We start from the raw sequence: 72,089 nt of genomic DNA, 5'->3' as shown, positions 1-72,089 counted from the left end.
GAATAGGAGGCCTTGGAGCTAACTTACCTCCTTGTATTAGGATGTTCTCTGATTTTATTGCTATTTCATAAGCATTAGGCAAGGTATCTCTTCCCATAGTTTGGATTGTAGTGGCAATATACTGTTAAAAGCTCTAAGGTAATGCAAGAAGGCATTCCCAGGGGTAGGATTCACTGAAGTAGGTATTCTATCCCATGTCTTTTGAAATCTATAATTAAAATCAGTCATACATTCATGGGGGGCTCTTTTTATAGTAGTCAACTGTTCTAAAAGTGATAAATAGTCACTTTTATCCTCAAAATGTTTTCACAATCCTGCTCCTAATCCATCCCAATCTGTTATAGAACTATGAGCTAAACCTCTATACCATTGTAGTGCTTTTCCTTTTAGGGATGAGGCTAGAAGCCTAACTGCAACATCGTCCTCTGTAACACCATGGATATTGCAAACATTTGCAACTTCTTGAATGTTTTCTAAGGGAGAGATAGAAGTTTCACCAGTAATCTCTGGTATACTTTTGAGTGTGGCTATTGGTATGTCATGTCTTTGGGCTAATAAAAGAGGGCTCCCACCATTAAAGGTGGAAGAAGTATGAGCTCTAGGCAATGTCATATAGACAAGTGATCTATTGATATGTACTGATGGCAGTCTAGGCTGAGATCTAACAGTAGGAGGAGTAGAGATAGACCTTGTAGGTGTATTTGTTACTACTACACTCCTAACTGGTGATAAAGATATTCTAGTCTTCCTTCTTCTAGGGTTTGACAATGAGAGCTCTTGATACTGAAACTTACCTCTAGAAGATGCCCTTGCTTCAGTTCTGGGCATGAATCGCTGCAACTTTGGCCTGGAACTAGATATGTATTGAAGCTTAGAGTCACCAAGTACTTTGAAGAATGAGCCTCTTGAAGGCTTAAACATCGAAGCTAGTACTATCTCCTCGGTATTGATCTTGAAATTTTCACTTTTGACACCAGTAGGCTTGAAATTTTTTGAAAAGTTATTCCACCGGGCGTGCCAAAAACTATTGGTATGACCGGTGGAGGTTTTGGAAAATGATTTGAATCTGATCTACGGTCCCACTAGGCATGCTAAAAACTGTTGTCACTTAGGTTTGCACCCTTGTCCAGAGCCTATGCATTAGGACAACTTAGTGAAACATGGAAACAACCTCCAAGTTGTGGGACTTGAACTATGAGGTTGAGTCTTCGGAGAAGGCCGGCTTCCTCTTACTATCAAGATGCACCTAACTACTTTTGGAGAGGAAAAGGGAGAAGGAGAGCATGAAAGCAAATCTACCTAATCTAATCTAAAGAGGTGATGCACCAAAATAGAGTGTTTAGACCAATCTTTGCCCATATATGCACTATTGAACCAGAATGAAATTAAGGATATACACACTTAGACTTCTTTTAATCAAATAATCACATGCAGATTAGAAAACCAAGATGAATGACACAAGGAAGAGAGATTCACTTATATTATAATTCATAGGCCAAGGAGATACAGTCATGCAAATTATAGATCTCTACAAAACACCAGTAAGAGGCAAAGAATTCTTGCACTTTCATACCAATGGCTGAAGGAGATAAGGCAGAAATCATACAGTTCAGAGGCACAAAGGATTTTACACTGAAATTTTAGAGCAACAACAGAGAACAATAGAGAATGATCGACCTTAACAAAATCTACAAAATTTGCCTTTATAGTTTAGGCATAACTAAGATTTTCCCTCCAAAACTATCCTATAACCACTGCCATCAAGTCCTGTAGGGAACAATCATGGGAAAACCTGATCTGGATACGGATCTAGATGCAACAATTTCTAATCTTGGTTGGAACAAGGCCTTGAGAAGATAGAAACAATGCCATTAAGCCACTCTGACCAGGTAGATGGATTGGATCAAAGGGGTGGAGTGTTCTCCAACATTTAGCGTTCATTTCTTGGTGGTTGGAATTGATCATGAAGATCAGATTTGTGTAAAAATCCTAGCTTTCTTCGTTCTTGAGCACCTGAATCAGTAGAGTTAGCAAGTCAACTAAACTCTGTAAGTAGGATGAGCCATGTGGACCAACAAGCTTATTTCTTTATGCCACCTTGCAGGTCTTTACGAGTTGACCATGTCTTTTAACTATCCACACCAGCCTCTCAAACTCCAACTACAACGATCACGTTAACTGTCAGTCACTAACTGTTACTGCCTACATTGGACCCACCGTGCTACATGTCACTGAGGTGCTATGTCGCTATGGTATCATCCTCACAGCTTCTCATAATGTGATAGCGCCTACTGTCGATCTCTACAAGATCAACGATTGTGGGAGATCCTCACAATACTGCACTTGCCTCCATAAGTTTTTGGTCCATGAATCCACTTGGCAACCACCTGGCACAACCTAGCATCCTTGTCTTAGCAAGACCTGGCCCCACTAATCCATGTGGCGAAAGGGTGCTATGTCGCTATGGATAATTTCCTCACAACTTTTCATAGCAAGATAGTGCATGTCATAGATTTCTTAGATCTGACGATGATCAACAAAATGGTACAACTGCACACTGAGCTGGCCGAATGGACCAATAAAAAATTTCCACCATAATATGACCCATCTGACAACATGCCACTGAGGATGAGCCATAATATTTCTTTGGAGAAGTGTGGGCCCATTACGTCATCTGTGCCATGCATCGCCAAGGTTCTATGTCACTATCATTAAAGTGCTCACAGCTTTTCATAGTGACATAATGCCAACCGTTGATTAGATCACATCATACGGTGAGGGCTCATCAAGTACCTAGTTGCGAGAAGGGTGGGAAAATGATGTTATCTAGGACACATGCCCTCCACCTGCTTTCAAGCATTTTAAAACTTCCTTGCACTTTGATAATGCGAGAATGCACCAACCTTTGATCTGTGAAGATCTGACGGTGCACAGAGATCTGTAGAACTGCATATTTGGTAAGCTAGATGGGCCAATGAGATGCCTTTATCGTACTCTGACTCATTTGACAACTACCATGGAAGACAAGCTATTGATACCTTTTGAGAAAGTGGGCCCATGATGTCAACTGGGACAGGTGTCACCAAACTGCTTCCCCGCATTATTTAATTTCCTCGCATCTTGATAATGCAGGCAAGCACCGACCTTTGATCTGGGGAGATTCAACGGTGCATGTAACTTGTACTTTCTGGACCTCTGTAACCATCTACCATAACATCATCTGGGACACACGTCACCAAGGCATTATGTCGCTATGGTATATAGCGTGCAACTTTCAATAGCGCGATAATGCCCATCGTTGATATTCCTTAATCTAGCAGTGCACAAGATGGATCTTACCTGTTAGTGTACCAACAATGAGAACTGGCCACGTGCCAACCCGTCTGACAAAACTTTGTTTGCGGCCTGCCAAGGGAAGTAGGACCCATAATCGCCTGATGTTGCCATCGTATCATTTTCTAACTAGGCTCTATGTCGCTAACGGCAAGAAGCATGTATTTTTTGATAGTTTTATAGCGCCCAGTGAGGACCTATTGAAATTCAGCGCCGAGAAAAAAGGGGAGGACCCACCGGCCACATGTCATAAAAGGGCTTTCTCGCATTATTTAAAGATCGTGCATTTGGAAAATGTGAGGAAGTGGGGAAACGTAGATCATGGAATATCTAATGGCGAGGGAAGCTGCACACTGGCAAAAATAAAACATAAGGTTTTTCATTCAATTTTTTGATATTCCTGGGTATTTAAAATAATATTAACTCTAGGAACTAGCCATTGGAATGGCTGGGCATTTGAAATTTGAAATTTTGGCAGGAGACAAAAAATGGCAACATATACCATATTTCATCTGATATACTTACAAATCGACAAAGAACTTGATCTCTCCAAACATAGACATCTCAAATTCTTTCTTCATTTCATTTGTAAATGACTTACATAATTCATTTTTACCTCCAAATATGATATCATCAACAAAAATTTCAGCTAGTAAAATACCTTCACCTCCTTTTGTCTTCAAGTACAAATTGTTTTTATCATCAGTCTTCTCAAAACCGATCTTCACAAGATAATTTTGAAGCCTTTCATACCATGCTCTTGGGGCTTGCTTTAAACCATATAAATCTTTGTGCAGTCTACTACCATGTTTTTGTTATTTGGATCAAAAAATCCCTCACACTATTCTATATAAAACTCTTCTTCTAATATACCATTCAGAAATGCTGATTTCACATCCATTTGATAAACTTTGAAACCTTTGTATGCAAAGTAAGCAAATAGAGTTCTTACTCCCTCCAATCCTGCAACTAGGAAAAATGTTTATCCATAGTCAATTCCTTCTTCTTGTGCATACCCCTTGCAAACTAATCTTTCCTTATTCCTTGCAACTTCACCATTCTCATCTAGCTTATTTTTGTACACCCACTTGGTTCCAATCACTTTCTTATTCTTTGGTCTGGGTACTAGAGTCCATGTTTTGGTTTTCTCAATCTGATCAATTTCTTATTTCATGGATTTACTCCAGTCATCATTCTCTAAGGAAATTTTCACTATCATAGGCTCATGCATGCTCAAAAAACATGTATCACTTCTTAGCCTATTTCTTGTCATTGGTCTAGCATCTTTGTCTCCACTAATTTATTTAGTAGGGTGATGTCTTTTAACATACTTTGGTCCAATCTTGGTTCTAGTCTTCTTTCCTCAACAGGTCTATCAACTTTAGAATCACTATGTACATCTCTATCAAGTAGATCAACATTCATGTCATGTACACTTATATCAAAATTAGAATGTATCTCAGCTTCTATTTGCAACTTGGCTCCTGAATATAACTCGGTTCTTGAATGCAACTCAACATTCATTTTATGTGACTTGACAGTCACTGATACTTGTTGTTGTTCATATACAACTTGGTTTACAACACCTTCATTACTAGGAATACCTTCATAAAATTATGCAAAAGACTTGTATTCTTCAGGTTCCTTCATAGGTTTGGCTTCAATGACCTCTGTATATTCATCAAAATTCACATTTTCACTTTCTACAACTTTATTTGTGATAGTATTCAAACACTTATAAGCTTTAATTCTTGTGGAATAGCTTAGGAATATACCTTATTCATTTTTAGCATCAAATTTACCATTCCAATTATCTTTAAGAATATAGCACTTGCTTCCAAATACGTTAAAATATTTTACATTGGGTAAGTATCCATACCATAGTTCAAAAGGTGTTTTACTTGTACATGGTTCAAGGTATAGATAGATGTACTTATAGCTTCTCTCCTATATTTCAAAGCAATATTATTCTCCATCATGAGTGCTCTAGCACAATTCATTGTAGATCTGTTCCTCCTTTAATAAATTCTATTTTATGGAGGGGTCCTAGGTGCAGAAGTTTGTCTCTTGATCCCTCTATCATTATAGAATATCTCAAGCTCATTTTTTTAAAATTCTCCACCTTTTTCATATCTCAAACATTTAGTCTCCTTTTCAACTCTAGCCAAGTACCACTTAAATATTTTGAAAACATCAGATTTTTGTTTTAGAAACATATATGTCGTCATCTTAGAATAATCATCAATAAATAGGATAATGTACCCTTCACCTTTGTAACTTTGCACATCAATTGGTCCACACAAGTTAGTATGAACTAATTCTAAAATTTCTTTAGAGGAGTGAGTCTTACTTTTAAAACTATATTTTTTCATCTTTCCCATCTGATATTGTTTGCAAATCATATTGTTAGGTTTCTTTAGTTTAGGAAAACCTCTGACTCTTTTCATGTTACTGATACTAACTAAGTTATCAAAGTTAACATGACATAACCTCTTGTGTCATAGCCACACATCATCAAATTCTACAACAAGACAAGTAGCATTATTCATGTTAAGCTAAAATAGATTACCTCTAGTTTGATCACCTTTTCCAATTAGTTTCCAATCAGTGTCATAGATCTTTGCTCTCTTGTTCTCAAACTCAACTTTGCACCCTAAACTATTCAGTTGTGACATACTCAAGAAGTTATAGTTAAGTCCTTCTACATAATAAGCATCATCACACATGATCTTTCTTGTTAGTTTGATTGATCCTTTACCTTTTATTAGACATAGTACATCATTAGCAAACCTCACATGATTTCTATTATAATAATCAAGGTACCTAATGAACTTACTTTTATCTCCAATCATGTGATGTGAACACCCAATGTCAATGATCCATCTATGACTCTTGTTCACATAAGATACTAGTGCAGTTGCCTCATCCTCATCAGAATCATCCTTCATTGTAGCATACACCACTTCATCATCATGGTCATCAGATTTATCTTTGGTTTCCTCTTCAGTAATGTAGCAAGACTTATTTCCTTTCTCTTTATAATCTTTTTTGTCCTCATCTCTTTTACTTTTGTATTTGTCTCCACTTCTATTGTTCTTCTTCTCTAGACATCTAGCAACAATATGACCAACCTCATTATAATTAAAGCACATGATAGGTAGCTTACCTTTGAATTTTCATTTTCCTCTGTGAAATCTCCTTGCTATAAATGCTTCAAGATTTTCTACATCCTCCTCATGTATATCACTATCACTAGAAATATATTTGATCTTTTATTTTTCTCTTTAGGATGCTTTAATGATAGTTTAGCTTGGAAAGAAGATTCAAAATTTTCTGTTTTGAAATTATTAAAATTGGAAAGTTCAAAGGTAATGAGTCTACCCATAAATCCTTCAAGGAATAGATTGCTACCAGGTATACATATTAGTTCTTATATGGCATAAACTCTAATAGCATAGATAGACAATATTGTTCTTAGTACTTTGCTAATTACTGTCTAATCATCAATAGTACCATTATCTCCTCTAATACCATTCACAACATCTTTAAATCTTATGCAATATTGGACAATTTTCTCACCTTCTTACATTCTCACTTTTAGATTTGGCTCTCAAAACATTTGTATCTCCTCCATAAAATGTTTGTATAGCATCCTACATCTTCTTTGAAGTGTCAAAATCTTTGATGTCATACACTCTTTGGTGTCATCCAAATAAACAATTTCAGTACTAATCATATCCATATTCATAAAACCTTAACATGGATGTATCCATTAGATCATACAATACCTTAACTTTTATGTATCCATTAGATCATACAATACCTTAACTTTTTATGTAATTGTCCTAGGTCAAAATAACTCTGCATAAATGTAAACATGAAATATCATAAGCACATTCACACAATTTGACATAAGAATTTTTATGTGGAAACTCAATTTGAGAAAAACCACTAGTAACATGCTACTAATTCTCACTCTTTTGAAGTGATGTCCTATGAAAGGCCAACCTTGTTTAAGGTTACAATAAGCATTGTTAGATGTGACCTGGTTAAAGGATTTCAATCACCCTATTATGAGTGATACTTGTTAGAGAACTTTAGACCATTCCATTAGAATGTCACCTAGTTAAAGGATTTACCAATTACTATTAGGTCAACCTTAATCCAAAGGATTTTATCCACACTAGTATAGTTATTAGAAAGTAACAGTAGGACTTGATTTCATAAAAACTTACAACTCACTTGCAGATTACAAATCTCTGTTTTAGTCCTCCATTCTGCTTGACATTTATACTCTTTAGCTCTAATAGCTTGTTCACCCTTCAAGCATTCATCCCCTTAAGCCTTCTTTCTTTTTATGCCAACTATAGTCTCTTTTGTTCAGCCACTTAGATGAAGCAATACTTTATACTCCTTGTCTTCCTTAGGTTCTCTCGCATGACAACCTTTGCTTCTAACCACCTATCTCTATAATTAGAGAATTTAGATCTTTTGTTGCTTAACCACAATCATCCATTTTAGGGTTAGGTATGATTCAATGAATCTACCCACTTTTCCATTTGGTTCCTCTAGAAACTTCCTCTACAATCTTCCTTGAATTCACCTCAAAATGGTTTACCTTGAATTTTGTGCCACTAGCTCATCATAGTCATCTTCCACATGCTTCACACAATTCAAGAAATCAAATTAGTCAGCTCAAATTTGTCAAATCTTTGATTTAACACTATTTGCTGTCACTCGACATCTATACTATTCAGTCACTTAGCCAACACTAGTTCACTCAACAATCACTAAAGTTTACTAATGCTTGACACCAACTAAACTTTACTTAGCATATACTAACATTCACGTGGCTTGCACTATTTCTTTTCTTTTCTTGGAACATATTGATTTTGACTCAACTTCTACTGATTTCTGCTCAACTTGGATTGATTGCTCAGCAAGGCTTGGTAGACACTTTTCTTACTTTATCTTCTTGTAGTCTTAACTTGAGTAATTAATCTTTCATTTTAGACTTTAAGTAGATAAACAATACACTATATTATCAATGTCTTACTTGGTCTTAGTGTTCTTTTTATACACCAAATAACTCAACCTTTATCTAGGTGTTCTTGTTATCTCCTCTTTTCAAATCCTCTTCATCAACCAACCACATGATAGCATTCAAACCAAAAATTAATTGTCTCACTAGTAGGTTGTAGGTTTGACATCATTGAAAAAATAATAATTGTTCTATTATAGGTTCTTCACTTCAAAACAATTTCTTTTCAATGGTAGAGAGTGTCATCACATGAGCCAACTCCAAGGTTGCACTTGCAATATCTTTGGACCATGGCCCCCTAGTGACCCTATGCAACATCATCAATCCTTTCATATATAAAAGGAAACTAACTATGCAAGATCACAATCAAGCATCTTCCACCCCTTCCATCCTAACCTATACTAGCGATCAAGGCATGGTAAGGAACACAATTATTTTGTTAATGTTTAAAATCATTCACAAAATTTTATTAAGTTATCAATTCTTACACAACTCATAATGAGTTACCCTAGCAGCCACTTTGGGCCGTGGCCCCCATTGCAAGTCAATGTCATAGTATGCACCTATATAACCTTCCCAAAGCTCATAAAGCACAATTGTGTTATGTATCACAAAATTAATACTAATCAAATTTGGTTCCATAGCGTGCAATCCAAAAAATACATTGGTTCTCTGTTAGAAAGGTTAATCTTTCCTTGAATATATTAATTGGGATATTCCAAGGGTCCCTAAATGTAGTTTTTCCTCTTGTACACATGTGGAGGACATGTCATTGTTTGTCCTTTATTCCACATGTAAGGAAAACTCTTGTTTATTTCTTTATTTAGTTTATCCTCCTTAAGAGGATTGTGACACTTTGCACACACCTATTATGAATGTGGCATTCATAGAAATGGGAGTTACAAATGCAACTCCTTTCTCATCTCTATATAAGAGATGCTCCTCCTTCTTTCTTCTTCACTCTTAGCACTTGATGTTATTGTATTGAGCTACTTTTGCTCCAACACTCTCTCTCTCTCTCTTCTCTAGGCATTTGCCTTCATTCATAATACTCACAAGGGGTTTTCTTTGCTTTCCCCTTATAAATCCTTGTCTCCATTGTTGAACCATCTTGGTGTATGCTCTTGGAGTTTGCTTATCTTATGGTAACATTGTTTCACACTTAACTTACTTGGATTGTTTCTCGTTCCTTGCTCAATATTATCATTTCTTACATGGTATCAGAGCTTGGCTATCTAATCCTTGTTTTAAGTTTTGTGTTGAAGGTTGCCATTCATTGGAGCACACCTTATTTGGAGACATTATTGAGAGAAGAAGTTTGTGTTGTGGTTTTAGCTCATTTTAACATATCTTGTGTATGTAGGTTTCATATTAATTTTTTTTACTAACCCTCTTTGGAAGGCTTGCCGCCAAAGGGTTTTCTTATAAAATCTCAATTTTTTTTTCTTGTTTTGGAAGGCATGCCGCCAAAACAAGAAGTATTACTTGAGTTAAGTTTTCAATAAGTATATATTTTTCTTACTCTTTAAAAAAAATAAAAAATTTACTATATTGTTTTTTTTCATACTATAATCTATATTGGTGTGTTTAATTTTTTTTGAAATATTTTTTTATCCATTTGCAACACAAAAACTTAAATTCATTTATATATCTTATCGCGCGTAGCGCGAGTCTTTTTATTTCATATATTTGTGGGCGGACGTGCCACCCGCGTGCCTTCTCCAACCCGCGCGCCCTCAAACCCGCCACATCAGCACCGCCACGCGTAGTGCTAACCATAAGATTAGCGTCGCCGTGCGCCACCTGCGCCCAGCCCTTGCGCCCATTGCCGCACACGGGAAACTCAGTCATTTTTTTTTGCAACTGCTTTCAAACCTTTTCACCGCGCACGGGAAAGTCAGACCACCGCTCCCGCTGCCACCTTCCACCAGTCACTTCGGACGTCGGGCCGTTAGCAGTCTGCACGGCCTGACCTAAACCCTAAGGCGCGGCCTGCATTTAGGCCATGCGTCACCCGCCGCCTGCGCAGCCACGCCATCCGCTCCACCCTTATCCTTATCTTCTTTGAACCGCCCTCTTTTTAAAAAAAAAAAAAAACTCTGCTCTTTCACCGACATTTCCTTTAAAATCTTGTTTAATTTTTTTTAGGAACCTTAAAAAAAAAAGATTTATTTTTAAAAAAAAAGTTTATTTACAAAAAAAAAGAATTGTTCATTTAAAAAAAAAAAAAAAAAACCAAATCAATACAATTTTTTTCATTTTATAAATTTTTACTCTAATTTTTTTTAAAAATATATATATATTATTAATTTTATATATAAAAAGACATCATTTTTTTAATTTGATTTTCAAATTAAGGAATTTTTTTAAAAAGAAATTTTTTTTTGTAATCATGTCAACCTTAATTCTAGAAATAAAACTTAATTATTCTAATTATCATTCTTGGAAAACTCATATCTCATTTATTTTTCGTTTTAAACACCTCTTCGAAATAGCCACTGATCCTTCTCTTGAACCTGGTTCAGCGGCTACCCAAGACGAGAAAGATACTTGGAAATCTAAAAATGAAGAAGCTTTAGGGTTAATTGGTATTTCCATTATTCCAAATTTATATGTGTTAATTGCTCACTGTTCTAAAGCTCATGATGCATGGTCCATCTTGCAAACCAAGTATGACAGTGGAGATGAATACCGCAAAATACAATTGCAGGATCAACTTGAAGATCTCAGGTATGCAAATTTTAAAAGTATGGATGAATTTCTGTTAAAATTTGATTCTCTTAAAAGTCAAATTATTACCTTAGGTGTTCAATTAGAGGACATTCGTTTAATTCATCTTATTCTTAAAAAGTGTCTTCCTAGACAATTTCAACAGTTTATAACTAATATTCATGCACAGCTTGCTATTCGTACTTTAACTTCTTAGTTAACTTATGTTATTTTTCAAACTTTATTAAGACAGGAAGAAGCTAAGCTAATTCAGTTTGGTACCCTTAAATCAACTGAACATGCATTTGTGTCTAGAAATTCGAATAATAATTTTCGTTCTAATAATAATAATAATAACAACAAACAATATAATACTAATTCAAATAATTCCAACAATAAATTTCATGAGAAATATAACAATAATAACAATCATCATAATAACACTCATAATATTAATACTCAAAGGAATCATTCCAATTCCAAACCTCATTGTTCTTATTGTGGCAAAGATGGTCATATTGTCAATAGCTGTTTTAAAAAGCAAAATGATAAAAAAATCTATGAATAATAGTAACAATAATCAAAACTCAAATCATAAAAAAGGTAACTCTACTGGTTTTAATCCTCGTCATGCTTTTACTTGTAGCTTTAATATTTGTAGACCTTTAGAATGGATTGTTGATAGTGGTGCATCACAACATGTAACTTCTCATAAAGAAATTTTTGATTCTTTACACCCTGATATTGCTAACATTCCTATTCAGTTAGCTAATAATTAGACTTGTAAAGTTGAAGGATTAGGTGATGTTACTATTCCTAATGGTAAATTGCATGATGTATTATATGTACCTGACTTGAAAACTAATCTGCTTTCTGTTTCATAGTTATGTCAGGACTATAAAGTTGAATTCTACAAAGATACATGTTATATCATAGATCCTCAAACTCTAAAAATGATTGCTCATGCTAAAATGGATAATGACAATTTTTTTAAATTCCATGAATTTGCTACTTCACGATATTCACTACATACTTCTATTGATTTCAATATATGGCATGAAAGACTTGGCCATTTAAATTTTGATTATATTACTTTCATGCAAAAGCATAATATGGTTGATGGCTTGCCTCACATTATTCCTTCCAAGATTGCCTGTACAGGTTGTATGAGTGGTAAGATGCATAGGGAGCCCTTTCCAAGTGGAAAATCATGGCGGGCAACTCATAAGTTGCATCTTGTCCATAGTGATCTTTTGGGCCCCATGGAGAATAACTCCATCCAAGGTTCTCGGTATGCACTTACCTTTGTTGATGATTTTTTTAGACGAACTTGGATCTAGGATTTATAAGGGGAAAGCAAAGAAAACCCCTTGTGAGTATTATGAATGAAGGCAAATGCCTAGAGAAGAGAGAGAGAGAGTGTGTTGGAGAAAAAGTAGCTCAATACAATAACATCAAGTGCTAAGAGTGAAGAAGAAAGAAGGAGGAGCATCTCTTATATAGAAATGAGAAAGGAGTTGCATTTTGTCCATAGTGATCTTTTGGGCCCCATGGAGAATAACTCCATCCAAGGTTCTCAGTATGCACTTACCTTTGTTGATGATTTTTCTAGACGAACTTGGATCTATTTTTTGCATAGCAAGGATCAAGTTCTTGATATATTTATTGAATTTTAGTTATATGTTGAATGGCAATCTGGTTTTAAACTTAAAATTCTTAGAACTGATAATGGAAAGGAATATGTGAATAATGCTTTTCATTCTTATTTGAAATCATGTGGAATTAAACACAAGCTTACTATTCCTTATACACCACAACAAAATGGTGTGGCGGAAAGAAAGCATCAGACCATTGTTGAAATGGCTAGAAGCATGTGGCATGCTAAGAATCTGCATTATAAATTTTGGGCTGAAGCCATGTTTTGTGCAACTTATATTCTTAATCGGACTCCTACCAAAGCTCTCAAGGTTATCACTCCGGAAGAGGCTTGGTCTGGTAGGAAACCTAATTTACATCATTTACGGATTTTTGGTTCTATTGCTTATGTTCATACTCCTAAATAGAAAAGGCATAAATTAGATGCTAAGTCATCTCCTTATATGTTTGTTGGTTATGATGAAAACACTAAAGGTTATCGTGTTTATGATTCCACTACTAACAAAGTTCAAGTTGCTAGAGATGTTTGTATTGCAGAAAATGGAGTCCATGATTGCTCTACTACACATGATGCAGAATTCAGTGGCACTAAAATTGTGCTGGTGGAGGACCAACCTCCTTCTCCTAACCCTACTCCTCCTCTTAACCCTTCAAATCAAGTACCACCTATTATTTTTGCTCCTACAACTCATGATATTCAAGTAGATACTAATGATGCTTTTATTGCTAATGATTCTTTCTCTAGTGATAATTCCATTACAACTAAACGTAAACCTAAATGGGCTCAAAACTTAATCAATGAAGGTGATGATTACATTTCTAGATCTGGTGGAATTAAACATAGAAGGATTAATTATTGTAATTATGCTTTGATGACTACTATTATGAATTCTAACGATCCTAAGTCTTTTGATCAAGCTAACTCTCACCCTCATTGGCAGAAAGCCATGCAAGAGGAATATGATTCTTTAATTGCTAATCAAACTTGGGACTTAGTCAAATTACCTCATGGCAAGAATATAGTTTCATGTAAATGGTTATACAAAACAAAATTGAATACTAATAATGAAATTAATAAATTTAAGGCTAGACTAGTTGCTAGAGGTTTTTCACAAATTGAAGGATTAGACTATAATGAAACTTTTGCTCCTGTTGCTAAAATGCCTACTATCAAATTAGTTCTTGCTTTAGCATCTAAAATGAATTGGCCCATCATCAAATGGATGTTAAAAGTGCCTTCTTAAATGGTGATTTACATGAAGAAATCTATATGGCTCAACCTCCTGGATTTGTTAAGAAAGGTAGTGAAAATCTGGTTTGCAAATTGAACAAATCTATTTATGGTCTTAAACAATCACCTAGAGAATGGTATTCTAAAATTAATTCTTTCTTTATTTCTCAAGGTTTTGCTAGAAGTCAGAATGATCCAAATTTGTATATTAAACATACTAACAATGACATTATTATTGTTATTGTTTATGTAGATGATCTAATACTCACTTCTAGTTCAAACGCTTTGATTTCTGATATCAAATTCCAACTTAAATAGAAATTTCAGATGACTGATTTAGGTATCTTACATTACTTCTTAGGTATGCAAATTTTCTAAACTCCTAAAGGTATCTTTCTTTCTCAAAGCAAGTATGCTTATGATATTTTAGAAAAATTTAAGATGAATGACTCTAACCATGTTTCAATTCCATGTGAATTAGGAACTAAATTAATGAATGATATGAATACTCCTTTTGTTGATGAAACTTTGTATAGACAGTTGGTAGGAAGTTTAAATTATTTAACTCTTACTAGACCTGATATTGCTTATAGTGTTGGTTTAGTTTCTCGATTTATGTCTAAACCTCAACAAACTCATTTTAAAGTTGCTAAACGCATCTTAAGGTACATTAAAGGAACTATTAATGTGGGATTATTTTATGATGCAAATTCTGAATTTATTTTACATGGCTATACTGACTCTGATCTAGGTGGAGATCCCAATGATGGGAAGTCCACTTGTGGTTATTATTTCTTTGTTGGTTCAGGTGCAATTTCTTGGAAAAGCAAAAAAGAACACTCTATTTCCCTTTGCTCAACTGAAGCTAAATACAAAGGTTGTACCAATGCAGCTAAGGAAGCTCTATGAATTAGAAGACTTCTTGATGATTTGGGTCTACCTCAACAATCACCTACACCTATACATTGTGACAATCAAAGTGCTATTGCCTTGGCAAAGAATCCAGTTTATCATGCACGAACCAAACATATTTCACTTCAACATCACTTCATTCGAGAACAAGTTGAAGACAAGCAAATTATTCTTCTTTATTGTAAAGGAGAAGATCAAGTGGCTGATATTTTAACCAAACCACTTTCTAAAGAGAGATTTTAGTTCCATTGTAAAAATTTTGGTTTACAACCCGTTGATGTAAACTCCCCAAGTAAAGATTAAGGGGGGGTGTTAGAAAGGTTAATCTTTCCTTGGATATATTAATTGGGATATTCCAAGGGTCCCTAAATGTAGTTTGTCCTCTTGTACACATGTGGAGGACATGTCATTGTTTGTCCTTTATTCCACATGTAAGGACAACTCTTGTTTATTTCTTTATTTAGTTTATCCTCCTTAAGAGGATTGTGACACTTTGCACACACCTATTATGAATGTGGCATTCATAGAAATGGGAGTTACAAATGCAACTCCTTTCTCATCTCTATATAAGAGATGCTCCTCCTTCTTTCTTCTTCACTCTTAGCACTTGATGTTATTGTATTGAGCTACTTTTGCTCCAACACTCTCTCTCTCTCTTCTCTAGGCATTTGCCTTCATTCATAATACTCACAAGGGGTTTTCTTTGTTTTCCCCTTATAAATCCTTGTCTCCATTGTTGAACCATCTTGGTGTATGCTCTTGGAGTTTTCTTATCTTATGGTAACATTGTTTCACACTTAACTTACTTGGATTGTTTCTCGTTCCTTGCTCAATATTATCATTTCTTACATTCTCAAAACCCAAATCATCTTAAATGATCTTCAAATAAATCTCATAAATATTACCTCAATTTGAATCATAAAATACATCATAACACCTAGTCAAATAATCATCATAAAATAAATCTCAAAAGTAGCCTCGATGCACATCCTATTTTGGCCAACTACACAAATCACATAAAATCATCACAAAATAAATATGACAAGATTTTAAATAAAACATAAAGAAACCCATAATTTTTAGCCTGATGATTTAATTTCATCATTTTCTATTATTTAGTTTGGGCCATAAAGATTGGTTTAGCGATAAGGTAAGAATATACATGTTAATATAAAATTGTTACGTTAATATACTTATTTAAATAAATAAGTATCTAAATATCAAATCTCTTTGTGTATATAAAATGTCATGTAATATTATCATGTCACTAATTTAAATGATCTTAAATTATAAACAGCTTAATTTATAACATAAATATATCTTATTAGATTAAATATTAATATTAATTTGATTTCAAGAATATTAATTTGACTTCCATTTAAGTTCAATGTTAATACTTACTCTTTATTTAATTCATAGTATACTTATAAATAACTCAAACTCAAAGTTATAATTTTAGTTGAATTATCTATATTTTTACTCATAATATAAATTAATTATAACTAGATAATGATATAGTGAACTCCATTGTAACTTCTCTTAAAATATAACTAGATTATAATTATATCCAACCACTAGTTTAACTATCCTTACATAAATAGAAACAATTTTTAAAAAATTATCTATTTAATTTTTAAAATAAATAAATAATTTTTTAATTTATTATTATTTTTTAATTTAAAAAATTAATTTAAAAAATTTAAAATCTAAAAATTAAAATAAATTATTTTTCAAAAATAATAATAATAAGCAATTATTATTATTTTTCATAAGCATTATTATTATTTTTACATGATTATGATCTTTTAAAATATGCAAGAATAATATACTTATTTTTCTATCTTGAATGATGTAGTTATTCCCCCACATATAGTTACAACATGTTTTTTCATATTCTTTCAAATAAATAAATGTCATTTTTTTTTAAATTTTATAAATGATAACATATTTATTTTGTTTACTTTCCTCATATATTAGATGTCTCAAAAAAATTTCCACAATATATATTTACATATTTTTATAACCAAATTCCTTTTATTCATAAATTCCTATTGTATATTTCTAAACTAGGAATCTATATATCTTTTTAGAAGACATGCATATTTTCTTCTATAGATACATGCGCACACACGCATATATTTGAAAAGTAAAATATATTTTTTCAAATATTGAATTCCACATCATTTTTTTGTTCATAATAATGTCTAGTTGATCTTTGACTTCCAATTTATTTTAATTTTATAAATTGTTTACAAATGAATTTTAATTCAAACTCTAAATTGGATGAATATTCATATTTTCTAATTGTTTTACATGCAAGTTTTCTTAAGAACTTGAGATTTTAACAAGTTTCATGCAACATTGTTTTTGCTAATGTTAATACAAGTGTTTCAAGATTTAAGTTTTCCTCACAATTTTCTACACTAGAACCATAAATTTTCTACTTCTATTTTATCACATGTAATATAGAGGTTTTGAGATTATTACAAAACTCACCATTTTCCAACCTCTTCTAAATTTAATTTGGATTTTACACATTTTTCTCAAAAGTTTTCTTTTCTAAAATTCACAACATAATGACAAAATTAATATAATAAATCAATAATCATTTTACAATTACCAAGGAAGACACAAAGCTAACAAATAATTCTATAATAGATTTTCAAATCCTACCTTTAAATGATAGCTTAAATCTAATACAACCTATGGATGCATACAAACCCAAACCTTCCAAAAACTTTCATGATTTTTTTTGCTCTATCCCAATTTATTTTCCCCAAACATTGTTTGTGCTTAATGAATCAAAAAGCCTTTAAGAAAGAGTCCTAACCCTACCTAAGGTTTCTAACCTTTAATTTGAAACAAGTAACTAACTTTTAATCAAATATTAAATAACTCAATTTATTAATTATTCAGTGCACACTTAATGCATCTTTTAATTTTAGATATTATTTTATAATTAGTTAGTGCAAGCATTGTTAAAAAATACAATTCATTCTTTGAATTAATAACAATAATAATCAAAGCTCATTATTTAATTACAACTCTAATTAAGTTATTATTAATTAAATAATTACAATAGATCAAAATAAAGTCTTTAATATTTTAATTTGTCTTTATCCAAATTTGCAAATTAGACTTGCAATTAAGACTTCTAAATTAAAGATCATCTTTAATTAATTTCTAATTAATTAAATATTCTCATATTTTAAAATTTTCTTTTTTATCAAATAATATTTGACAATTCTTAATATTATATTAATAACTTAAATATTATAATTAAATTATTTACCAAATAAATCACATAGCCTAATCTACGTAAAAGCAACATTAGCAAAAAACTAACCAATACCTAAAATCAAATAACGCACACAAAGATAAACTCATAGGTTTTTAAAAGGGTAAGAAGTTAGATACATATCCTCCTTCTCAAGGTATATAATTAGACCATGGCTAGGATTGGACCTAAACATTATCTTCTCATTCTTACCATTGAATTATTATAATAGGGCACACTCATCCTGGCAATTTGGGGGCGTTGATGCCCGACACCTACAAACTTCTATATAGGATAAACATCTAGTAGATGTAGATATATATCTAAACTAAATAGGAAATGGCAGGGAGTGATGCATTGTGTAGATCTTGATTGGTAGGTGACTATGATTCCCTCCCTCAACCACATCAAACATGTCAAATAGAAATGTAAAATAGACACACACACCATACATATGCAAGCATGGGGTAAGTATAATAATCAATCTTGAATATAGATAACATCATATTCTAACATGAACATGTCATCAAGATGAAGATACAATATACATCTTTCAAAAACACATCATATGACATTATCTCGAAGATAATTTCATTGAATAACTAAAAGCAATTAAAGCATCATAAATGCAAGTATGAAATCACCACTAGCTGATATAAATCAATTATGCTATATATCTAGATATTGCATTTCAAAGATTCCTAAGAGTTGACAAGTTCATAGAAGGCCCAATATGACTTAAACAATAAAATCTATAATGATAGCAAAGGAGGTGTATTATAAATATCATCACAAAAAAATTTAAGCACCAGTAAATCAACCCCCTACATTTCCAAAAAAGAACTAATCCAATATGATAAACATTATATGAATGGATAAGTACCGATACATATCATAGAAAGAATCCAACTAAAGATCAAAAACTTTTGTTTTGAGTTAGCATGAAGAATATCGCAATTGAATATGCATTATATGTATGTCACTACACTCAAACTAACCAACATCAAATGTATAGTAGATTTTCACAACATTATTGTATCCATACAAAATCATTAGTGACTAAAATTATAAAATAAGTATTTCCTCTAAAATTATCTCATCATATCATTATTTACTTAAATAGCTCAAACTTAGAAACTATCACCAAATTTAATTCAGTACCACCATCACTATAATCACACACTTGAAACTATGATCAATATCATAACCTAGGCAAGAGCATTTAACATAATGGTAAATTGTGAGCTTCTTATCTAGGAGATCTTGGGTTTGAGTCTACTCAAGCTTAATAAATACTACTAATAATTAATCACAACACATAATACTAATTAATCTTGGCTTCTCCCTCTTACCGATAAAAAAATATCATTGGAATACCTCAATATCAGAATACTTGTTCAAATAACAACTAGAACTCATTGAATCACAATGGAAATACAAAGAGCTACAAAGATGAAAATATGGTGCATAGGTGTATCACTTATACCAATGCCTCAGAGATCCATTTCACATAGTCTAATATGTCAATACTACCAAAACTAGGGTCAAGATAAACACAAAACATTCCCCCTCATTTTGATGTCTAAAGTATATGTGAAAACTATATAATCATAAATGAATCTTAATTTAGTATGATCCAACCATAGGTAGTAATTTACATAGATTCCACTATTATACCAATAAAAAATGTAAGATAGATCAACTTGATATATTGATTGAGGTCTAAAGCAATCTTGTGGTATGCAATCTATGAGCCAAGTTTATAAAAGTTCTTCAATGGAAGATAGTGTTTCATCTTATGATATCACTTAATCACTTTGAGTTCTAACTTTTAAATAGTATGATAAATAAATGTATATAAATGTCCAATCTTTATAACTTATGAAATTCTTGTTTGTTAACAAACACAAATTTTTTTATATCCAAGTTCTAATGTGTGTTATCAAAGATTAGATGAAACATTTAAAACATTACGCTCACTCTAAATTTACAAAATATCTAGTGACTTCAAGTGATGAAAGACAATGATGCTCAATACCTTCCACAAATATTAAAACAAACTCAAATTTATATCCAATATGCTCTTATTATGAGCAGATGAGGCATAATACATACAATTAACCTTTTAATTTTCTTAGGAGACTAGAAAAATGTTATATACATCTATCCCCTAAACCCATTGGATTCTACTTATATGTTAAAAGATGACTGTTGTGCAGAAAGCACAAACGTAGAATATTCTTGTAAATACTTTCTTTTCCAAACCATTTTGATTATTTTGATTATTTTATTATTTTCAGATTATTTCATAGAACTATTTTTGTAGGATTTTCCTTTTTGAAAGTGTCACACCTATAACACATATCCATGGATTTATAAATTCCCATGAATCTAACACCATTGTTTAGAATTTTCCTAATACAATTCCTTGCAACATGAGCAATTTCGTTACATTTGATACATTTAAATTTATTGTTTATGTATTCTTTCTTACTAAGATTTTTTTTTATCATTTTTATTTGTATACATCTGACATTCTGATGTTTTATGACCATATACAAGAGACAATTAGCAATAACCATAAAATTGAGTATAATCATAAATTACAAACATGTAAATTCTTCTTTTACATTTGGGGTGTCTTTAGTCTTACTAATAATTTTATATATTTTTAAATTAATTGTATTCCTTGGACGACTCTTGACCTTGAAACTTTGTCCTTTTTTAGTAGATAGAAAATGTGCTTTATTTTCCAACTCTTTTCCCCTTGAAAAAGTTTTTCCTATCTCACATCCTTTACTAGTAGGACCACTATAATTAAATTTGATTGTTTAGGATATTATCTAGAGAATTTGTACATTTCCCCAAACTTTATTTGATTTTCAAGTTTTTTCTTTGAAAAAGAAATCACTTCTCTTTCAAGTTGTTTAAATTCACTTGTTTGATTTCCAAATTTGATTAAGTTACTTCTACTAATCTCATTGCCTCTTCTTATTTCTCTTGAAATTGTCAAGCTGAATCTTATAATTTGTAACGATTTTCTCTACATTCTTAGGAAAAAAATAATTTATCCTTAAAATCCCTTTATTATTGTCCACTTGCTTTTTTAAGTTTTTATTCATTGTTCTAAGATTGTTAATCTCATATAGAACATAAAAAGTCTCTCCTCACCAATCAACTTCAAATTTATGTTCAAAATTAAAATTTAAGCTTCTTCTTCTACTAATAGATTGTTCTTACTACCATTTATAGTATCAATGTATAAGGACTTTTCTTTAGACTGAACTTCACCAAACTTGATAGGAGTTGGGTTTTGTTTGGCACTAGTATTTTTTGTTGATCTCTATTTTTTTTTTACTCTTATCCATGACAATTATTTCAATACCCAAAAATTACTCAATCAGTTAGACATGGTTTGGCTCTAATAGTGCTTGTTGGAGTATATCCCACTAAGACATGGGGTGAATAATCTAATTTAAATGACTTTGAACTAATCTTCCAAAAATATGATACAAAACTACCAGAAGAATATACATGTTCAAAATAAAGAGTTTTGGATAGACATTATATACTCAAGTCATCGAATAAGGATAACTTTTATGAAATTGAGATGAAGCATCATTTATGCACATCATAATAACTTCTATTAAGATAGACATTATGCTAAATGACATTAAGAAAATAATATCAAAGATGCATCAACAAAATATTATAAGTTCAATAGGATATATGATTAAAAATTGCACAAGAGTATTAAGTACATAAAAGTACTAACTCATAACAAAAAGATTGTCCTAACTAAAAAATATTTGTGGGGAATAAAAATAACTCAAAACTGACTTGATTTCTTAATTTGAAAAACTTTATGTTTATAATTACTAATTGGAAATACTATCTTATTAATATCCATTTTTATTTTTTTGTTGACTATATCTCAATTTGACAAGAACTGATATTTACTCAGAGTTCAAACTCTATTTATTTTCAATACATATTATGGTCTCTTATCATTTGAGACTTGGAATTATAATTTTTTAACAAAGAAAGGATCTTTAAATTTAATATAATACATCAATAAGCACATCAAATGATTTATACTCAATGATGGATTATAATAATCAATATAACTTCATTCTTTTAAAAATATTTCTTCTTCTCAACTAATGTACACAATATATAACAAGTATAATGAATCATTTCGAATGAAGTGAGTCCATAGTCTTGTTCTTTGTATACTCATAAATGTTTCAAGATAATGTATATATAATGTTCCTTACCAAGGAACTAAAATAAACCTAAAATTTCTACTAATAATAAATGAAACCTCATTCTCAATAAATATATACAAGCCTCCATAAATAATGTATGGTTTAACAAAACTCAAGCAAGAGAAAAGCCAAACTCTTAACTCAAAGATAAACTAGTAACATAATAACTCTTGACCTTCAATAGAAGAAACTATACAAAATAGAGATAAACACATTAATCATAATGACTTAACAAAAAACTTTGCACAAAGTAAAATCCAACTAAGGTGTACAATATCATAAAACCACATTGAAAACTACATGTATTTAATTAAAACTTAGTAATATACAAAATCGCACAAAGTATTCTTTAATCAAAAAATTAACATAGATCATTGCCAAAAAAGAAATAGTGGTTTTGAATGCATTAACATAATGAACATAGTTAATGCTACCTTTCTAGTTCTCATCCCTAAGATTGCTAGGGCAGACACCTTTGGTTCTTTTAGGCCCATCAATTGATGCAATTCCATTTACAAGATTTTTGCAAAAGTTCTTGCCAATGGACTTATCAACATCTTGTCGGATATCATTTCTCCCCAACAGTCAGGCTTTGTCCTTGGCAGGCAAATTCTAGATTCCATTATAGAGGTCCATGAGGTTATCCATTCTCTAGATGCAGGAAAGTAGGATGGTTTTCTTCTCAAATTGGATCTTTCTAAGGCCTATGACAGGGTGGACTGGGGGATTTTGCATAGCATTATTGATGCTTTTGGTTTCAATTCTAAAGTGAGGGCGCTATTCTCACAATTGGTTTCTACTCCTTCCTTTGCTATCTTAGTGAATGGTGATACCTCAAATTTTTTCAAACCCTCCAGGGGTCTGTGCTAGGAGGATCCTTTATCTCCCATCCTTTTTATCATTATGGCTGAAGGCTTGGGTAGGCTCATTCACTACAGCAAGAGGAGAGAGGATCTGATAGGATTGAAACCTTCTTCAAGTCCTTTAGTTTTCATCCACCAACAGTTTGTTGATGACACTATCATGGGGGGTGAATCCTCTATGAAGGAAACTAAATTTGTTAAGAAAATTCTGAACACTTACTCTAGGGCCTTTGGGTAGCTCATCAACTAGGACAAAAGTTCAATCTTTTTCTTTAATACCTTGGCTGTAAGGGAGAAGAAGATTGCTAATATTTTGGGGTGTAGAGCTGGCATGATCCCATCTACTTATTTAGGACTCCCCTTGGGACTCAAACCTCCTCAGTCTTTTTGGGACAACCTTATGGATAGATTCAACAAGAAGTTGGCTGGTTGGAAAGGAATTACTTTAAGTCAGGTAGGCAAAGTTACTCTAATCAAATCTACTCTCCAAAATCTTCCCACATATGCCCTTAGCCTTTTTTTGATTCCCTCTAAGGTGGTTGACCACCTTGATTCCATTCAAAGGAACTTTTTGTGGTCAGGGCCTGATGAGAGCAAGAAATACCCTTCGGTGGCATGGGATTCTATGTGTAAATCTAAGAAGTAGGGAGGTTTGGGTATCTGCAAGCTAAAATGGTTCAACTCTACCCTTAAGGCTAAAAAAATTTGGAGAATATTCAATAATATTGGTGAATGGAGAGATATTTTATTGTCTAAATATGCCACCGACCTTAATATTAAACAATTCATCAATAGAGATTCTCACCCTAGTGGCTCTTTCATTTGGAATGGTTTGATGTGATCTAAGGACCTTGCCTTTTGTAAAGCCAAGTGGTTAGTGGGCAATGGTGAAGATATCAATTTTTGGCTGGATAATTGGCTTAGCTTTGGACCACTCTGGGATAATGAGGATTTCAAAGTTTGGGCTAATGTCTACATAGAAAGATATGGTTGTAGACTGAGTGACTACAAAACCCACAATCGATGGATAGACCTTTATAGGGTGTCTAGGGATCTGAAGCCGCTTATGGACCTGGTCAGACACATTTCCTTATCTCATGTTAAAGATGCTATTTTTTGGGGGGATACTACTAATGGTAGGTATTCGGTGGCCTTTGGATATGAGTCTCTTCAACTCCAAAACCAGGCCCCGGTTTGGGCTAAAGCTTGGCTCCTTGGCCTTATTTTGAAGATCATTTTTTTCTTTTGGACCCTTTTGCAAAATTGTATTTTCACTATGGATAACCTCATTAAAAGAGGTAACTCGATTCCCAATAGGTGCATTTTATGTAAAAATGATAGTGAGAGCATTGTTCATTTGTTCTTACAATGCCCTTTCATTTGCTCTATTTGGTCTCTTCTCCTGTCTTTTTTCAATTTATCTTGGGTTTTTCCATCCAGCATTTTGGATCTCTTTGTTCAATGGAAATATTTGGATGTTAAAGATTCCAAGACCTTGTGGCTATGGGCATTACCCCATGTCTTTTGGGGACTATGGAAGGAGAGGAACAACCGTATCTTTAGGGATAAGGAGGTGAATATGAAGGTGGTCTTCCATAAATGTTTTAATGCTCTGATTGAAAATTACTCCATTTCTAAGGGTCCCATCCCCAATCTTAAAACTAAGGCCTAAGATAATAGAGAGGAATGCTGCTGGTCTCTACCGCCTATGGGCTGGTTCAAGGCCAATTTTGACAGGGTGGCTAAAGGCAACCTAGGAAAGGTTGGGGTGGGTGGCATCATTAGAAATGAGCATGGAAAAGGTATTGCAGCCTTCACTGTCCCCATTGGGAGCCAAACCAATCATTATGTTGAGGCTATAGTGGCTCATCAAATTATCAAGTTAGCTAAGGAAATGGGAGTTAAGCTCCTCTAGCTAGAAGGAGACTCTAAAAATATAATTGATTGCCTCAATGGCAGAAATAGGCCGATGTCGAGAATGAAAAATATCATTTGGCAATGTATCCAAGACCTCTATAATTTTTATAATACCTAGTGGCACACGAATATTGTGAGGCTAACATGGTGATGAGTAGGTTGGTGAATTGGGGAGTCAAGCATTACATGATATCCAAATGGATGGATGGATTTGACATCCCATCAAAAGTTAATGAGGTCATTGAGAAGGATCGTATTTCAGGCAGATTGGGAATAATTAAATGTCATAATGAAATTTAGTTATCTACAGGCTAACAACATGTGTGATCTAAATAAGGTAATAAATATTTAATGGGGAAGATGTAGAGTTTTGATGTGGAAGTATGATATTTTGAGTACCTTCCATATCCACAAAATCCATCAACCCAGTTCGAGTTTTGTGAAAGGGAAGCTAAATCACAAGGAGAAAAGTAGTAAGAAAAAAAGAGGGGCCAAAGACTTGTAGGTTTAGAAGACTCTTAGTAGTAGAAATAAAGGTGATGAGAATACCATGGTGTGGGAACATCACAGACAGGAGCCAGAGGATGAGGCTCAAAAGTGGAGGAGAAGAACTAAGGTCTGGGAGATCTTGAAAAGGGTGAAATCACCAGCTACATTGACCACCTCCATGGATGGAAGCCTTTGGTTACCATAATCATGGTCAAAAACTAGAATGAGGGCAAGGTTGAAATCGATGGGGTGGAGTTCTCAATCATAGAAGAAATTATCTCCCATGTCAATGGCATCCCCATTATAGGAAAGAAGTTCTATAGAGACTGAAAGGTTTCTGGGCAAGTGGTTGTAGAGTTCACAAAAAACCAAGAGGAGAAGCAATAGCTAGTGAAGAAAGGCACCCACTATCTCCCTAGGTCAATTAAGCCTCTTTGGAGATTTGTGCTTCAGGCCATCATCAAATACATAACCCTCGACACCAGGTTTGATCACATTTGCACTTACCAGTTTGTTCTGGTTAACCATTTTAGGTACGGGGTGAAAATCTCCATTCCCTTTTACCTTTATCCATCTATGAATGAGAATATTTCTAAATTTCAATACAAGACAACTAGAAACCCAACACTCCATGAGGGGTTGTTGCTATTAATTTATGAGTATTTGAAAGCTAGGAATATTAGCAAGCATGTCAAAGACAAGAAATAGGGCAAGAAAATCAAAGGAGACTCTAAGGAGTCTAAAGAGCTTTACTCACCTTTGGAAACAAAGGAAAGTATGGAATTGTACATGGACTCTGAGGACTCAGAGCTCCCCCAATGGAGCATAGGGAAAAGAACCCATATTTTAATGGCAAGGGAAAGGATGAATTCCTAGAGCCCACAAAGGATAATGATGCCTCTTCAGATAGGGATTACAATGAACGAGATGAAGGGATGGACATGGGAGATGAAAGTGCGGAGGTTGAGGAGAAAATTAGGGAGGTGGAAGACAAGGAGTGGAGGAAGGAAAAAAGAAACATAATCATCAAAGTTCCAACCAACAAAGAGAGAGAGAGAGAGATGATGGGGATTGGCAAGTGTAAATAGAAAAGCTTGGAAGACAACAAGGTCAAATAGGGGGAGGAAAGGGAGAAGTTGGAGGAGGACCCCATTGAAAGACTAGAGCAAGAACATGACTAGGGATATGACGAAGTGGGCACCACCATCTATAGATGTTCGATCACTGGGAAGAATAGGAAGGTGGTATGGTGGAATTTCAACCATGCTTTGGCTAATTTAGGAATAAAAAGGGAACTTATCAGAACCCAGGTCAAAGAGAATGAAGAAGGTAGCATTCAAGTGGAAGAGCTAATTGATCAAGCCCTAGTTATCCTCAGTGATATTGCTAGGGAGAATCTGGATATGGATGTTCTGAACAATGCAAACAATAGTGATGTGAACAACTATAGGACCACTAAATGGATGCACCATGAGATACTCAAGCTAAAACATAGCCTTAGCAATCTGGAAAGAGAGACTTATAACCTCAAAAATAGGGTTAGCAAGGACAAGCAGAGTATGGATAATAAAGTGGAAGCAATACACACTAGAGCCCTTGAGCTGAACAAGACTATGCAAGGCATAGCTAAGCAGAACACTAATATTCTCAAGGACAACAAAAATATCAAAAAGTTCATTCACTTTGGAGAAGGTCAGAATATTTGCAAGGAATAGGACCGAGATGTCACCCTTAAGGACAAGGCTCTAGATGATGGTGCCAAGAAATGTACCAGATCTAGTACAAAGAAAAAAGATACTATTGCCCTAGATCCAGTGCTCTTAGAGGTTAAAGAGGAGGTGGGCTAGCTATCTGAACTTGAAATTAGTGCTATTGAGATGCTCATAGACATCGTCTGATGCTCCCTGGCCTTTAGCAACCTGTCCTAGTTTTTTGGTGTTTTTCCCTAGCGCTTTCATAGTTTTTCTTTTTGAGGGATTTTTTTCTTTTTCTTTCTGGCTCTTGGTAACCTGTAATGTTATACTGTTGACTATTTTATCTATGTTTGAGGTTTCAAGGCCCTTTTAAAGCCTATTTCCTTAATCAAAAACATAATGAACATGAGATGCATAAGTGCAGCTTTCATCCTTGTCTATTGTTTGAAATAGCTAGATTCAAATAAATGATTTAAAGAGGGAAAATGATTATATAAAAGAAAGTTCTAACAACAAAGCCTTCCTAAGTTCACTCTAGTCTCTTCCTACATAGACTGATACTTGGTCAAGTGTTAGTTGTAATCCAAGGTTTATTTAGCTTGAACTCAAGATAATCAACATTGTGTCTCATATTAATTGACATCTTTTTTGGATACTACATGATTTATGTTGAATGCTTATCTCGTATCATTTGAGATCTTTCTAGGTCACTACATGATTTATGTTAAGGGGTTATCCATGGCATATTTAATTATGTGTGTATGATCTCACAAGCATTGAAGTAAGTGTCAATTCTATAGAAAAATAAAGATTAATAGACAAAATACATGGTAGGATCCTGATGTGCTCCATATCAACATATCTTGCCATCATATAATTCTATGAACTTTTTTGTAGTCTTTTATATAACCATACATCCCTAAAGATAAATCATTATTAACCTCACCAACTAAAAAAAAACCCCCTTCAATTGCCTAACACTATAAATAACTTTTATTAAGAAGGGAAATTTCATTTCTTCCTCTACATCTTTCTAATTACATGTATAGGTACCTATAAAACCATAAACATTTGAAGTGTAATTCCTTGTTGTTATTTGTGGTGCAAATTATTCATGAAATGACACACCAGTATCCTTCATTTTCCTTGCATTATGTTATTGAGAAGCTTTAGATAACTACCATGTATTTTAAGAAAAAGAAGTTCTATTTTTTGGAAACTTCATTTTGAATCCAATAATATGGAAGTACCATCATTTTAAATCCATTAATATGGAAATACATAAAATAGAAAAAGACAATATACACCAATATGGAAGTGCATACAGTAGAAAGAGTTAATATACACATCGAACTAAGCACTTGAAAACAAAAGTTTATAATTTCTACAAATTGCTTCAACTTCTTGTATGCTAGCTAATTTGTTAGGTGGTAATGCATATGAATTTTCTACAATAGATGTAAACCTTAGCTAACTATGCCCTACCTCATTAAAGATGTCATTGATATGTTCCTTGGTATTGGAATCATATGGCATCATCATTTTCAATGGTATGAATGTGTGCATTCCATTAATGCTTTCATTATCACAAAATCAAACTTGAGTGACTTATACAAAAATATGATATCTAGTCCAAATTCTTATTTTGAGTGACATATACAAAATGATGGCAGTACAAATACAATCATAGCTATTTTATCTTTTATGCAACATATGGTATATATGATAAAGTCTCATTTTGAGTGAGATATACAGAAGGATGGCATTACAAATATAATCATAGTTATGCTCTCTTTTTTTTATCTACATAAACATATCTTTCCAACATAGAATTACATGAAATCTTGCTTTTTCTTCTATATAAAGAGGAGATTAATATAACCTTTTTAGTGAGTTCCACTAAACCTAAAAGTAAATATTAGTTAATATTTTAAGGATTGTACATAAATGAATTACAAAATTAGTATAAAAATAGAGGCATTAGCTATGAAACATGACACATTCTTTTAAGAAAATTTCAAGTCTATACATATCTCCAAGGGACTTAAAACATCATTACAATCACCATAGAAAACACTATCATCTATATGATGCAACATCCTATTACGAAAAATTTAAAACTTGTCCCAAAAAAGTAGAATTCAAGCAAAATTTAAATGAGTTTTCTATAATTAAACTTCACCCACTCAAAAATTTGAATCTTAATTTGGATTTTTTAAATCTTTTGGATTTTATCAACAACTCTTCAGCTAGACACCTCCTCAAAAAATGCACTTACCTTATGCTCTTTTTTTATGGGGCCTTTATGGTATACACCTCAACTCAAGATTTTGGAATCCATAATGACTACAAGACATGACTCAAATAATGGTAATTAACTTAATTAACTTATGGAATATAATTTTGGCACATTCCTTGTAGTCAAATAAAATGTCAAAAATATAATTTTCTATGGTACAAATTATTCCCTTGTTGATAAGGTCATTAATATTTGTGCACATGGCCACTAGTTGGTCAAATAATCGTCTAATTTATTTATAAAATGTGTGTAAAAGAGAGTTTCTTACACATTTGTCAAAATTTGATGGACTTGACATTGAAGAGACATGTCTTTTAATGATATTATCCAAATGCAAATGATTTTCAAGAAGAATAATATAAAGTTAGATGGGGAATATGATTATTGGAGACTAGGGAATGCTAAAAATATTTCCACTAAAAAATAATCATGGGTGATGTAGTTTATGTTAAGGAAGATTGATGATAATACTAAAATAAAATGTAACATAACATTGTGTATGGAAAACCAATATAATTTGAATAAATGTAACTCAAATTGCCTTGGAAATATGGAAGTCAACTTGAGTTAAATTGGTAAGCCTTAATTTATTTTTTTGATTGGTAATATATATATTTTGTATTGATATTGAAAAAGAGATTAAAATATATCAGTATGGCATAAAGCCTTGTATTTACAGCTACACATCCCCTTACATATTCTATTAAGTAACAATAACCCAAAAGGGAGTATTAACACTCCATAAAAACTCAAACACCCACCCATACTTTAACCAGACATTAACCAAAAAAGTAGTGCCACCACCTCCATCGCTAGCTACATCTTAAACTAGTTGGTTGCTTCCTCTTGAGTAAATGTTTAGGTAGCATGATCATCCTCCACTGAGAGTCCCAGCCCCAACCTATGTTACTTTCCCTTGCCTTCACCCTTCTCTGGCATCAAGGAAGCATCAACCCACATCCCCTCTACAATTGACATCCCATCTTTCAACTGAGATTTCTTCACAATCTGGTGGCAAAGTTTTTGTCCAAGGCCCAAGGTGCTTTTTCTTGTCATCACCTTAATAAAACCACACCCCTCCTCCTTCGGCTTCTAGATGTTCTTGGCCATATAATCCAGTATCAATTTCCATCCCTTAATAGATTTTGGGATATGCACTCCCTATGGGCTTAAAGATGGCCAAACCACCAACAACTAGATAGAGGAGTCCCCTCCACCAATCAAATGCCAGGGTTCAACGCCCATTTCAATGCCCACCCCCAAAACCACTATTCAATGATTTCATCCAAAACCAAAAAACCATTGCCTATCAACACCAGTAGCAACCACCCTTTGAACTTCATCTTTTGATCCCTTCACCAGCAAAGCAAGCTCCACAAACAATAGGCCACATCTAGATTGGACCTCCTCTTCCAAAAGTCATCCAAATACTCTAGCCCAAACAACATCTGAACACCCTTCATAAAGTTTGGATCCTTAATGACAAAAATGTGTTTCAGTCATTGTAGAGAAATATGTCCTTCATAAGTCTAAATTTGCAAATCTGAGTCAAGGGAAAATTTTGCCTCCATTTTTGCTCTTTGTTAAAAACAATAGTCTCACCTTGTCTTTTTCCTGAATTTAATACCATCGAAACTTTTTGGAAACACTAAAAAATATACCCAAGCCAACCACACACATCTTTGCCATGCATGAAGGATGCTTTGGTATCATGATCATTTTTTCTTTCCCTGAGAGTGGTTAATGTCCTCGTGAATCTAAAACATAATGTTTCAAACATTAAAAAGGGGGTACCATGAGTGGGATATTTACACTAATGGTCATCTACTTTCCTTTTATAATTTCATCTCCAAGATGGCAAAGGTCCTCACAAATTACATATTGAAGACCCAAAGTTGAATTGGCACCTAAGTTGGCAAGCTGATCCACCACTTTATTTGCTTCCCTATAATAGTGTGAAACTTTAAAATCTTCAAAGTCCATTAGCATCTCATTGATTTGCCTAATGCTTTGATCCAAATTCTATGCTTCCATCTTTCCTTTCTTGATGACATTAATGATGATTTTTGAATCACCTTCCAAATGTATTCATTGACCTCCAAATTTAGTCCTAATTCTAAAGCTTCCTTGGCGGCTAAACATTTTACAATATTATTTCTTCCATTTGGCAATCTTTTGGCTTTAAATGCAATGATATTTCCTTTATGATCTCTTGCCACACATCCACATCCTAAAACACCTAGGTTGCCCCTTGCAGCCCCATCAAAATTAATTTTGATCCATCCCTCCTCTAGAGGTATCCATAACACCTTTTCTCTTTTTGAGGTTGGATTAACCTTATCACACCCATGAATGGGTGGTAAGCTTTAATTTTATTAGAAGGATAGTTAATCATAATAGAACTTGCCTTAATTGGCATTAGAATATCCTTTCCCTTTCATGTGGTGAAATCTATCATTATTTTTATCACTTGTATGCATTTATTGTGTAATAGTAACTAGATGTTTATTTGTATCTATGGCTAAATTGTATCATGAGAGAAACTTCCAAAGTTGGTGCACATTGTCTTCAAACATCAGATGATAAAATGATGACATGTTAACTATTTGATGAAAGACTAAACATTTTGAATGAGAATCTTTCATAGGCCCTTTTGGACAATATTATCAAAGATAATTTAGTGAGACAACATGCTAAAGTTGCATAAGAAGTTTCTTTGGGTTCTTTCTTTTACTTCCAATATTCTTAGCATCATGTTCCATAACTTATTTGAACTTGTTGAAAATGTTTTCAAATGAATTATTATAGGAATCAATATTTTTTGAAAGTTACAAGAAATATACTAATTTTTTTGTCTTATCCTTGAGCTTTTTAGCTTAGAAGTTTGTCGAATAAGCTTATTCCCTCTTGCTTGTTAAATATAAAGTGTGTTACAATACATTTTAGAGTGTGTTTAGGACCTAGACTTCAGAAAGGAAACGAAGTTTTGGAAATTGCATTATATTTCAATACATCCTAAAAATTATGGTATTTGAGAATTTTATACACCAACAAATGCTTGAATCCATAACAAATTTTTCATATTATGAAGTCACAAGAAGTAGTCCTAACTATTGGATCTGTTAGAAATGTTTAGAATAACTTGGGGTGGGGTTGAATTAGTTACTTAAGGTCAATATGTACCACTTGAATAATTAAACAATAGACACTTCACTATTTTTCTTACCCTATTGTTGCTCAATCTATACTATAAAAACTATCATAAACATAACTTGCATTGCATAATGAAAACATTATCAAAAGTAAACACACATAAAGCATTCATCATAATTTTGACACTAGGATTTTATGTGGAAACCCAATTTGGGAAAAACCACTAGCAACATGTCACTATTTCTCACTCTTTCAAAGTGTCTGTTAGGAGCTAACCTTATTAAAGGTTATAAAATATATTGTTAAATGTGACCTAGTTAGAGGATTTATTCACCCTATTAGGAGTGGCCTTGTAAGAGGACTTTGATTATTCCATTTAGAATGCCACCTAGTTAAATAATTTACATAGACTATTAAGTCTTCAAATGACTATTAGGTGAACTTCTGTTAAAAGGATTTTAGTACAAATTGTTTACAATGACTAGAAAGAATATAGTAGGTTTGATGTGTGTGATTACAACTCACTTTTGTAGATTCGAATCTCTATTTGGTCCTTATGTTGGTTTACTGATAAGCCTTCCATTGACATCTATGATCTTTATTTGCTTGGACACCCTTCAAGCAATCAATCTACTCTTCTCATCAAAACTTAAGCCTTCTGCTCTAATGTACTTATTAATAAAAATATTGAATATCTACAAGCTTTCTCCTTTAGCTTTACATTCATGCATGCTCTTGTACATTGCTAATCAAACTTTATCTATATGTCTCTCTTCATATACAAGCTTCACACTTACACACTCACACACACCACACATGCATGCATACATACAAACACACGCACGCACACACACACACACACACTCTAATTTTTTAGCTCTATATCTCTTTAAATAGGAAATGTGTGCTTTACCATTTTCTACATGCACTGTAGATCTTAGGGTTTACGATCAGGTTCAACTTGATTCACTATATCTGTCTATCTTTTTTATCTTCTTCTAGAAACTTCTCTAGAATTCAACTGTTATTTCTTTACCTAATCTTTACCTTGAATTTAATGATCTAACTCATCAATCTTATCTTTGACATAGTTTACATCTCCCAAGAAATCAATTGAGTCAACTTGATCTCGCAATTTCCTTGAATTCATTCTTACACTTTTTCTCTAAATTCTAGCACTTGGTCATCACTAAATTCCTTGGTCAATATAATTATTTCTGACTCAATATCAAATATCTTTCTCAGTAAATGCTAATGCTCAATCAACACTATATTTTCTCAACACTAATTGTAGCTCAGTTGACACTAGCATTACTTGATACTAATTGTATTTTATACTTTTTCTCATCTTGGCTTAGCTTTCTTGATATAAACAATCACTTTTCTTTATAAAAGTCTATCTAATCAAATGTCCATTGTAACTTCCTTTTCATAATTTGACATTTCCTCTAGGTGCTATTATTATGAGCAACTTTTCAAATCCTCTTCATCAATCAAATAGATATGACATTTAGATTAGGTAGCAATATATCATATCAAAAGATTTGACATCAATGGAAAAACAACAATTGTTCCAATTGTAGTTTTCCAATAGGATCTTGATCATTATATTTGTTTAAACTATTTTTCATTAAATTATTGACAATTTCATTAGTGGATCTTTGAAATCCTATGATGTGCTTGATAGTTTTGGGTTCCCAATTAAATTATGATGCTCTCAAGTAATCTTTTGTTGACACCTATTATGCATCTTTAGAATTATCAAAAAATGATGTTGTGTCAATAATAGATTTATAATTTGTTAAATAACTAAGTGTTTGTGGGGCTGAATCAGTTATCCTTAGGTCCTTAATACTAATTTTCAATAACTCAATAACTCAATCTTCCAATACACAAATTCATTAACTATATCCATACTTCACAATAACATCCAATTCAATCTTTTCCAATTAACTATTAACTTTACTGAATATCAAGATATTTAAGTGATAATAACAAACTTCATGTGCGGAGTTGCATCAATAGACAACAAACATTAGATAAATTTAAAAACACACTAAAGTTGCATAAGAAGTTATTTTAGGTTTTTTTTTTTACTTCCAATATTCTTAGCATCCTATTCCATAACTTATTTGAACTTGTTGAACCTATTATCAAATGAATTATTATTTTATTATAGGAAGCAATATTGCTTGAAAATTACAAGAAATATGCCAACTTTTTTATGTCTTATCCTTGAGAATTTAAGCTCAATAGTTTTTTAGATAAGGTTAATTCCCTATTTCTTGTTAAATAAAATGTGTGTTACAATAATTTTTAGAGTGTGTCAAGGACCTAGACTTGGGAAAGGAAATAGAGCTTTGGAAATTCCATAATCTTTTAATACATGCTAAAAATAATGGTATTTGAGAATTTCATACACTAGAACCTACTTGAATCAATAACACATTTTCCATATTATGAAGTCATAAGAAGTAGTCCTAATTAATGGATCTTGACCATTACACTTGTTTAAACTATTTTCATTAAATTCTTGATAATTTCATTAATGGACCTTAAAAATCATGTGATGTGTGTGGTAATTTTGGGTTCCCAATTAAATTATGATGCTCTTAAGTAACCTTTTGTTCACACCTATTATGAAAATTTTGAATTATTTAAAAATAATGCTATGTCAATAATAGATCCATAATTTATTAAATAACTAAGGGGTGGGGGGAGAATCTGTTATCCTTAGTTCCTTAATACCAATCTTTAATAACTCAATAACTTGATCTTCCAATACACAAACTCATTAACTATATCCAAACTTCAAAATAACATCTAATTCAATCTTTGCCAATTAACTAGTTAATTTTATTAAGTATTAGAGCAATTAACTAATAAATATCAACTTCATGTATCGAGTTGCAACAATAAACAATAAACATTAGATAAACATGAATACACACTAAAGTTGCATAAGAAGTTATTTTAGGTTGGTTTTTTTACTTCCAATATTTTCAGCATCTTGATCCATAACTTATTTGAAATTGTTGAACATGGTATCAAATGATTAATAATTTTATTGTAGGAAGCAATATTGCTTGAAAGTTACAAGAAATATGCCAAATTTGTTTGTCTTATCCTTGAGATTTTTAGCTCAGTATTTTGTCAGCTAAGGTTAATTCCCCATTACTTGTTAAATAAAATGTTTATTACAATACTTTTTAGAGTGTGTCAAGGACCTGACTTGGGAAAGCAATTAGAGTTTTGGAAATTCCACGATCTTTCAATACATAGTAAAATAGTGGTATTTGAGAATTTTGTACACCAAAGCTTGCTAGAATTGATAACACATTTTCCATATTATGAAGCTACAAGAAGTAGTCATAATTGTTGGATCTTGACCATTACACTTGTTTAAACTATTTTCATTAAATTTTTGATAATTTCATTGATGTATCTCTAAATCATGTGATGTGTATGGTAGTTTTGGGTTCCCAACTAAATCAAATTTTTCTCAAGTAATCTTTTGCTGACACCTATTATGTAGCTTTTGACTTATTGAGAAATAATATTGTGTCAATAATAGGTCCACAATCTATTAAATAACTGAGGGGTGGGGTGGGGGGTGGGGGTGAATAAGTTATCCTTAGGTTTGTAATACCAATTTTTAATAGCTCAATAACTCAATCTTCCAATACAAAAACTCATTAAGTATATCAAAACTTCACAATAACATCTAATTCAATATTTTCCAATTAACTATTAACTTTATCGAGTATTAGAGAAATTGACTATTAACTGTAAACTTCATGTACCAAGTTGAAACAATAAACAATAATCATCAAATAAACATGAAATCAAATAATCATTCACATATTTTGAGACAAATATTTTCAATTTGGAAACCCCATTAAGGAAAAACCACGTGGGACCAGTAACCCAAAATTTTCACTCTTTAGAACTGAGCTTGATTAGGAGTCAACCTTATTAAATTTTACATGCACATTGTTAATGTGACCCTGTTAGGGGATTTACACTAAATATCATCTAGACATTATCAATCCTCAATTGAATGGATTTCTCTAAAGGAATTGCAAACATTCAATGGAAAGTCACCTTAAAAAGGATTTGCAAATAAGATTGTTAAGTCTACTTAGTTAAGAGATTGTTTGCTACAATTATTAGAGAGTAACAATGATATGATATGATAAATAATACAACTACCTTTTCTATTTTAGATCTCCATTTTTCTCAATCTTTATCCAAATTTATTCGTCTTTGGTTGATCCACTTACACACATCAAATTCATAGTTCACTTGCTTTATCTTGTGATACAGTTATGCTCAATAATAATTCTTAGCAACCAAAGCAATGTTTTATCTCTACCAAAATTTCCAACCAATCCTCCGCTATGGTTCTCCTTGATGAGGTTCTCCCTCATAGAACTTCTAGGAATGCACAACTAACTTCCTTTGAACAACATACCATCTTGGATTATGAAAGCCAACCACTTTTCCCTACCAAGTGTAATAGGTTATGTACAAGCTTTCAAGGATTCACCAAAATTAGGATTCTATAGATATAATTTCTTGAGCTCCTTGAACCCAACCACCTCAATTTGCATCTTTGTCAGCAAAAGTTGTCTCCTACTAAGAGCCTCTGCAACTTTATTAGACTTCCCACTCCAGTGTTTCAAAATAAATGTATATATAACTCAACAAAAACTCAACCCATTTCAAATGCCTTTGGTTCAATTTTCCTTGACTATGCAAATATTGCAATATTTGATGATTATTATACAAAAAAAACTCTTTAGATAGAAGATAGTGTCTCCACTTCTTCAATGCCTGATTTATAACATAAAATTCATGATCATAAATAGAATATTTTCTTTTGGCATCATTCAATTAATCACTTAAATAAGTAATAGGTCTACCTTCTTGACTCAAAATAGCTCTTATTGCAGTACCACTAGAATCACAATCTACTTGAAACACATTATTAAAATTTGGAAGTGCTAAAATAGGTTACTCTATAAATTTCTATTTCAATAGATTAAATTTTATCTACTCCTATAGTCCACTTAAATTCTTCCCTATCTGCTCTCATTGTTTCAGTCAAGGGTCCACAAATACTGCTAAAACCTCTGATAAATTTTATATAAAAATATACAGTCTATGAAAAGGTCATACCTCTATCATACTCCTTGGAGTAGTCCATGCAAGGATAGCCTTTACTTTCTCATGGTCCATTTTTAGACCTTTTGTTGAAACTACAAATCCTGGGTACACCAACTCCTTCTTCACAAAAATACACTTGGTAGATTTATTAGTAAATTTTCTTAATTCAGCTTATCAAACATCTTATGAATATTCATCAAATACTCCTCCAATATCTTACTAAAGATCAAAATATCATCTAGGTAAAAAATGATAAACTTACCCAAAAGCCCCTTTAGTACCTAATTCATGAGCTGCATGAAAGTGCTCGATGCATTAGTTAGCTGAAAATGCATGACTAACCACTCACACAATCCTTTCCTTATCTTAAAGGAAGTCTTCCACTTATCTCCTTCTCTGATGCAAATTTGATGGCACCCACTCTTTAGATCTATCTTTGTGAAATACATAGCTCCACTCAAATAATCCATAATAACATCCATATGTGGCAACTGACATCTATACTTGATTGTGATCTTGTTGATAGATCAAGAGTATGTATACATCATCCATTCTCCATTCTTCTTTTATGTCAATACTGCTAGTACATTACATGGACTCATAGTCTCTTGAATCAACTCCTTCAACAATTCATGAACTTGTTTGCTCAACTCTTCACTTTCTGATGGTGTCATTTTGTGGGCTGCCTTATTTGAAAAATGGATCCTAGACTTAAGTCCATCTAGTGAATGATCTTTCACAATGGTGGTAATCCATCATGCACTTATCTGACACAATATCTAAAAACTTTTCCAATAAATCTATAACTTTTGTAGGTACCTCTTCTACTTCTTATTTACAATCTTTTGGAATTAAAAAAAAATGCATATGTGCACACCTCATACCCTCTAGGAACTTCTTTCAATTAATAAAACATACTATGGAAGTACTACATACCTTTTCATATGTATCCTCTAATGGCTTCAACTTATGTTTCACTCCATCCTTTGTCAGAGTGTAGGTATTTGCATGCCCATCATGTACAACATGCCTATAAAATTTCTATAGCCTACCTAGTAATATATGGCATGTGTCCATAGGTGTGATATCACACAAAACCTTATCCTGGTAGCTTCCAATATTGAACCTCACTAAGCATCACTCAATGACCATGACCTTGTGGTTATGCTGCACCTAGGCAATACAATATGGACACAAATGTTTTTGCCTCTATAGTTTAAACTTTGTGACCATCTTTTCTAACACTATATTGTCAATACTTCCACCATCAATGATCACATAACAACAATTATCTTTACATTTTTACCTTATGCAAACAAGCTCCTCCTTGCTCAGGTTTATTCTCATGACTCAACAAGATTCTACTATTAACTAGGGCATCTCCTCTCTCAGTATCTTTAGAATGTGATGGTTTGACATCTTCATCAACATGGGCAACTATGGCCTAGCCTTCTATTCTTTCTATCCTTCCTTGGCACTAGGAATATTCAAATGCTCTATGCCCTTTTTCTCCACAATGAAAACATTTTTTTATAGAAACCTCCTCTGCTAGATCCTTTCCCTCTACCTCTTCCTCTATTATCTCTATTGTTCTTATCATAGAAATGATAGGAATTGTTTTCGCTTTATTTTTTACTACTACTACCGCTACTGGCCTCATCCTTGTTCTTCTAATCATCATTTCAGCCTCCATAATACCATATACTATATCTTCCATCATGACCTCTTGCACAATTCTTGCTATCAAACTTCACGTTCAACCTTTTCTCAACTCTTAGGGAAAACTTGTATGCCTCTTAAATACTGTTCATTCAAAATAGACTTAATTCCTCCTACATTCTTTGACTCAACCTATTAAGATAAAAGATGAATTTCTCCTTGTGAGCTTTTGCATGGCTTATTTTGATGAGAACTTAGTAGAACTCTTCACTATACTCTTGAATATATCTTCTCACTTGCTTCAATCATTTTATTTTCTTTAGCAAATCAAGATCATAATCTACAAGAATGAATTTCCACTTCAATTTAGCTATCATCTAGTCCCATCTTTTGATTTTTTCCTTCCCTATTCTATTTCGCTCCAACTAAATCTCCTACCACTAGATCTTGGCATGAACCTTTAATTTGGCCTTCATAAAATTGGCCCTATCAAGATCCTCAATATCTTCATAGTCAAAGTATTTCTCCAATTCATTGATCCAATTGATCAACTCCTCTAGGTTTAGATTTCTTAAAAATGTGGGAACCTAAAATTTGGGTCTTTTTCCAATCTTGGAGATGACCCTAAAAAGCCTCTCTTCTTCTTATTTCAAAACTAACTCTACTTCAACATTTTCTTCTTCTTCTCCTTCATCCTCACTTTCATCTCTTATGACAGTATTTATTCCTTTGTACATTTGTTCTTCCAATTCTTGCATCTATCTTTGGAGGGCTTTAAAACCCATAGGCATAACACCTATGACTCTTCCATTATGCTCTCTTTGTGGAGGCATTTTGGTTCTTCCACTAAAACCCTAGTGCAAACTACCATACAATCAGTAACTCAACCTAAACCATGGTCCTAGTGCAACTACCTCACGTTTGGTGATCTATTTATACTTTTGGGAACGTCCACTTTATTACCAGTCGATGAAGGGTGCTACCCACAATACAAAAAACACATAACATAAACAAAGAAATAACAACAATTGTTGAGAATAAAATATGGTCTTCTTATTATCACCACAAATGTAGAATTAAAGAGTTTTGAAATACGATATGATAACCCACATGGGGAATTTCTTTATATTACTCTTCAACATAGAGTCTCAAACTACCACCCAAAATTTCCTAAACATCACTATGGGCCTTCCTTATATAGGCAATTTTTCACCACTCGGGTAGGTTCTAGACATTAACCCTAGCCCTTAAGATTAACAAAACTCCAATTAAAAGTTATTTCTCAATTTATTACATAGGGTCATCCCTAATTATGTTCTTAGGTACCCAAACTTCTAAATTCCATAGCTCTTAGATTGCACGTCATATTTTCACTTATAAGTACTTTTGGGATCGTCACTTCCTGAACTAAATTCTTGACATGCACTAGCACCAGTTAGCCTAGATACAACCTCATTTTTTGAGCCTCTAAGGCCTTCAAATCTAAGCGCAATGGTTTTGTACCCAAAAACCTCAATAACTTTTGTAATACATATGGTATGCCAATGCAACTCCACTGGAAAGTTGATATGACTAAGATGAAATTCCACTTATGAAATCAAAACATTTTGATATTTTATGACCCACTTACTAAAGATAGTAAGTTTTCATAAATAGTAACTCTACACTGAAATAACTCTTTTCACAAATAAAAATATTTTTGGGTGATGCAAGGTTGCTCTTACACCTAGGATGTTCTTGCATTAGGGGCCAAGATGAAGGCTTACCAGGTGATGCAATGTGTTGATCTACAAATAGGTTCTTTAATGTACATGTTGGCCATTTTTGTCCCCCATTCAAACCATCATTGATATCCAATCAAAAAGACCTTTAATGGACTTTTTTCTTTGCAATGGGTCATCACACTAGGGTTGGTGGCTAACATTTATGTTAGCTTAGTTTGTTCTTTTGATCAAGTTGATTGGGGCTATTAGATTTGATGACTCTTGTGTTTTCACACACATATGCCAAATAGATCCTAGACTCTCACTATGTCATTATGAGAAGTTGTAATTCTTTTAGCTATAGCGACATAACAATAATAAGTCATGTGTCCCACTTTGTGTTGGAGGGTTTTAAATGATTTTTTATGCACTAGGATGTTTTACGACCATAATTTAACCTTGAACAAATCATGGCTGCCCATCAACTCATCAAATGCAGAGCACATCAAAAACTTCGAAGCCTAGAATACACAAGATGTTGCCAAGTGTCACCACTCTAATATTTTTTCATACTATGGAGTCTCCACAAGAATTTGAGGTTTGGAATTACATCACACATGTTGAGTACTCCAAAAAAGTTGGCTCTGGTGGGCTCACTGGTGATAGAGTCTTGTCGTCTATGATTAGTTCACAAATTCCATATCAGTAGCTCATAGGGTCTAGAGTTTCATACGCATGAGTGAGATGCTACCACAAGTACAATTTTGACATTTCTTTACTCCATAAAGTCTTTGTGAGGCTCCAAATCCTAGAATTGTGTGAGAGTTGTTGGATCTGGCTCATCTTGGAGTCTCCTTGCTACATCTTAGCCATCCATTAGAAATAAAGATCATCTTGATCGATGGCTATATTTTAATTTTGCATTGAGAAAAATTCTCTCGCATCTCAGTCATCCCTTTCGAGGGGAAGATCTACATTGATGGTGGTGACTTAATATGTCATTAGGGGAGATTCTTGCTATATCTGGGCCATTCATTTCAATGGGAGACCTATCTTATTGGCCAACTTTCAATTTTGGGAATATCAAATCCCCCCTATAGTGAAACTCTACATGTTATCCTTCATGATGATTTTGCTTATCCATGGCACACCATTAGGGTCAATTTTTCAATGCCTTGCTACTTCTTGGGCCTTGATTGGCACAATTCCATTACACTCCATGCCCCTTTAATGCATGAAATGATCAAATTTTAATGATTTTATCTCATGTGAGTGGGTGCACTTATTTGGTCTCATCCTATCACTTCCAGCATGCAATTGCACCTCATGATAAGATTTTCTTTCTAATTCTTGGTTATTTCTCTCCTCTACACCTAAACTCCATGATTTTTGGAGTTTGAACTCAAGGTTGTATATGGGTTATGCTTGTACCCTATAAAGGTAAGTTTTTTTGTTATTCTAGAGATCTCTTTTTCTTTGATCTTTTGCAGATTTATTCTTTGTAAATGTTTTCTCCCCTTGTTCAATAGAGATTACTATTGCTTCATCCATTCTCAGCCAATTAAATTTGTGCAATCTTCTATGTCTCATCTTTATGGATGCATTTTGAAAATCGTAACACCTTATGATTGTGTTCATTTCAAATGACTAATTGTGCCATGTATGCTGAGAGATCCAAACAAGTTGGATCTAGTAGGCCCATGGGTGACAAAGTCTTGTTCTCTGTTATTGGTTCATGAACTATAAATTAGCAACTAGCAAGGTCCAAAGTTTCATACACATGCACAAGATGTTGCCACACACACAATTTCAGTGTTTCTTCACTCCATGGAGTATTCATGAGGCTCTAAATCTCATAATTGCATGACAACCATTGGATCATCCTCATCTTTGAGTCTCCTCACTACATCTCAACCATTTGCTAGAAATAAATCTCATCTTGATCGATGGCCACATTTTAATCTTACATTGAGGAAGATTCACTCACATCTTGATTGTCCATCTTGAGGAGGAGATCTGCATCAATGATGATGACTTAATCTATCATTGGGGGAGATTAGCCTTGCATTTGGTCCATTCTTTTCAATGGGAGATCTATCTCAACAACTAACATCCAATTTTGGGAAAATAAATTCCCCCTGCGGTCAACTCCTAACAATTTTTTCTATCCATAGCATGCCATCAAGTTTAGTTCTTCAACGCCTAGCTACTTTCTGGGCCTTGATTGGCATAACACCATTGCACTCCATGCCACTTTAATGGATGAGATGATCAAATTTTAGTGATTTGATCTCTTGTGGCTAAGTGCACTTATTTGGTCTCATCCTATCACTTCCAGTGTGCAATTGCACCTCATGATAAGACTTTCTTTTTGATTCTCAGTTGTTTCTCTCCTTTACACCTCAACCCTATGATTGTTGGAGTTTGAACTCAAGGTTGTATATGTGTTATGCCTGCACCCTATAAAGGCAAGTTTTGTTGTTATTCTAGGGATCTCTTTTTTTGTGATCTTTTGTAGATTTATTCTCTATAAGTTTTTTTTTCCTCTTATTCAATAGAGATTACTACCGCTTCATCCATTCTCTATCAATTAAATTTGTACAATCTACTATTCCTCATTTTCTTGGATGTATTTTGATAATCGCAACACCTAATGATTGTGTTCATTTCAATTGATTAATCTGTTAAGTGAATCTATTGTATTCCTTCATGGTTATGTTGATTTCTTAGCTTATTTTATAGTGTTGAGGTTGAAAGAATATAAATAGTGGTATATCTTGTAGGGTCTATTGGATCTTAGTGGAATTATTGGAAGAAGTAGATCATCAATCTATCTAGTGTATCACCACCCTTTCCCCTTATGCATATTTATTTCTAATTCTCCTTCTCCCTTTTTCTATCAAGTTGTAGTTTAGGTGCCACTAGATAGTGAGGAAGTCATCCTTCTCTAGAGATTCAACCTTAGAGCACAAGTCCCACACTTGGAGGTTGTTCCCATGTTATAGAAGGTTTCTTGTGGGTTATACCTTAAATAGGGGTGCAGACTTTTGTGTCAATAGTTTTTGGCATGCCTGTTGGGATGACTTTCAAGATTACTAGAAGTATACTATTTTTTTGGCATCAAAATAAGGACTTCAACTTTAATTTTTTGAAGATAGTACTTCTCTTAGAATTTCAGCCTTCAAGAGGCTCACATTCAAGCACTTAGAAACTCCATCTCTATATCTTGGTTCTTAGACCAAAATTTTTGCAATTCATGCCCAAGGTTCAAACAAGGGCATCTTCTAGAGGATTTTTTTTAGTTTAATAAGCTTTCATTTTCAAATCCTAGAAGAAAAAGAAATAAAATCTCTCTATCACCAGTTAGGAGTTTAGAAGTAGCACATACACCTTCTAGATTTCTTTCGACTCCTCCAGTTGATAGGTCATAGCCTATAGGTTACCATCATTTAATTTGAATAGACCATTATTCCACATAGCTAGAAATCAGGTGTTTTCTACCTTCAATGGAGGGAGTCATCTCATCTTACCCCAAAGACATGATATCCCAATATCTACTCTTAAAAGTCTACTAGATTTTATTGGTGAAACTTCTATTTCCCCCATAGAGCATATTTGTGAAGTTTCAAATATCTGTAATATACATGGTATTATAGAGGATGATGTTGTTGTTAGACTTTTAGCTTTATCATTAAAGGGAAAAACTTTACAATGGTATAGAGGATTACCACATAACTGTATCAATACCTAGGATGAGTTAGAAGAAAGTTTGTGCAAACATTTTGAAGATAAAAGTGACCACCTATCACTTTTAGAGAAGCTAATTACAATAAAGAGAGCATCTCACGAGTTTATGACAAATTTAAATTATAGTTTCCAAAAAACATGGGATAGAATTATTATTGCAGTAAAGCCTACTCCTGGTAATGTTTTCTTGCATTATCTTAAAGCTTTTAATAATGATATTGCCACCACACTACAAACCATGGGAGGACACACTTTAACAACTACATATGAAGTTTCTATAATGATAAAGAACACTCTAATTCAAGGAGGAAAGATAGCTCCAAGGCCTTCAATGCCTCTATTCCTAGATATGCCTACACACCAACCTACAATGGCTCCCATCCCAACTACAACCACAAGTCAACCTCTCATTGTTGCTCCTTCAACTTCCACATCTTTGAATGGGATAGATGAAATTAAGGCCATGATGTAGGTTATGATGCAAAATATGGACAGAAAGTTTCATGATTAGAATTCAAATATAGATAAAATTAAGGATCATAATTCTGATATGGATAAAATATTTCAATCAAAATATAATGATACAAAAAATGAACAACAATTTTTTGACTTTCGAGAGACAAGAAGCCAGCCAAATCATGATCAAGCTCCATATAACCAAAATAGACTCATGGGAAATGTAGCCCCTACAAATGCAAGTAAAAATCTATAAGGACAGTCGTTGCTCAAAATAATTTCGCTCAAGAAAATGAATATTATTCAACTTGTAACTTTTCATATGAACAATGTATATACCATAGAGAAGAATCTTCTCAAGCCTTGGCTACACAAGAGAAAAAAAAAAAGAAGCAATATGATCCTAATCAGCCCACTACTGGTTTCCAATCTCAATAGCAAGGGGACTACACTTTTATGAATTATTAGCCTGAAGATTACTACCATGTAAATCATGATGGTAATGATGGCATAACTCATCACACTAGGAGTAAAATGAGAGCTATAGAGGATGCTCCATCCTCTTCATCAAATCAAGATGCAACTTTGAAGGCTATTCCACATGCCACAAGTGCAAATGTAGAACACAATATTGTTGCTCCATTGCAAAATTAGAATATCAAGAAGACTAAAGAGCCACATGTTGCTCCATTCATATACCAAACCCAATAGTCACTAAGGTTCCAGCCAAGGCAACATACACTTCTTTCCACATTGTAGATCAAATGAAGAGGACTAGTATCAGTGTTTCTATGTGGGATGTTCTTGCAATACCATCTCAATTGGAATTACTACAACAAGAGCTAAAGACTGTTAGAGTGTAGAATGGACCATTTACTATGGATGGAGCATCAAGCTTTGTGCAACCTACAAGGGAAGAAGAAACAAGTAAGAGAAATAAACCTCCCCCCTTTTATTTCTCTTTTATTATAGGAGGTAGCTTAGTTCACGATTTTATGATAGACTCCGGAGTTAGTAGCTCAGTTATGGAAAAGTGTGTAGCTAATCTTCTTGGTATTAAATAGGAATCAATGTCTAATGGAGTTGTTTAATTGGATGGTAGTTTTTTTCCAATAGTAGGAGTGTTAAGAGGTGTAAAGATGACATTACATGCATGTCCCAGTTGTACAATTATACAAGACATATTAGTTGTTGAGCTTTATCCACACTTTTCTATTTACCTATCTAGGGACTTCACTACATAGAGTGGTGGCTATATTGCATCTGATTGGTCCTACACATTCTTTCAAACTAGATATGGAGCAAAGGCTTCCATAAAGGAAAAACCATTGGTCCTTAATCACATAAAGACTTATAATCCTAGCCCCATAAATATGAATTGCACAATCCATGAAGAAGATGAGAAATGCATAAGTCATGAACATGCTACTCTCTTTACAGAGGTTCTTGATTATATTTTAGATGAATGGGCTAATGCTTTCCAAATTGACCCACTATAAGAAGCTAGAGAGACATGCCTTGGAAATTATTTTATAATCATGGAGGGTGCCCCTATTCCTAATCTCATGAAAGCAAAAGAAGATACAAATGGATTGTGGAATATGTTCTTTGATGGCTCAAGGAATAAGAATGCTTTAGGTTCTAGTGTAATGCTTGTTTCCCCTAGTTTGGAGAAATACTACTTTCCATATGGACTCCAATTCAGCTACACTAATAATGTGGCCAAGTATGAAGCCTTGATTCAAGGTCTCCAACTTGCACGAAGAAGAGGTATAAGACTCTTGAAAGTATTTGGGGATAGGAAGTTGATTGTGAATCAAATTAGAAATTAGAATGTCACAAAGAACAACCTTCTTAAGTCATAAAAGCATATAGTTTGGGATCTACTTGAGATCTTCCACGCATTCAATATTTAGAGTGTTCCTAGAAATAAAAACAAACATGTTGATAGACTTGCAAAAATTAGTACTAAGTATGATATACTAGAACATGTTGCTGATGTAAAGGAGCAATAGATTTGACTGGTTGTAAGGCCTATCATCCCAAACAATTGCATGAACTGGCAAGTCTTTGATTATGATTCGCAAATTATTAATTTTCTGCAAAATGAAGCAGAGTTTTTTGCTAAAAATCATTCCAAGCTACAAAGTCAGTATGGAGATCAGACTGTGAATCTTAATCCTAACAAGTTGCCTAAAGGTCTAGTCATGTTAGAGGGCATATTTAATTCTGATGATCAAGAACTTGACTACAAGGAGGGATGACTACATACCTATTACCATTGGTGATGGAAAGATTCTTAACTTGGGAAAGGTATGTTTTGAGGTTGAACAAGAAGTTCTCATTAATTTATGTCAAGAATTTAGTGATGTTATTTCTTGGACATATGAAGATGTAAATGGTTTTGACCCAACCTTATTTCAGCACACCATAGATTTAAACCATGATGCAAAGCTTGTTAGACAAAAACAAAGACCAGTCAATCCCAAGATTGAACCCTTAATGAGAAAAGAGTTGTCCAAAATTATAGAAGCCAATATTATTTTTCCTATTAAGCACTCTTCATGGGTAGCCAATCTTGTTCCCATTAGAAAGAAGAATGAAGAAAGTATATTATGTGTATATTTTAGGGAGCTTAATGAGGGTTCTCTTAAAGATCACCACCCCCTTCCTTCTATGGAAAAAAATCTATCCAATATTAGTGGTTTAGAGAGGTTTTCTTTCTAAGATGGGTTTTCAAGCTATAACTGAGTTTTAGTCTAGGAGTCAGATAGATACAAGATAACCTTCAATACTAAATGGGGTAGTTACACCTATTTTAAAATGCCATTTGGACTAACCAATGCAAGTACTACATTTCAAAAAGAAATGGAGATGGCTTTTAAGGATGTGTTGAAAAATTGTGTGCTAATATATCTTGATGATATAATTGTCTATTCAAAGCATGCAGTAGATCACTTTGATCATCTAAGAAAGGTGTTCATCAAATGTAGAGAGTATGGTGTGTGTCTAAATCCAAAAAAATGTGTGTTCACTATTGATCAAGGAAAGCTCTTGGGACACATTGTGTCAAGAGATGGGCTAATGATAGATCCAAAAAGGATGGGAGCAATTCTCTCTCTCCCACTTCCCAGCCACAAGAAAGGATTGCATATATTCTTTATAGGATCAACTTCGTGAGAAGGGTCATCTCTGATCTTGCTTCTATGGTGAAGCCTCAAACAACCACATTGAAGAATAATATTATTTTTACTTGGACCAAGGAAGGAAAGGCTAGTTTTGAGGAAATTAAGAGAGCAACTACGTCAGCTCCCACTTTGGTCAATCCCAACTTTGATAGAGATTTTATCCTCTATTCTCTTAAAGAAGAATCAAGTATATTAGCTCTTTTAACACAATGAAATGAAGAGAATTTGAAGTAGCCCATTGATTTCTTTAGTAAAGGACTTAAAGGCTATGAGAGCATATACAACTATGTAAAGAAGCAAGTTTTTGCTATTGTAAGGGCTCTAAATTTTTTTAGACATCTACTATCCCATAGCAAAATCTAGCTCTTGGTTCCACATGCAAGTGTCAAGGAATTCCTTTTAAAAAGGATATAAATGAAACTAGAGCTAGATGGGTCACCAGGGTCATGGAGTATGACATTGAAATTAAGATCACTAAGCTTGTGAGTGAAAAAGTGTAGTGTGAAAAATGGTCTCATCTTTTGAGACAACTAGGGAAGTCAACCTATTCAATCTAATCAGCCTTTTTCTCAATGGGGTTTGGATTTCATTAGTCCCATAAACTATCATGTCTTGCCCTAGAAGCCTTTCTTTTCTTGCTTATGTGGCTATGTCAACTTGGCCATATGAATTAGACTTAATCAAAAGATAAATGGAAGTTAATGTTTTAAATTTCTAAATTGAAATGATTTAATTACGATGGATATGTATGAGATATTACATTTGATGATGATGTTATTTGATGTAATAATGATGTCATGCTTATAGCTCTGCTTCAATTAATGTTATTTCTTATTGATGATGTACTTAAGTTGTTAATAATGATCAATATTGACTCCTTGTTATGATTGGGAGTGTTTGAGTGGATGCAAGGATCATCACGACAGAAGTGTGGTTGACGTAGAGAAGGCTAGCCTCCTGGAAGGGGATGTGTTGAATGACCATGCAACCACACACACATCACTTAGGATTCATATGTTTTTTTAACTTTACACTACATTCCTATGTTAAATTTGAGATATTAGAATGAGATCAGACATAACATTTGATCTAAATGAGAGATTTTGAAATGAGCAATATAATTTAATAACAAATTTTTTTTGTTAATGTTAATTTAGTATGAGCATTCTTTATTACTATTTTCCTAACAATTGTAACTATATATGTTTTTTTTTTAAAACCAATTGTTATCAAAGGAGAGTGTTCTTTTAAAAGATATTTTTTTTGTAAAAGCAAATATAGGATATATTATACCCTTTCACCTAGCTGGCATCATGGAAAAATGCACGAGTTATTTCCTTGTATTAAGCATGAGAGTTGAAGGAGGGAGTTAGGTCAATTCCATCCGTATTGTTGGAAGAGTGGTGTTAAAAATAGGGTTTTGGGAATAATGAAACACACAACCAAGCAAAGTTAACAGTGGAGCAAGGAAGAAGAAAGGTCGGCCATAGCACTTGAGAGTCATTGTAGCAAGGGCAACACTCAAGGAAGGAGGACTGTAGGAGCAGTCGCATCAATAGGAGTTATAAATTTCCAGGTTCCTTCTTAATTAAATGATCTTCCTCTATCCACGTTTTGTGTTACATTTCTTGTGAATAAGTTGCTTAATAAGCATTAAGTCTTGAATTTCTTGCTAGAAATTTTCACTTCTTGTCTATAAATATAATGAACAACAAAAATTCTTGTTTAATTTGCGTTTGGGTATGTGTTTGAACATTTCCCTATTTGTAGATTTCATTGAATGAGAAAGTCTTGGAAACCCCTTTTTTTCTTAAGTGAATGGTATGATGTATGTTCCATTTTTAAGCTTGCTAGAGCCATTGAATAATGATTGGAATATATATTGTTGGAATCCCTCCTTAAAATGTTGATGCTACACAATGAAAGAAATGATTGATGTCACTTTTTTGTTGTTACCTGTGCATCATGTTGATACTGTTGGTGCCAAATGTTATTACAAAGCCCTTATACATTGTTGAGTCCTAAAACATTATTACTATTCCTTATATGTTTTTTTGTGTTCTTAAATATTATTAATATGTCTTGATACATTTTTGCTATATCTTTAAATAATATTGTTGTTCCTTAAATAATTAGAGTTACTAATATGATCATTACCTTGAGCTATAATGTTGTTCCTGTTTTGACATTACCTTAAAATGAATGCTCAAACTACAAACTCAGATTGAGAAGAACCCCCCCCCTCCCATGTACTTATCTGTAGCTTTTTTTTAGTCATATTGCATTTTACTCCACTTAATTGTATTAAACCTAAATGTTGCCACAAAGACTTAGAACTACATATACACCTTCCTTGGTAAATTTTCTTTATCTTAGGGAATTTCCTAAACTGTGGTATAAGTAATTAAATCTGGAGTTGGAACGTCCTCCATTTAGCTAAAATCTTCTTAACTACTGGGTTGTGCATGAATCATTTCCAAAATGCTTTGAGTATAGGTCATTTTCTTTATGCTGATAGATGTCTAAACCGAACTTGAAGTTTTTCTTTTTTATTGTTTGGATATGTTGGTTTCTATTATGAGTTACAATTAAAACTTAGTCTCTTTAGATATTATTAAACAATGATTATTGCTTCCTTGATGAATTATGGCATAAAATACTATTAAGATTGAGCTACTTAGTAACCAATAGTGAGAATAAGAAACCTTATGAATGAAACTAGTGAAAACAAGTAACATTTTATTGGTATCAAGGAAAATCAAGCAAATAAAACATGTCTTGCATGATTGAATACATTTCTATTGAACTACAAATAGCTGGTTTTAAAACACGACATTACTTTTCTTTTATATTCTGAATTCAACCTCAGCTGGCAACTTAGATGTTGTGGGATTCATAAAATCCTCTTATCTGGTGATGATAGTTAAAAACCTTTCTGACATTTTATTTCACCAATAGACTGTTACTAAGTTTTACACTTAAGAATGATTATATACATGTTCAGATTTGAAACAGATCAATTGAATGCCTTGTTGTTGGATAGCAACCAAGACGTATATCCCCTCATGTTGGGTGTAATGTAGCAATTATGGGACAGATAGGTTGATATCTTCATGTTTACTTTCCCTATCTGCTATTATTGTGCAATGGTTACATGCTATTTTTGTTTCTTTTACAGGTAATTCTAGATTTGAAAGTGCTTGGCCAAGCCATTTTGTTTTCTAAATATTGCATATGTGTTCATGGTTATGCCTGTTTGGTTTATTTTCTTTTACGACATATGTGTAGATGTGTACTTATTTTATTCCCAGCTACATTCTGTGTTTAGACTACTAGGAACATGGTTGCAATGTAGAAATGTTACACGGTCACACCAAATACATCCAATCCATCTTGTTCCGAGAAGCTAGGCTTCTTGTGCTAGGGTCAGGAAATTCTTCATGTCAAGAAGAATCCTGGGGGAGTTATTCACTCTCTGGTTGGTGAGGTTAAAGTTCCTAGGCCACACTTCCATCTCGAGAAGCAGGTGGGAGACATCCTACAACTTTTGGAGACTGGAACCACTGGAGAACTCATTGGAAAGTCATCTCAGTTTGATTACCCAGCTCGTCATTTGAGATGTACTTATTTTACAACATTGTAACTTGTTTATGGATAGCTGCTAAGCTGATGCTCAAAATGTAATGAGAAGAAAATGTTGTATGTTGATCAACAAATTTTGTAAATTATATGTAACTGTTAAATTGCTGTCAATTGGTTCAACAAGTCTGTAATCATGTATGCCATGACATGGATGTATGTAGAAGAATTGTTGATGATCAATTTAATGATGTATTATTTATCTTTTGTAACAAATAGTTTGACTTTTCCACTTTTATGCTATTGGTTCCTTTTTTGCATTTTTTGATTGATGATGATGTGGCACAGTTAGTCTAGGACTGGTCCTTTACATATGGTATTAGAGCATGGTTTAAATCTAGGCCTTGGCTGCTATGCTAATTGCACCTATGATTGGCAGGTGTTTTGAATTATTACCATGGCCACAAGATCTAAATAGAAAGTTTGGTCCAGCAGTAGTGCACAGGCTGAGGAACCTAATGAGAAGTTGGTTCTGATAATGGCACTATTGACCCAACAGGGGGCCTTGTTACAACAACAAAGTTAGTGGATGGACAACCTAGAGCAAGGGGCTCGAGGTAGACAAGTTGAAGAAGAGGCAAGGAAGCATGATGAAGATCAACACTCTAAAGCCCTAAGAAAATAGGAAGAGGAGTTAAGGAAGAAATGTGAGGATGAACAGTTGGCTAAAGCTCTTAGGAGTTCTGAGATAGAGAAGAAAGTAGAAGCTGATCGAAGAATTACTCTCCTTAATTCTGACAGGACTCCGATAGATGCTGACTTGAGCAAAGATCTGAAGAAGGTGACTCCACCCACATTCCATGGAAGAGTTTCTGGGGGAGATGCAGAGGAATGGATTACTAGCATGGAGAAGTATTTCCTAGTGTGAAACTATACTAGGAAATCTAGAGTAGTATGGGCCACCTATCAGCTAATGGGTGAAGTAGCCGCCTGGTGGGAGAATGTCATGGCTGAAAAGAAATTCCAGTATGGAGAAGTAACTTGGGAAGAATCCTTATAGCTATTTTTCAAACGATTGTTACCTTAGCTTTATTATGATAGGAAAACAATAGATTTCTATAAGTTAGTGCAAGGGAACATGAATGTTACAAAATATCATGAGAGATTTTTCCATTTGGTAAAATATGTTCCACAGTATTAGCATGATGAACTCTTTAGAATGTGGAAGTTTTTAATGGGCTTGCAACTTGAAATTTATAGTGAGGTTGAGATACATGATCCTAAGACCATGGACTTTGCATTGCATAAAGCCCTTAAGTAGGAGCAGAGGTTGAAGGATGCTTCATCATATAAATTCTCCAACCAGAACTATAAGAGGAAGTTTCAGGATAACAGGCCATATCAGGATAACAAAGGATATCAGGATGATGGAGCAAAAGGAAATGGAAAGAAACAAGAAATTAGAAACATGAAGGACAAAGGACACAAGAATTTTGATAGGAATAAGGAAAATTGGAACAACAATCAAAATTCCAGAAATGGTGGTGGTGGGAATGGGAACAATTGAAGAGATCAAAATAGAAGAGCACCTAGGGCAAGTTGTTTTGTATGTGGAGGAAACCATTATGTTTTCAAGTTTCCACAATGTGTTGATAAGAAGGACTTTCCTCCACAACACTGTATTAATGCAACAGTTGATCACCGACAAGTAGATTATCAGGCTACTTTGATTTAGATGATTGGTACACTTTTCAATTACCCTGTTTCTATTCTAATAGATACTGGTGCTACTAAATGTTTCATAGATCCTAAGATATTAACCAAGATACCTTTTAGGGATGTCTTTATGGAAAAACCTTGGATTGTAGAGTATGGTAATAGGGCTGAATGCAGGGTAGAGCAATGCTTATCTTGTAGCGAGTTGGAACTTCTTAGCTTTCAAACTGAGGTCAACTTGTATGTAGTGCCTTTGGGCTCATATTATGTCATCCTAGGTATAAATTGGTTAAGTGAGCATAAGGGCTTAGTGGACTATCAGGATAAGGTGATTAGATGTCTTGATGATGCTAGATATTTAGTGACACTAAATGGTGTTAAATAGCCTTTGGAATTGAGGCAAATTTCAGTAATGCAGTTGAAGAAAGCCAAAAGAAAAGGGTGTCAGTTATATGTTGCCCATATTAAAAATCTAGATGAGACTCCACCTCAAATAGAGGATCACCCTATTTTACAAGAATTTAGAGATGTGTTTCTGGATGATTTTCCTGAACTACCCCCTAAAAGGGAGTTTGACTTATCTATAGATCTTGTACCAGGAGCAGAACCTCAATCCAAGGTTCCTTACTACATGACTTCTATAGAAATGTATGAATTAAATATCTAGGTACAAGAACTTTTAGATAAAGGGTTCATATGCCCTAGTGTATCACCATGGGGAGCTCTTGTAATTTTTGTCAAGAAGAAGGATGGTACCTCAAGGCTATGCATTGATTACCGCATGTTGAATAAGGTGACCATAAAGAATCGATACCCTCTACCCAGGATTGATGAAATTTTTGATCAAATGAAAGGGGCAACTATATTCTCCAAGATTTATTTGTAATCTAGGTATCACCAACTTTAGATTTGGGAGGAAGACATATCTAAGACATCATTCAGAACAAGATATGGCCATTATGAGTTTGTAGTCTTACCTTTTGGACTAACAAACACACTAGCTGCTTTTATGAACCTAATGAATAGCATCTTCAGAGATTGTCTTGATAAATTCGTGGAGATATTTATTGATCACATATTAATATACTCCAAAAATTTGGAAGAACATGAAGAAAATTTGCACATAGTATTGCAATGACTAAGAGACAAGAAACTTTATGGGAAACCCTCTCAGTGTTCCTTTTATCAAAAGGAGATCCATTACTTGGGACACATTTTGTTAGCCAAAGGCATCGTCGTGGACCTCACAAAGATCAAAGCCATCCTTGAATGGCCAACTCCACAAAATGTCAGTGAAGTTAGGAGTTTTATGGGTCTTGCTGGGTATTATAGGAAATTTGTTGAAGGTTTTTCCTGCATAACAGCATCGATTACATCTCTTCAACGCAAGGGAAAAAGGTTTGTGTGGATGGGAGCATGTGAGAAAGCCTTTTAGTTACTTAAGGAAAAACTCACTACAACTCCTATTTTAATTATTCCAGACCCAAATGGGCATTTTTTTGTCACCACAGATGCCTCTGGAGATGGACTTGGGGGTGTTCTGATACAAGATGGTAAAGTTGTTGCTTACGAATCTAGGAAACTTAAATCTCATGAAGTAAACTATGCTCCTCATGATTTAGAGTTGGCTGCGATAGTACATGCCTTGTAGATGTGCAGCACTACCTATTGGGGAAGCCATTTGAGCTTAAGATTGATCATATGGGGTTGAGGTACATTTTCACTCAACCAAATCTAAATGCCCAAAAGAGACAATGGCTCAAATTCCTTAGTGAATATGATTTCAGCATCAAGTATATTAAGGGTAAAGAGAATAGAGTAGTAGATGCACTTAGTCGTAGAAGACATATTGTTGCTATCTCCACATCTCGAACTCACATGAAAGAGTATATTCTTCAATACCTTACTGGAGATGCCCATTATGAATGGGTAAAGTCAGTTTTGGATACAGATGCTTCTGATTCACAATTTGATGACTATTCTTTCAATGAGGATGGTCTACTTAAATATCAAAATAGGATTTATGTTCTCGATCGTGAAGGATTGCGAAAAATTGTACTTGAGGAGATGCATAACACTCAATTTTTAGGGCATCCAGGGGTAAATAAAATGATGGCTGATTTGAGGCCTTTATATTTCTGGCCAGGACTCAAGCAGGATGTGACAGAATATGTAGCCCAGTGTTTAGAATGTCCGTGTGTCAAGGCTAAGCATGTCCACCTAGCAGGTCTTCTGTACCCCCACAAGATTCCACAGTATAAATGGCAGGTTATCAACATGGATTTTGTGCAGGGCTTACCCATGACCCAACATAGGCATGATGTCATCTTAGTCATAGTTGACAAGTTGACTAAGATCGCTCATTTTATTTATTGCAGTTTGAAGGATGAGTCTCCAGTGTTGGCAAGGAAGTTTGTTTAAGAGATTTTTTGCCTGCATGGTATTCCAGAGACCATTATTTTTGATAGAGACACCTGGATGACTTCAAGGTTTTGGACAACCTTGAATGCTGCTTTGGGTACACATTTGAACTTCAGTACAACATACCACCCTGAGACTAATGGTCAAACAGAGTGGGTGAATCAGGTATTGAAAGATTTATTATGCATGTACTGTATGGATCAGTAGTACAAATGGGAGGAATACCTTATATTAGTGGAGTTTTCTTATAATAACTCCTATCATTCATCTTTGGGTATGGCCCCATTTGAGGCACTCTATGGACAGAGATGTTAGACTCCTATTAGTTGGGATAAGGTGGAGGATAGGATTATAGTAGGTCCTGAGATGTTACGAGAAATGGAAGAACAAGTAACCCTAATCTGCAGTCGATTGAAGGAGGCAACAGATTGACAGAAGAGTTATGCGGACAAGAAACACACCTTCTACTAGCTTCAAATTGGGGATAAGGTGTTTCTTAGGGTTAGACCACAAAAGAGTTCCATCACATTCATCAAGAGTTCAAAGCTTGCTCCAAGATTTGTTGGCTCATTCGAGGTTCTAGAAGTCATCAGCCCAGGTTCTTATCGGCTTGCTCTATCACCTGCTTTAGCCCACATTCATAATGTTTTCATGTGTCTTTTCTTAAACCCTATCATCTTTCTATATCTCGCATACTTGACTGGCATGCATTACAAGTACATGATCCATTGATGATGGCAGTTTAGCCCACTCGAATCATTGAGCAACATACCCTCAAGGTACAAGATAGAGATGTACTCTAGTGTAAGGTCCAATGGGACCAGTTGAGGGTAGATAGTGCCACTTGGGAAGATGCTGAAGAATTACAAAAGTCTTTTCCCCACCTTTTTGTATAGCTATTTAATTTCAGAATACATAACAGTGTTGGTATGTGTAAATAAAATGTTGTGAGAGACATCAGGATGATGCCTTTTCCTAGTGGGGAAGGATGTCACTTCTCGCCCTAGAACCCTTTCTTTTCTTTCTTATGTGGCTATGTCAACTCAACCAAATGAATTAGACTTAATTAAAAGATAAATGGAAGTTAATGTTTCAAATTTCTCAATTGAAATGATTTAATTATGATGGATATGTATGAGATATTACATTTGATGATGTTGTTATTTGATGTAATCATGATGTCATGCTTATATCTTTGATTCAATTAATGTTATTTCTTAATGATGATGTACTTAAGTTGTTAATAACGATTGATATTGACTCCTTGTTATGATTGCAAGTGTTTGAGTAGATGTAGGAATCGTCATGACGAAAGTGTGGTTGAGGTAGAGAAGGCTAGCCTCCTAGAAGGGGATGTGTCAGATGACCATGTGACCACACACACATCACTTAGGATTCATATGTTTGTTTAACTTTACACTACATTGCTATGTTAAATTTGAGATATTAGAATGAGATCAGACATAACATTTGATCTAATTGAGAGATTTTGAAATGAGCAATACAATTTAATAATGGAAAAGTTTTGTTAATTTTAATTTAGTTCGAGCATTCTTTATTACTATTTTCCTAACAATTGTAACTATATATGTTTTTTTTTTAAAACCAATTGTTATCAAAGGAGAGTGTTCTTTTAAAAGACTTTTTTTTTGTAAAAGCAAATATAGGATATATTATACCCTTTCACCTAGCTGGCATCATGAAAAAATGCACAAGCTATTTCCTTGTATTAAGCATGAGAGTTGAAGGAGGCAATTAGTTCAGCTCCATCCGTATTGTTGGAAGAGTGGTGTTAAAAATAGGGTTTTAGGAATAATGAAACAGAAAACCAAGTGAAGTTAACAGTGGAGCAAGGAAGAAGAAATGTCGACCATAGCACTTGAGAGTCATTGTAGCAAGGGCAGCACTCAGGGAAGGAGGACTATAGGAGCAGCTACATCAACAAGAGTTATAAATTTCCAAGTTCCTTCTTAATTAAATGATCTTCCTCTATCCACATTTTGTGTTACATTTCTTGGGAATAAGTTGCTTAATAAGTGCTAAATCTTGAATGTCCTGCTGGAATTTTTCACTTCTTGTCTAGAAATATAATGAAAAACAAAAGTTCTTGTTTAATTTGGGTTTGGTAATGTGTTTGAACATTTCCCTGTTTGTAGATTTCATTGAATGAGAAAGTCTTGGAAACCCCTTTTTTTCTTAAGCGAATGGTATGATGTATGTTCTATTTTTAAGCTTGCTGGAGCCATTGAATAATGATTGGAATATATATTGTTAGAATCCCTCCTAAAAATGCTGATGCTACACAGTGAAAGAAATGATTGATGTCACTTTTTTTCTGTTACCTATGCATCATGTTGATATTGTTGGTGCCAAATGTTATTACAAAGCCCTTATACGTTGCTGAGTCCTAAAACGTTATTACTATTCCTTATATGTTTTTTTTGTGTTCTTAAACATTATTACTATGTCTTGATATGTTTTTGCTATATCTTTAAATAATATTGTTGTTCCTTAAATCATTAGAGTTACTTATATGATCATTACCTTGAGCTGTAATGTTGTTACTGTTTTGACATTACCTTAAAACAAATGCTCAAACTACAAACTCAGATTGAGAAGACCCCCCCATTTGCTTATCTAAAGCTTTGTTTTAGTCATATTCTATTTCTCATACAATACTGGTTCCTTTTTTAGATTTAGATTTTAAGGGTTTAATTAAAGATGCTAATATGTTTTTTCGAATCCTAAAAGGATGGGTTGTGTTCCTTGTGTATTGAGAGGTTTAGATTTTTATGTTTTACTCCACTTAGTTGCATTACACCTAAATGCTGGCACAAAGACTTAGAACCACATATACACCTTCCTTCGTAAATTTTCTTTATCTCAGGGCATTTCCTAAATTGTGGTATAAGTAATTAAATATGGAGTTGGAACATCCTCCATTTAGCTGAAATCTTCTGAACTACTGGGTTATGCATGAATCACTGCCAGAACGCTTTGAGTATAGGTCATTTTCTTAATGCTGATAGATGTCTAAACTGAACTTGAACTTGTTCTTTTTGACTGTTTGGATATGTTGGTTGCTGTTATGAGTTACAATTAAAACTTAGTCTCTTCAAATATTATTAAACAATGATCATTGCTTCCTTGAGGAATTATGACATAAAATACTATTAAGATTGAGCTACTTAGTAACCAGTGGTGAGAATTAGAAACCTTATGATTGAAACTAGTGAAAACAAGTAACATTTTATTGGTATCAAAGAAAATCCAACAAATACAACATGTCTTGCATGATTGAATACATTTCTATTGAGCTACAAATAGCTGGTTTTAAAACATGACATTACTTTTCTTTTATATTCTAAATTCAACCTCAGCTGACAACTTAGATGTTGTGGGATTCATAAAAGCCTCTTATTTGGTGATGATAGTTAAAAACCTTTCTGAAATTTTACTTCACCAATAGACTGTGACTAAGTTTTACACTTAAGAATGATTATATAAATGTTCATATTTGAAACAGATCAATTGAATGCCTTGTTGTTGGATAGCAACCAGGACGTATATCCCCTCATGTTGGGTGTAATGTAGCAATTATGGGACAGATAGGTAGATATCTTCATGTTTAGTTTTTGTATCTACTAGTACTGTAGAATGGTTATGTGCTATTTTTGTTTCTTCTACAAGTAATTTTGGAGTGCTTGGCCAAGCCATTTTGTTTTCCAATTATTACATACGTGTTCATGGTTATGCCTGTTTGGTTTATTTTCTTTTACTACATATGTGTAGATGTGTAGTTATTTTATTCCCAGCTAAATTCCATGTTTAGACTACTAGGCACATGGTTTCAATGTATAAATGTTACATGGTTGCACCAGATACATCCGATCCATCTTGTTCCAAGAAGCTAGGCTCCTCATGCCAGGATCAGGGAATTCTTCATGTCAAGAAGAATATCAAGGGAGTACTTCACTCTATTTTTGGCAAGGTTAAAGCACCTGGGCCACACTTCCATCTTGGGAAGTAGGTAGGAGACATCCTACAACTTTTGGAGAGTAGAACCACTAGAGAACTTATTGGAAAGTCATCTAAGTTTGATTGCCCAGCTCATCATTTGAGATGTACTTATTTACAAAATTGTAACTCATTTATTTATAGCTACTAAGCTGATGCTCAAAATGTAATGAGAAGAAAATGTTGTATGTTGATCGGTAGATTTTGTAAATTATATGTAACTTTTGAATTGTTGTCAGTTGGTTCAGCAAGTCTATAATAATGTATGACATGACATGGATGTATGTAAAAGAATTATTGATGATTAGTTTAATGATGTATTATTTATCTTTTGTAATGAATAGTTTGACTTTTCCACTTTTATGTTATTGGTTCCTTTTCTGCATTTTTCGATTGATGATGATGTGGTACAGTTAGTCTAGGACCGGTTCTTTACATAAACCCACTCTCTAGTTCTAGTTAGAAATGGATCTTGAAATCCACATATTACTTCACATGATGGACAAAGGTAGTAGCTTTAAGAGATGCAATAGAGGCTTCAGTGGTTGAGTTCCTTGATGGAATAGTGACTAGACTTGGTGTTCCTTCAACTATCATATTAGATAATGCTAAGTCTTTTGTTGGAACTCATATATGCTCTTGGGCTATTAAACAAGGAATATATTTGAGCACCTCTTCAAATTACCATCCCTAAGGGAATGTCTCGGTTGAGTCCTCCAACAAGAACCTCATCACAATAACAAAGAGGACGATTGAAGAAAATCAGAGATGTTGGTATACCAAGTTGAGGATTGCCCTTTGGGCTGATAGAATTACATCCAAGGGAGAAATTGGGAACTCACCCTTCATACTGGTATATGGATGGGAAGAAAATCTTTCTATTTCACTTGAGTTCCCCTCTTTTGAACTAGATAATCAATTGGAGCTAGTTGAGAATGATGTTATGACAATCAAGTTGGCTGAAGTAATAGAATTGGAAGAAAAAAGACAACAAGCTATGCATATGCTCGAGGCACATCAGTAGCAGGTCAAAAGGAGCTTTGAAAAGAAGGCTACAATTAAAATCTTCAAGTAAGGAGACCTTGTCCTCAAGTGGGATGTTGATAGGGCTAAACTAGATAGGCACTTCAAATTTGATGTTATGTGGAGTGACCCATATATTACCACCAACTACAAAGAGACCAATGCTTTTCAACTATCCAAGTTTAATGATCAAGTTCTTCCAATCCCAGTTAATGGGATTCACGTTAAACCTTGCTTCTAGAGGGGGTTATGAGTTTTATGTACATATTAGAGGAGGTTTCTTTCTTTGCAAGAAGTGCACGTGCATAGTCAAATCTGAGTTGTTTGAAGCTCCCCGAAGATTTTTTATTTTTTGCTTGTTACAAAATTTTGTGAAGTTGCAAGTCGGATGATGTGTCACTCTCTTTGGTGACTCCATGCCCAATGGATTTCTTAAGGCCACTAATCCATGCTTAGTAGGTAAGGATCCCCTCTGATTTGCCAAGAATGTTGGCCATTTTTGCCCCCCATTTAGCCCATCATCAATATCCAATTAGAGAGATCTTCAATGGGATTTTTTCTTTATAGTGGGTTATCATGGTAGGGTTGGTGGCTAACATTTTCTGTTACCTCAATTTTTTCTTTTGATCAAGTTGACTTAGGCTATCAGATTTGATGACTCTCGTGTTTTCCCACACATCTGCCCAATTGATCCTAGATCAATGACTCCACCTATGTCATTATAAAAAGCTACAAGTCCTTTAACTATAGCGACATAACAAAAATGTGCCACATGTCCCACTCAGTGTTGAAGGGTTTTAAATGATGGTTTATGCATGTGGATTTTTTACGGCCAATATTTAACCTTGAACAAATCATGGCCACCCATCAACTCATCAAATACAAAACACATCAACAACTTCAAAGTCTAGAATAGTGTGAGGTGCTACTACACATTTCCATTCTGACATTCCTTCATGCTATGGAGTTTTTGTGAGACTCTGAGGTCCAAAATTGTGCCATGTATGCTAAGCACTCCAAACAAGTTGGCTCTAGTAGGCTTGTGGATGACAAAGTCTTGTTGTTTTTGATTGGTTCATGAACTCCATATCAGTAGCTCATGAGGTCAAGAGTTTCATACACATGCACAAGATATTGCCACACATGCAATTCCAATTTTTTTTCACTCCATGGAGTCTCCACAAGGCTCTATATCTTGAAATTGCATGATACCCATTGGGTTTGGCTCATCTTGGAGTCTCCTTGTTGCATCTCAACCATCCGCTAGAAATAAATCTCATCTTGATCAATGGCTATGTTTTAATCTTGCATTGAGGAAGATTCTCTCACATCTCGATCATCCATCATGAGGGGGAGATCTGCATCAATGGTGGAGACTTAATCTATCATTGGGAGAGCTTCTTGTCACATCTGTGCCATTCATTTTAATGGGAGATCTATCTCGACAATTAGCATTCAATTTTGGGGAAAAAAATTCCCCCCACAGTCAACTCTACATGTTATCCTTCTCGACAATTTTGTTTGTCCATGGTATGCCATCAAGGTCAGTTCTTCAATGCCCAACTACTTCTTGGGCCTTGATTGGCACAATAGCATTGCACTCCATGCCTCTTTAATGCATGAAATGATTAAATTTCAGTTATTTGATCTCTTGTGGCTAGGTGCACTTATTTGGTCTCATTCTATCACTTCTAGTGTGCAATTGCACCTCATGATAAGATTTTCTTTCTAATTCTCAATTGTTTCTCTCCTTTATACTTCAACTCCATGATTATTGGAGTTTGAACTCAAGGTTGTATATGGGTTATTCATGCACCCTATAAAGGCAAGTTTTGTTATTATTTTGGGGATCTCTTTTTCTCTAATCTTCAGTAGATTTATTCTCCATAAATGCTTTTTCCTCTTTTTCAATAGAGATTACTGCCACTTCATCCATTCTCAGCCAATTAAATTTGTGCAATCTATTATGCCTCATTTTCTTGGATTTATTTTGACAATTACAACACCTTATGATTGTGTTTATTTCAATTGACTAATCTATTAAGTGAATCTTTTGTATTCCTTGCATGGTTATGTTGATTTCTTGGCTTATTTTATAGTGTTAAGGTTGAAAGAATATAGATAGTGGTATGTCTTGTAGGGTCTATTGGATTTTAGTGCAATTATTGGAAGAAGTAGATGACACGAGGAGGATTGAGATAACTAAGGCCAATGTACACCCAGCTATCCAAGCAGCATGCAAGATTAAACACAGTGGAAAACAACATAAATAAAAATAATCAGAGGAGAAAGAAGAGCCAAATGACTTATAGATTCATCAAAATGTCAAATATGTTAGTCTTAGAATGGTTTTTGACACTTGAGTGCCAACACAATTAATCACTTTCTACATTGGAGCCGAGTACACTACATATGCCGAGCCACAACATGAGCCGAGTCAAGAAATCCAATAGGTGCCGAGTGATCTTTAGGTGCTGAGCAGCATTCAGGTGCTAAGTGAAGATCAGGTGCCAAGTGAAGATTAAGTGTCAAATGACTTTAGGTGCCGAGCATAATACAACTGTCGAGTGACATTTGAGTGTCGAGTCATAGATTATGCTGAGCAATATAGAAATGCAACAAGTGCTGAGTAAGCCAGTTTAATATAAGTGTTGAGCATCAGAGATCAGTAAGTGCCAAGCAACACAAAATGCACATATGAGTTTGTAACATTACAAATTCAAATGTAAACCATTTTTATGGCTGACATATGATGAATCTCGAAGGATTAAAAGATAAGATCAAATCTTTTGTATTTCCCATGCAATCAACATGCAGCCAATAAGAAAAATGGAGAAGACATGTAACCAATAAGAGAAGTGCAAGGAATGAGCGAGAAATAGAGATTCAATATGGATCGTAGATCCATACATAACCCAAAGTCCTCAAATGTCTTTATAAGGAAGACAAAATTTCATTATAAGTGTATAAGAGTGGACAAGGGTGTGTAAGGAAAACTATTCTCAGAGTGAAGAGTATCAAATCACAAAGGATCAAGATCAGAGAAAGCAAATCAACTGCTTGTATTCAGCAATCGAAGGATTGTAATCTATCAGGTTTATTATACCTAATATTCTCTAGCAATTGTATTAGAAAGAAAACCCTATGGTGATAGGTTAGCTTAACAGCTATTTTGTAGAATCCTTTAAATAGGTGATTAAATCCTTTAACAGGGTAACACTTCATGTAAAGTGTTTGAAATCCTTTAACTAGGTCACTATTGATACAGTGTAAAGCCTTTAACAGGGCAGGCCTTTAATAGGGCAGACCATCAGAAGTGGTTAAACTTTATTACTGTAGTGATTTTGTGGGTATCATCCCCACCCTAGTTTTACCTTCTTATTTCTGGAGGTTTCTGGGTTACCAAATCTCAAGTGTTATGTTGTGATGCATGTGTGTTTCTCATAATTGTTTGATATGTTTATATGCATGCAATCTACTTTCAGTTAAAAAGTTTTAATGCTAAAAGTACAGTACTTCTAATTCACCCCCCTCTAAGAAGCTTTATTCCTATTTGAATATTCCAACAATTGGTATAAGAGCAACAAGGTTCTCACAAGAAGAAGTCTAACAACTTGGAGAAAAAGATCTAAAGATGGAAGTCTTCAAACTTGGAAAGATCATTAACAATCAAGTAATTGATGTGCAGCTGGCTCTACACAAAGTAGAGGAAGCAAGGGAGGAATTTTGAAAATCCTTGAAGAGAAGAAAGGATATAGCCATAGCTGAAAATAATATAAACTACAAGGAGATTGATACCACAAAACTGTGTACCAATGGAGACACTAAAGAGTTTGATACAACAATAGCCAAATTAATGGAGAAAAACAAAGTTCAAGCAGAAGAGATAAGATCTCTCAAGATGGAACATGAATCACAGGCCATAATGTTATGTGAAATCACTGAACAAAAGAAAAGAGCAGTTGAGGACAGAGTCATGATGGAAGATGACAAAAGAAATCTTGCAAACAGACTGGAAGACAAATGTACTAAATTAACAAGGATCTCAAACATGCAGATGGATACACTTGCCCAAATGATGAACTGTCATCATGAACTCAATATGAAAGATATTGAGATCTCTACTATGAGGATGCAAAATGAACAAATACAAAATGAATTGAACAGAGAAAAAGAGATAGCAAAAAATCTCAACAAGTCAAGTGAAGCCATCAAGTACTTTGAACAGTTGATGAAATTTCCATGATCAGCCCATGATACATAAGGACTTGGATACAACAGCATTGAATTTGGGTAATCATCAAAAAGTATTGAGCAAAGAAGTAACAAAGGTAAGGATTCTAAACCCATTTGTCATTACTATAATAAAAAGGGGCATACTGCTAATGTTTGCAGGAATAGAAGAATCAATCAGTCTAACACATCCAAAAGCAAGAGTTACAGTCACAAGTGCAACATGCAAGGACATATGACACAATATTTGATGGACATTGTCATAATTGTAAGAAGTATGGACATAAAGCCTTTGAATGCAGATCAAAGCCTATGTGGGCATCAAATCAACCAACAAAAACAAAAGGAAATGAAAATCATTACAATTGGGACTACAATACAAGGTATAGCTGTCATTATTGTAAAGAACATGGACATATACCCCAGAACTGCATAAGAACACATTTCAAGGGGAACTATAAAAGATGGTTGAACCAAACTACTTTCTTTAGTTGCTTGAAAACTGGACATGTCAGCAGGAATTTTCCAACAAAGGCAAAAGCACCAAAAATTGAATCCAACAAAGAAAAAGATAAGATAAGAGGACAAATGAATAGGACTTGGAAGAAGAAAGAAGAGTGCAGCACATCAAGTCAAGGGATCACTTCACCCAATGGGTCAAGTGATCACACTTCATCCAACTAAGCATAAGAGAAGTGTATGGGACTGATATACTAAGTTATATCATACATCAGTCCCAAGACAAAGAAGTATTGAAAAGGAGAAATAAGAATAAGAAAAGATGCCAAGTCATAATGTGAAGATTCTCACAAAACTATTGAGTTGACATCACAAATCGAGTAAAACTCCAATGGATGTCGAGTTCCTAACAGTGATCGAGTTGATTACTAATGCCAAGTTGAGTTACTCCTATGGAAGCTGAGTAAAGTGGAAATGTAGTGCAAGCCAAGTAATGTTAAAATCCTTCAGAAGTCGAGTTTGCAGTTGAGCATTTAATGCAATGGAAATAGGGTATATTATCACGATTTCAATCATTTTTCCCCATCACGATCAAGAAGCAAAGGAGACAAAGAGCATAGATTCACAACAGAGAATCCAGTATTCTAAGTAGATTGCAACCTCCTACAATGTGTTTTCATTGACCTTGAGGTATTTTCATTTATGTCGAGCTATGCAGTTTTATATTTCTATGTAAAGGAAACCCTAGTTTGCATAAATGGCTTCGAGTTCCAAGAAAACCCTAGAAAAAGAATCGTTTGAAGTCCAACTAGTGTCTAATGAAGTTAGGCAGCTTGATTTTTTCCCTATTCCTAAAGTGACATACAAAAATGACCCACCCAGAGCCCTTTCTTGCATACCCCCAAACGTTGTTATGGTCCAAGATGTGAGAAGATGCTACAATTGCAAGATAGGAGCCCTAGGAGACATGAAAATTAGAGAAGCCTTTGCAAAGTTGTGTGTTGATGGAGTATTGAAAGAAGAATACAAAAATTGTTGAAAGGAAGGGTTTGACACAAGTTTTGAGTTTTCCCACCATGTTCAAGATAGAGTGGATCAGACTTGTACTAAGCAGAATTCATGATGGTAGTTTGTGGTTGGAAGAAGTTCCTATCAAGATCACAAAAAGAATAATTCATAGGGTAACTAGATATCCTAACCTAGATCAGCACAAGACCTTGAGAAGTGAATCCAAGGAAGTCATTGAAAAGAATATAGGTGCTCAGTGGAACAAGAGAGGAATGACTATTCATACCATTCAAGATCCTCTAGTTGAGTTTGTTGTCAGAGTTATTGCCCAAAAATTCTACCAATCCAGTAGACTCAACAGTGTGCCATGTATAGCAGTAGATGTAGGTTACAAACTGGTGAAAAAGGATCATACTTATGATCTTGCTGAATTGCAACTACAGCAAATAAATGAAAACCTAACAACCATAAGAAGGACAAAGGGTGCTCAATGTAAATTTGGAGAAATTTTATTTTGCATATTCTTTTATGTTCAGAATGAATTTCCTCCTTTTGGCAAAGTGACATGGAGAAGTGATAGGACTATCATATCCCAAATAAATGAGTATATAGAACAAATGGGAGAAAAATTTGATACTCTGATGACAAGCTATTTTGAGGATTTCAAGAAATCCATGAAGCAAAGGTGAGAATAGCAGTTTCCTTAGTGAAAAAACATATTAATGATATATGTTTCTTAGTTGATATTGACGTCACCTACATTCAAGTTGCAATTCCAAGGGTGAGATGGCTAAGGCCATTTGGTTATGAAATCAACATTGATGAAGCATCTGCAACAATAACTACATTGTTGGCAGAAGAAACAGATAAGAGTGCCCCAAATTTTGGCACTTATGATGTGGTAAGATAAAAAATAAATATGGAATTGAAAACTACCTCCACATTGAAAAAGAAAGATAAATTGATGAAGAAAATTAAGATGCAATTTGGTGAAGGGGTAGAGGCTGAAGCTGAAAATGATGATGATGACAATGATGATGAAGAGGATGAACAAGAAAAAGACCCAAAGGAATTAACTCAAGGCCTAGGTGAAGACAAGGAGGAAGGTGTTGAGGAAGAAGAAACCAAGGAAGCACCAACCCAGGTCGAGCCAAAGAAGAGAAAAGGAAAAGCTCAGCCCAAACCAAAGAAAGCTACCATGCCATCACCCCAAAAGCTAACAACTAGAGCTGCAACAAGGGCCTCTACTCAAAAAGCTAAAGAGGAAGCAACAAAGAAGAAACCAATCAAGGAGACACAAGAAGAGCCTAGGAAAAGAAGAAGATATGAAGCTCAACTTGATACTGATGAAGAAGATCAATCTGAAAAGGTAAGCCATTCTTCAGTTGATATATTATGTAAAAAGATTGGAAATGGAGATTTAAGCAATATAAATAAAGTTGACTTCAATAAGTTCACTAAAGATGAACAAAATAGAATAGAAGAATCAGTATATGGAATGATGGCATAGTTCAAGTACACCCCTCTTGAACTAGATGGACAATTGCCAGATGAACTGTCAAAAATTGTAGAAGACAGATGGCATTTCTATTTAAGAATGGAAAAGGAGATGAGAGAATCAACCCTAGCAAGCTTATTGCCTGATTTGACTAAGGAGAAAATAGAGAAAGTAGTCAAAAGGCATAATACTAGGTTTACACCTAAGTATAGGGCATTCTACATTCTCAAAAAAAAAATGGAAGATATTGTACAAAGAACAACAAAATCATGGAAGAACTTGTACAAAAAGATTGAAGATTTTCTTGAAGAAGAATACAAGGAAGAAGCTACTGCTCCAGCAGAAGAAAGAAGAAAAAGGAGAGGAGAGAAGAAAGAAGTAGAGAAAGGTAGAGAAGAAAAGAAGGAAGAAGAGAAGAAACAAGAAGAAGAAAAGAAAGAAGAAGAAAATAAACAAGAAGAAGAAAAGAAAGAAATAGAGGAGGAGACACGAAAGCAAAATGAAACAACAATAGCTAAGCCAGAGCAGCAATAAGATCAAAGTGTGCAAGACACACAATTGCCATTTTCTAGCCCTCTTCATGTACCCATCACACCTACAAAAACTTTTCCTAACACTTCTTCTCAAAACATCAATCCATTAACTGCAGAGGGTCTCAAAAGAATCCTTGACCAATCCACACAACAAGCAAGACTGTGTATAGATCCGGTATTGGTCAGTGTGGATGAATTGCGAAAACTAGTAGAAAACATTGTTAGAGATAAGGTGAATCCACAAGAACCACCTTCCAACATCTCTACAACTACTAGTGGTCAACTTCAAATGCCAACAATTGTTTCAATAGGTATAGTTGACACCACAATACAGAAGCCAAGTGCAACAGGAGAAAAAGAAACAGAACAAACAAGACAAACTATTACATCTGATCCTACAGCTCAAACACAAGGTGGACTTCCTAAAATTACAATAATTGATCAAGGTAGACAGAAGGAGGAGAAAACAGAGGAAACCCCAGCAAGAGGCAATACAAACATTGATAAATTTGCCTACCTCAGGAACTCCTTCACAACAACCATTGCAAATATCAACACCAAGATCAAGTTCTACCAAAGTTGTAAGGGTACTTCACTATGGAGACCCTAAATTAGATGAGGAGATAGTCATACCAAGCTATGACTCCAAAACAATAAACATTGATCAAATCAATGAGGTACAGGAAGCATTGCATAGAAGGAAGAGACAAGAAATACTCAGGAAGGAGTATAAACAAAAGCAAACAATGAATGAGATTAAAGACATCTATATGGATGCCTTTAGTATTCAATCACCAGATGAGTCAAAGCATATTATGGAGCAATTATCAGATATTGTTGACCAGATGACAAATGCAGACCAAGAGACAAATGCAAAACTTATGGAATGGTTTGAAAGAAAATTTCAAGGGAAAGTTAATGAGAAAATATCTAGTGAAATAGCACTTTCACAAGTTGAACTGGCAAAGGTAATAGAAAAAGTGAAAAAGGTACTTGAGAATATATTCTCATTGTACAAAAAGTTGTGTGATTTCTCTTACTTCACACAAGAGACCGGCCAAAGGATAATGAGCTTGGAAAGGAATCTGAATATTTCAAGCATGCAACTACCAAAAGATCTAGCTCAAAGTGAGAAGCATTTTGCTCAAACGCTTCATACTCAAAAAGAAATAGCTTTATTAATAGTAGAAGAGGCCACCATCAAGGCAAAACTGTTACAGCTCCAATCCTCCATTACCCCACATTTAGAAGTACTCCATAAAGAACAAGTCTATGCAGAAGCTGTTCTCAAGAAAGATCCTAATATTTCTACTTTAGATGGACTTATTCATCTTGCTGCAGAGACTGCTATCTAGCATAAGTCATTAGACATTGCTTTGAACAATTGGGATGCAGCTCTCCGGATGATTATGGAGGTAAACAACACATTTTTGGCAAAATATGGTCTTAACCCTTAGTGCCCTTTGACATAAGTGTCAAAAAGGGGGAGATATTATAAGATGAATGGGGGAGATAAGAGAATGGGGGAGACAAGATAAAAATAAAAGGGAGAATAAAAGGGAGAGCATGATAGACAGCACAAACTCAGGGGGAGTTATAATAATTTTGAGGTATACATTGTAAGTTACAAAATTTTGATCAAGTTTTCTTTAAAAAACTCTATATATACCAATCAGATTAGTGAATGTACTCATAAGGTCAGTTAAGTGTTTTTGTCACTCATGTCAAAGGGGGAGATTATTAGTCTTAGAATGGTTTTTGACACTTGAGTGCCAACACACTTAATCACTTTCTACATTGGAGCTGAGTACACTACATATGTCGAGCCACAACATGAGCCGAGTCAAGAAATCCAACAGGTGTCGAGTGATCTTCAGGTGCTGAGTGAAGATCAGGTGCTGATAAGAAAAATGGAGAAGGAATGTAACCAATAAGAGAAGTGCAAGGAATGAGAGGGAAACAAAGATTCAATATGGATCATAGATCCATACCTAACCCTAAGTCCTCAAATGTCTTTATAAGGAAGACAAAATTTCATTGTAAGTGTATGAGAGTGGACAAGGGTGTGTAAGGAAAACTATTCTTAGAGTGAAGAGTATCAGATCACAAAGGATCAAGATTAGAGAAAGCAGATCAAGTGCCTGTATTCAGCAATCGAAGGATTGTAATCTATCAGGTTTATTATACCTAATATTCTCTAGCAATTGTATTAGAAAGAAAACCCCATGGTGATAGGTTAGCTTAATAGCTATTTTGTAGAATCCTTTAAATAGGTGATTAAATCCTTTAACAAGGTAACACTTCATGTAAAGTGTTTGAAATCCTTTAACCAGGTCACTATTGATACAGTGTAAAGCCTTTAACAGGGGTAGACCATCAGAAGTGGTTAAACTTTATTACTGCAATGATTTTGTGGGTATCATCCCCACCCCAATTTTACCTTCTTATTTCTGGAGGGTTTCTAGGTTACCAAATCTCAAGTGTTATGTTGTGATGCATGTGTGTTTCTCATAATTGTTTGATATGTTTATATGCATGCAATCTACTTTTAGTTAAAAAAATTTAATGCTAAAAGTATAGTACTTCTGATTCACCCCCCTCTTAGAAGCATTATTCCTATTTGAATATTCCAAAAAAATACATGCCTAGTTATAAGGCCTTCTTAGTGACAACCAATATTAAAATTCAAATTTGATCCACAAATGATAAGCTTTGCATTCCCAACTTGCTTTTACTCTCCCTACTCTACTTCTCTCTATCTTCTAAAACTCTACTCTAGACCCGTTTAAATATTTGTACCACCACAAGTCAGCCTAATGCAAATACCAACTAATTAAA

This window comes from Cupressus sempervirens, chromosome 7, assembly GCF_028749045.1.
Source record: "Cupressus sempervirens isolate cs-2001-9-10 chromosome 7, ASM2874904v1, whole genome shotgun sequence".
Lineage (NCBI taxonomy): Eukaryota > Viridiplantae > Streptophyta > Pinopsida > Cupressales > Cupressaceae > Cupressus > Cupressus sempervirens.
The sequence above is the reverse complement of the archived record's forward strand: the minus strand, read 5'-3'. Positions refer to the sequence as shown.